The following is a 70528-nucleotide window of genomic DNA, read 5'->3' on the forward strand; positions in this document are numbered from 1 at the left end:
TCCAAATCCATCCATGAGTCTGGAAAAAAAAACTAGGGAGACAGTAAAAAGAACAGTGGTTGCCACAGGTTGGGGTAGGAGTGATGAGAGATGGAAAATAGGATTTTTAGAGCAAGAGAAACTATTCTTTGTGATACTCTTAAGGGTGGTTGCAAGCCATTATGTATTTGTTGAAACCCATAGAATGTACAACAGAGTGGAACCCTAATGTAAACTGTGGACTTGGCTTAATAATAATGTATCAACATTAACTCATCAGGTGTAACAAATGTAACCCAGGAATGTCAGATGTTAATTCTAGTGGAAACAGTGGTCAAAGGGCATAAGAGAATTCTGTACTCATTTTTCTGTAAACCTCAAACTGCTGTAATAAATAAAATCTATTAATCTTTAAGAGCAAACACACACAGAGCCGGAACGGAAGAGTCATTGGGATTATTTTCTTGCTGGTCTGGAGAGAACTTCTTACATTGTTGCAGCTAGAGTGACTGACTTTGCAATGAGAAGGGTCCCCACTAGACCACTTCCTCGCCAGAGCCCCTGACAATGACTTCATTCCCCTCCCTGTGTCTTCAGTTTCCTCATTTGTTCAACAGGGACCATGATGACACCTTTGGAGGTGGTCGGATGTCTGAAGGGGGATGTTACCTGGAATGCACTTGCTTATCAGTACACCAGGGGCCTCCATCCCCACCACGACATATCTTTCTCACCTTCACTGGGCATCTCAAAGGCTCTACCTGGCATCACCTTCCTTGCACTGTGGGCAGTGAAGGACCAGCACCCCACAACAATAGTTCATCCATTCTTAGGCTGGTCCAGGACTCATCCAACCCCCATCCATCCCTAGAGTCACCCCCTGGGTGCCCCCACCTAGCACCTAGCAATTTTCATAAGATTTTCTTCCTCTCTCCTTTGGAGACAAGATAAGACAGACATTGTAATTCTGGAGGAGGAAGCTGAGAAGATGAACTCTGGAGCTCAATGTCCTGGGTTCAAATCCCAGCTCAGACAGTTACCCTCGCAGGCCTGGTGGCTCTCACTCAGAGCTACAGCCACACATGCTGGCCCCCCAGAGAGGGGCGGCCAGACCTGCCGAGACATACCGTCTGTCCCGGGCCATCCTGTGCACCTGCCAGAACCCAGAGGCTGTAGGGAGGTGGTAAGAACTCTAACCCGTGGCCCCTCCACCCCCTACCCAGTCCCCAGACCCTGGACCTTGCAGGCTGGAGAAGAGGCAACAGGAGCTGTCAGTAAAGGCCGAGTGTGTTTTGCCCGTGTCTGGCGACTAACCATGTGTTCCCTGGGAGGGGCCTGCTCTCTGAAACTCACAGGGTTCTGGGCCACATGGGGACAAAAGGTGAGTGACTGAGCTCCTATCAGGCACCAGACGCTCTGCAGGTTTATTTCTTAAACTCAACGAGGAAACAAAACCTCAGTGCTTGAAAAGGCCCATGCGAAACAGCACGGGGTCATTTGCTACTGGCCTTGCTGTTCTAGCTGCCGGACGGTGCTGCCAGAGGGAGGGACGGGGAGCAGTCTGGGTGGCCAGCCCCACCGATGGGTGTCTGGGATGAGCCACCGACAAAGCTGATGGGAAGGTCCGGGCTGTCCTGGCGGGGTGGTCTTGGGATGTCACCAACCAAGGGTCCAAGTTGTCACTAGCAAGGTCAGGGGAACAGTCAACGGGGCAGGAACCCCTGAGGGCATCTCAGAGGCCACCCCTGACCTGGCAGCTCCCCCAAATCCACTGCTGCCATTCCCCTGGGTCCTGCCAGCAGCCACAGCAGGTGGGGTCCCCAAGAGGCCTCCTCCAGTGTAAGCATCTGAGCAGTGGGCCAAGCAGCCACGCAGGGCCATCTTCAGGTCCCCTCCAGCAGGAGCTCCACGGTGACAACTGGGCAGGAGCAACATCCAAGTGGTCACAGTCAGTTCCAGAAGTTTCTGGGGCATCAGGAAAGGCAGGCAAGAGAGGGGAGAGCCACCAGGGACAGGAAGTGCAAAAGGCAATTGGCCCAGCTGGGCAGATTCCCTGCTGACCCGAAGGGCCCCGGGCCGAGGCCCCCTTGAACCCAGGTTGTCCAGACAGACCATCCCTAGCTCCTCATTCAGCAAGGAAGGCAGAGGGGCTGCCTGGAACTCCCACAGGGCTACAATGTCCTGGCATCCAGCAACCTAGGGAGGGCTGGGCTGGGTGGGGTTTGTTAGTAAGGCACAGCTGAGAGGGAGGTGGAGCGGCCCCACTCTGGGTTTACCACCCTCCGAGGGAGGACCCGCAGAGGCCCCCAGGACAGCTGTGGGCCCCCACACAGACTGCAGCTCCCAGAAACGTCTGTTCTACTTTTGGCAGGAAGTGGGCAGGAGAGGAGAGATGGAGGAAGAGGGGAGGGCAGTCAGGGACAGCGGGGAGCACAGACAAGACACACAGACACGGGAGTGGAAGACAGGCGGTGGCAGCCAGCTGGTGGAGAGGAGGAGGAGGAAGCCGGGAAACAAAGGCTCCTCCTGCCATCCGGCTTCTCTGCCCCAGGACAGACCAGGGCTGTCCGTCTGGCTCCAGCCCGCCTTGCTCGCTGGGCCTGGTGCGGAGTCTTGGGCCGACACAGGAGTGTCAGAGGGCGAAGGCGCCTGAGCAGATGCGGGTGTAGACACCCTGATCCAGAGGCAGGTAGTGGCCTTGCTTCAGGTCCAGGAAGAAGAGCCGGTCCGAGGTCTGGCGTGGGTCGAAGCCCTCGTGCTGCAGCCGGGTCTTCTGAATCTTGAAGGTGCCTGTGGGGACGGGGGCGGCAGTAGGGGCGGGGGTGGGGTGGGAACTTGGCAGGGGGCTGCCAGGAGCCCCACCACGGCCCAGCTCACTGTTCTCTCCGGCACCTCCAGGCCTCTGAATGCGCTGTCCCCTCTGCCAGAAGCATTCTTCCCCATTTTGCCCGCCTGATTCCTCCTTGGCCTTTGGATCTCAGCTTCATGCTCCCTCCACCAGGGAGGCCTCCCTGACCACCCCCCGCGTGACCCCAAACTCCATGTATACCCCCTGCCTGTCACATGTCCACCCCACACAAGACCAAGAAGGTGAAAGGGCTAGGTCGCTCACACAGGAGGTCAGGGGTCAGCAACTTATAGGCCCATGATCCACCCACGGACCAAATTCAACCCCCCATCTGAGGAAGCCACCCCTGGACGCACACACACTACTTACTGCTGTTTCTGCCCTACAGCTGAGGAGATGAATCATTGCTGCAGAGGCTGTGGCCCGTGAAACTGAAAATATTTACTACTGGGCCTTAAAGAAAAAGTTTGCACTCCATGCAGTAGACAATTAAAGAGGGGTTTTGTGAAAGATCTGGGTTTGTAGAAAATCAAGGGAGAATCCCTGTGTGCTCAAGAATTAGGAAGGTTGGTTTTCTTTTTTTTTCTTTTTAATGAAACTTCAGGGACTTCCCTGGTGTTTGGGACTCTGCACTTTCACTGCAGGGGATACAGGTTTGATCCTAAAATCCCGCAAGTTATGCTGCTTGGCCATTAAAAAATAAGGAAGGAGACTTGAAAAGTACAAACCTCAAGATTAAAAAAGCAGGGGCGGAGGTGATGATGGTGGTGTTTACCTTTGTTTCAAAATTAAAGCTTCTTTTCAGTAAAGGGCACCATGGACAAAGTTAACAGATTCCAAAATAGAGGAGATTTTAAATGTCTGAAATTGCTAAGGAATTAACATCTGCACTATTAGGAGGAACTCCCGTAAATCACAAAGAAAAAACGAGACAATACTAAGATCGGTCAAAGATACGAGCAGGTGATTTACAGAATAGGAAACCTCAAAGGTGTGAGATGATTCGCTCAAACTTCCTAGTCCTCAGAAAAATGCCGAAAAGGAAGAGATGCACCAAACACTGCAGGACAGCCAGTGGGGTCGGAGTGAGGAACGGAAAGAAGGAAGCGTGCAAATACGACGAGAGGAGAGCTCAGCTCATAGTGCCAGCTGGCCGTGGACAGCAGGTTAGACCAGGCACAGGGGCGGAACCAGAACGGGTAAGTAAATGGTTGAGAAACTGACAAGTGGACGGACGGAGAGGCAGGGGCCGCACCTGTAGTGTCCACCTGGGGCAGGAGGCGCAGGAAGAGGGGCCGGGCATAGGGCGCCAGCACCTTCTGCAGCTCGTCGTACAGCGCGTTCGGGCTCAGCTGGCCGAGGGGGTCTGCGATGGCCGCCATGCCTGCTTTGCCCTCTACTCCTAGAGACAGAGATCTGGCTGAGACCCCCACCCTTGCCCCACCATGAGACCAGATCCATCCTCCAGTGGTGGCCTCTGGCTTCTCATCTCCAGCCCTATCCACCTGGGATAATGCTCGCTGAAGCAGTGAACACTTTATTGAGCTCCTGCTGCACTCCCTGCAACCTTGCTGCTGCTGCTAAGTCACTTCAATCGTGTCTGACTCTGTGAGACCCCACAGACAGCAGCCCACCAGGCTCCCCCGTCCCTGGGATTCTCCAGGCAAAAACACTGGAGTGGGTTGCCATTTCCTTCTCCAATGCATGAAAGTGAAAAGTCAAAGTGATGTCACTCAGTCGTGTCCGACTCTTGGCAGCCTCATGGACTGCAGCCTATCAGGCTGTTCCATCCATGGGATCTTCCAGGCAAGAGTACTGGAGTGGGGTGCCATTGCCTTCTCCGCTGCAACCTTGAGCCACAGCTAGTTTCATGAGCCCATTTCCTGGATGAGGAAACAAGCGCAGCATCAGGCATGAGGAATAATTCCAGATCCAGGCCACCACCCTGTTGAGCGGTTGTCCAGGCTGTGCACTGCTTTAGGTCTTGCCTACCAGGGCACCTGTACCTCTAAGTTCCTCTTGGCTGGGCTCCTCTGGGGCTGCCCCCAGGACCCTGGGACCACCCCCAGAGCCCCAGCTTGCCTGGCACAGCCACTCCATACACAGCCACATCTGTCTGGCCCAGCAGGCGACTTAGCACGCCTTCCACCTCAGTGGTGGAGACGTTCTCCCCACGCCAGCGGAAGGTGTCCCCGCTGCGGTCCCGGAAGTACATGTAGCCCAGCTCATCCATCACCAGCACGTCACCTGGCAGAGGGGAGAGCGGGAGGTGAGACGGTGGCCCGCCACCCCCACAGCCGGCCCCCGGGCTCTGCACACCTGACAGGTAGGCGCTGTCACCCTTGCGGAAGACGCTGTGGGCGATCTTCTTGTTCGTGGCGCTCTCGCTGATGTAGCCATCAAAGCGACGCAGCGGGTCCTGCTGGTTGATCTGACCCACGAGGAGGCCGGGCTCCCCTGGGGAGGAGGCAGCACTCAGGCTGTGCCGGGCGGGCAGGAGGTTCGCCCCCTAGCTCCCCGGGGGGCACTGGACAGGACCCTGCTCACCGGTCTGGCACGGGATGCAGAGGCCCTGGGCATCCCGCAGGAGTTCCATGGTGTCCTCGTTGACCTTCACCAGCCTGATGGGGTACACGTGGGGCAGGATGCGGCTGTTGAAGCCACAGGAACCAACCTGGGATGGGGCCAACCCAGTCAGCGAGGAGCCCTGCAGTGATATGGCGTGGCCTCCCCCGACCCCCACCCCCGACACCTTGCCTCTCCTGCCTCGGGGCCTAGAATTAGCACTAACTCTGTGACCTTCGATGATCTGAATAAGGGGGTTATGAAGTGCAGGCTCCCATCAGGAATCACGCCCCCTCTCTCCCTGTTCCCAGCCTCCCTTGCAGTCACGTGAGGAGACCTGCCAGCCGGCCACCACTTCTTGGTCCTTAAAACCCTCCAGGCTGGCAGGAAGGGGATGCCCAGAGTGACTCTGAAGCCGTGAAGGGACCCTGGCAGAGCTGCTGCCCAGTGCATGGCACACTGCCTGGCTCAGCTCTATGAGCAGAAATGCCCATCTAGTGGGTTTGCACTGCCGCACATGGTTGGGCATGTTTGTTACAGCAGCAACCTCTGCTGGTTGGACAAGAGTGTACCCTGGGGCTGCACATTCAACTCATGTGCATGGTGCGGACCAGGCCTTGTCGTCCAATGCTGGGGCCCCAGCAGCAAGAGACAGAAAAGAATGCTGCCTCCAGGGCGCTTGCTTTATTCTCCTTTCCTGTCCCTGACATTGGGTGGGAAACGCTTGATAAGGGAGAAGGAGGGTCCTGCAAGGATATATCAGAGATAATACTTGCTAATCATAAACGCCTGCGTGTTTTCAGAGAGCTTACTGCAGGGGGAAAGAGTGCTAATGCTGAGTTCAGGATGTTCCATGATCAGAACAAACCTAAATTGTTAATCCCATTTACTGATGAGGAAACTGAGACCCAAGAAGCCTGAGTGACTTGCCTAGTAGATCAGCACCCCATTCCTGGCCCTGGGTCCCCCAGAACCCTGCTCTCCCTTCCACCTCTATTGCTACAAATTGAGCCTCTGAAAAGCTGAGGCACAGAGCCACGCTGTGAATCGGAACTCAGGGGCGACAGTCAGGTGACTGAGCAAGCTGGCAGGAAGGCTGCCCAGCACCCTGGCCGGGAGGCCCACCACAAACCAGGCTGTTCTATGGGAACCCAGGCCGCCGAGGCAGAGAGAGCGGTGCTCGCGGAACCCCTAGCCCTGCCCGGGCCGCCCCGCCAGCGCCCACCTTCCCGTCCATGTTGGCTATGCTGCAGTTACACTCGGTGGCCCCGTAGAACTCGCCGATCTGGCGGACGCCAAAGCGCTCCGTGAACTCCTCCCAGATGGACGGCCGCAGCCCGTTGCCCACTGCCAGGCGCACACGGTGCCGTCCTTCCGCCTCGCGCACCGGCTGCTTCAGCAGGTAGCGGCAGATCTCCCCGATGTACTGGACCACCTGGGGGAGGGGTGGGAAGCGAGCAGTGGGCGCCTGAGCTGGGGCCGAGAGGAGCCCACTGGGAGCGGAGGCTGCCGCGGGCTGGAGGCCCCCCAGACCCAACAACCTCCTTCCTCCCATCTGGGGCTAGGAGCAAAATGGCCTTAAAGATTGACAGCAGAACAGTCCAGACCATTTATACCTATGCACTCGCAAAGAGCCCTGTCTGAGCTCAGGCTGCCGGCCCACAGCTCTGATCTAGGGGTGGGATAACTGTCAGGTCATGTTCTTTGTGGCTTCCCTGAAGTCACAGCACAGACCTAGCCCCAGTGGCTCAGGGAGTCACCTACTGATCACCCCTCTCCGCCGGCTCCTTCTCTCTCTTTCCTGTGGCTCCACCTCTGGGGTCGTCTCCCAGATACCCCAGTTGCCCTTGAGTCCTCATCTTCAGGTGGGCTTCTGAATGTACCCTCCCCACTTTACAGATGCTCACAGACAGTGAGCGCCCACCAAATGATAATGTGGTAAAATCTGATTGGAATCTGGCCTCCTGGCTCCAGAGTCTCAATGAAACGGTTACATGTTCAGAATGAAGCATCATGGCAATCATAGCTTCAAAGTGCTCACACCAAAACGCATTATAGAATTGGACCTGTGGTCAGCTCCATCTGGCCCTGCCTTCCTCACTACCTTGTGTCTCTCCAGCTCCTGTGCTCACTCGGCCCTTGTCACATGGGTCTTCTCCTCAGGGCCTTTGAACATACCGTGCCCTTTGCCTAGGACACTCCTCCCTCTGACGCACTGAGAGTCAGGTCTCAGTTCAAATGCCACCAAGGCTGAGCAGGACTTGGTGTGGATCTGATGAATACAGGCCTGTCGAACACAGAGCTCATCTGTTTAATCTTCCCAACACTCTCTATTGAAGGTGAAGTCACCAAGAACCCAGAGAGGAGATACAGTTGGGCGAAGATCACCAGGAGGCAAGCCTGGGCAAGGCAAGATCAGAGACCCCTGATGGTTTCTCTCCCTCTGCCCTCCGCTACTTCACGTGTCTTGGTGGCCCAGCCCACCCTATTTCCAGGGCAGAGCAAGTCATACAGCCTGGCCAATCAGCCCAGTCCATCCTCAGACACTGATTGGTTCAAGGATAAGCATGTGACCACAGCTCAGCCAAAGAGAATCATCCCTGAGACTTTTAATGGATGGTGGGAACACAGGCTGTTTGTCAACTGGAGCTGCTGGGAACCCTCCTGGGGAAGGAAGAGTGGAGAGGAAGCCACCCACTAAGGAAAGAAGAGATCAAGAGGAAGAGAAAAACAAGAGAGAGAGAGACTTCCCCCCACTGCAATCAAGGTGTGCCTGAAGCTGTCCACTATTTGGCCTCCTCAGTTCCAAAAGTTGCTATATCTCTTTCGTCAAGAGAGTTTAGGTTAGGGCTGGGGTTAGGGTTTTGGTTTTACCTGTCAGCTGACAAAGTCCTGCCTAAGAACAGAGCTGCCCTCCAGACCATCACAAGTCGTCCCAGGCAGCTTTCAACTGTCCTCTTCAGAAATTAGGCTGGGGAAGGGATAACACAACCACACGGAGGCAGCTGAAAGTGACAATGACATCCCCGTGGCTCTGAGGCCAGCTCTGCATACTGAGAGTCAAACAGCTGATCTTTACTCTGGCCTGGACCTTCGGACAGACCCAGGGCTAAAGGGAAAGCAACTCAGGTCAGCTCAGAGAGGGAGACACCAGGTGCCCCATGCTGTGACCTCCAGCCTGCGGGGCAGCATCTGGGCAGAAGCTAGGAGTGAATTGTCAACCTGGGACCCCCGCTACAACTGCAAATGTACACACCCAAACGGACAGGGAGACATAGGAACTGTATACCCATGGATGGATGATGGGTTGACTTGTCTATTGCCTGCCCACCTGCTTTATGCAGCCAAGAAAGCAGATTACAGCCTCTGATGAGGACAGCTGGCCAGTTGATCTGGGCCAGCACCCACTGCTGTAAAAAAAAAAACAGCCATGCAGTTTCCCCCACCCAACAGCCATGAGATGGGATTTCTGAACCCAGCAGCATTTCTTAAGTCCTGGTGGCATCCCTGGTGGCTCAGATGGTAAAGAATCCTCCTGCAGTGCGGGAGACCTGGGTTTGATCCCTGGGTAGGAAAGATCCCTGGAGAAGGGAACGACTACCCATTCCAGTATTCTTGCCTGGAGAATTCCATGGACAGAGGAGCCTGGCGGGCTACAGTCCATGGCGTCATAGAGAATTGGACACGACTGAGTGACTTTCACTTGAGGATTCCTCCCTATCTAACCTTTATAGAGCTCCCCAATGCTTTCTCTTGGTCACAGAAATAACTCTTCAAGGAAACAGAACGGAAGCCTTTCAGGGGCCTGGAGACAGTGAGCAAAGCCCGATGCACCATATGCATGTCAAGGACAAAGAGAGGGACCACCAGACACTTCGGGCCTCCCAGTAGGAGGCCATGACACCACCCACAGGGAGCCCCAGACAAAAAAGTAGACGTTGAATCAATCAAATATCTGTCTAGAGCAGTGGTTTTCAACCATGGCCAAGACTCTTGACAATGTCTGGACACATTTTTAATTATCACAGTTGGGAGGTGGAGTCCTGGTGGCATCCAGCGATTTTAGGCCAGAAATGCTGTTAAAGATCCTACTGTGCACAGGGTGGCCCCCACCACAGAGAACAAGGCAGCCAAGTCTCCACAGCACTGCAGTTGAGAAATGCTGAGCTTCCACTATGGAGAACAGCGCAGACAGTCCCTAAAAAACTAAAAACAGAGCTACCATATGACCCAGCAATCCCACTTCCAGGCATATATCTGGACAAAACTCTAATCTGAAAAGATACATGCATCTCAGTGTTCACAGGGAAGCGACCCAAATGTCCATTGACAGATGAATGGATAAAGAGGATGTGGTGCGTATACACAATGGAACAGACACACTACTCAGCCATAAAAAAAGAACGAAATGATGCCGTTTGCAGCACCGTGGATGGACCTAGAGAGTACGATATAAAATGAAGTAAGTCAGGCAGAGAAAGACAAACATCATATATCACTTACGTGCGGTATCTAAAAAACCGATGCAAATGAACTTATTTACAAAACAGAAACAGACTCACAGACATAGAAAACTAATAGTTATGAAAGGGGATCAGGGGTGGGAAGGGATAAACTAGGACTCTGGGATTAGCAGATACACACGACTATATATAAAATAACCGCAGGACACACTGTATAGCACAGGGAACTATACTCAATACCTTGCAATAACCTGTAATGGAAAAGAATCGGAAAAAGAATAGATGTATATAACGGAATCACTTTGCTGTACACCTGACACTAACACAACATGGTCAATTAACTACACTTCAATTCTTAAAAATAGATTTAAAAAAAAATCGCTGGGCTTAACCCTACTCCCAAGGTACAGGAAATACCCGAGTGACAGGAGTATGTCAAGGGACCTCGCAGCAATCCCCAGACTGGGAACACACCACAGGGCAAACCCCCTTTCTTCAATAAAAACATTATAAGGGGAGGGAGGGAGAAAAAGGAGACAGAATGAGAGAGAGACAAGGAATCTTACAAGAAACATCAACTAGTTGCTGTGTGTAGGTTTTATCTAATTAAAAATTTTAAAAAATATATAGAAACAAGAAAACCCATATTTTTGACATGGTAAAACACTGGGGATCAGTGTCCGGGTTCCTGACGGCTGAGAAATCCTGTCGCTTTGGGGCTGTGATAATGATACTGCAGCTATGTGGCTGTGGGGTTTTTCTCCTCCTTTTTTTTTCCTCTTTATTTTATCGTGGTAAAATACACATAACGTAAAATTCACCACCTTAGCATTTTCTTTTTCCATCTTAGTAATTTTTCTGTGTGTGCATGCTTAGTCCCTCAGTCATGTTCGACTCAACAACTCTATGGACTGTAGCCCGCCAGGCTCCTCTGTTCTTGGGATTTCCCAGGCAAGAATACTGGAGTGGATTGCCATTTCCTTCTCCAGGGGATCTTCCCAATCCAGGAATCAAGTCTGTATCCCAATTGGCAGGCAGATTCTTTACCACTGCGCCACCTGGGTAGCTTTTTTAAAGGGGTATTAAACACATTTACATTATTGAGCAGCCTTCACCACCATCCATCCCAGAACTCTTTTCATCTTGTAAATCTAAAACTGTATCCCCATTAAATGCTAATTCCCCATTCTTCCCTCCTCCCAGCCCCTGGCAACCACCACTCTATTTTCTGTTTATGATTCTAGCTACTGTGAGTACCTAATGTAAGTGAAATCAGGCGGTATTTGTCTTTTTTTGATGGGCGTATTTCATTTCGCATAATATCTGCAACGTTCATCCACATTGTAGCCTGTGTCAGAATCTCTTCCTTTTCGAGGCTGAATAATATTCCATTGTAGGGATGGACCATTTTGCTTATCCATTCATCTGTGGATGGACACTCGGGTTGCTTTCATGTTTTATCTATTGTGAATAATCTGCTATGAACATGGATGGACAAATAATCTCTTTGAGACTCTGCTTTCAGATCTTTTGTTTTAAGAACAGCCCTCGCCAAACACAAAAGCCCACACAGAGGTCCCATTTACAAGAAATGTCCAGAACAGGCCAGCCCACAGAGACAGAAAGCTTCCTGGTTGCCATGGGGCTGGGAGGCGGGAATGGGGAGTGGCTGCCAGTGGGGACAGGATTTCCTTTTCAGGTGATGGAAAGGTTTTCAGAACTGTATAGAGGGGCTAGTGGCACAACACTGTAAACAGACTAAATGCCACTCAAGTGTCCACTTCAAATGGCTAATCTTATGTAAATTTCACCTCAATTAGAAAAAAAACCAATCATCTTTTGGAGGTTTTACTGAGGTATCTATGCAGGAAACAGGCTGCTGTCTGGAGCTGCTTCATAAGACTGGAGGAGGGACATGGGTAGGGAGGCGGAGAGGGGAGGACAGGGTATCTGACTCCTCTGGAGCTGAAGGATGGGTGCCTGGGAAGCCCCTAAACGTTTCTGTCCGCATTTGTATTTGCAACTGTCAATAATTAAGTTAATCAAATGGACTGTTTTCCATGTCAAGATTCAGATTAGCAATTTTTCCCAAGACCCCCCCCCACACACACACCTCCAAGTAGAACATAAAATCCTCAGAAGCAGAGCATGGCACAGCCCTCACCCTGAGGGACCCCACAGGATGCCAGCCCAGAGCCCCCACCCTGCCCTACTGTGTGATTCAGGCAACTGGCTGAACCCCTCCCAGCCCCCGCCTGTTCAAGGTGAGGGCAGTACCTCCCAATTTGTCAGTCTCTGGACACACCCCCTTCTCACTCTTTCCTCCACCTGGAGGAAGGTACTAGCACCTGTATTTCCAGCCCCACCATGGCACGGAAACCTTTCGGCTGTCTCCTTGCACTGAGGAGGGCAGAGGGGAGGAAAGGACTTGTCTTAACCCCTACCTGCTCTGCAGGACAGTGGATGCCCTCCACCTCTGCCTCATGCTTACCCCACCAGGAAGCATGACCCACCCATTTGCCTGCAGCTACCAGCAGGGAAAACCTTTCTGGCACAGGGTGTGTGGAAGGTAGCATCTTAAGGAGCTCAGGCAGTCTGCGTCCAATCCTAAGTGCATTAGAAGCCTCAGTTTCCCTACCTGCAAAATGGGTGTGATGCCTTTGCCTGCTCCCAAGCAGCTATGAGGATACAAGGAGCTTACATGTGGAAGGTTTAGTCTCTGGCCCGACAGAGAGCATAAAGCACCGATGACCCCCTCCGAGCCCCCTCCCGTCCCTGCAAGGCAGCCATTCAGAGAAGTAAGGCAGACGGGTGGGAGGAGGGTAGGGGTGAAAGAGGGGCGGGGCCTGACCGTGCAGTTGTACTTGACGCAATCATCCCAGAAGCGGCTGGCTGAAAACTTCTTGCGCAGGACCACCGTCAGCCCATAGATGAGACACTGACCCACGCCCATGATGTTCCCTGCAGAGAGTGGACTCGGTGAGGGGTCCCCGGTCCCCCGCCCCCTTCCCCGCCCGAGCCGCCCCGTGGTACCTGCCGAGTGGTACAGGGGCAGACAGTCGTAGAGCACATCTGCTGCCTGCATGCTGTAGGAGTAGTGCCCAAATGCCGCGATGCGGTAGTACCTGCGGAGCAGGGAGTGCAGGGGCTGGGGCCCACGTCCCCGAGAAAAGCGTGGGAGTTGGGGGGGCAGCGTGCTGGGTACTGGGGACACAGTAGGGACCCAGGCGGAGCCAGCCCAGCTCTTAGGGGCCTTAGAGGCTGGCGGGTGAGGAACATGCAACAAAGAAAGGAAAGGATGCTTGGTGCCATGAGGAATATAACAGAGCAACAGAGAGAGGCTGAAGGGGACAAAGCCAGGGAGGCTGGGGTATCCTTGCTGGGGAGGTGACTGAGACCTGGTAAGAAGGAGCTGTGGGGAGAGCTAGGGAAGGGCAAGCAGGTGAAGTGCAGAGCATATGCAAAGGTCCTGAGGTCAGAAGCAGCCTGGCAGGTTGGAGGAATTGAGGACAGAGCGAGCAAAGAGGCAGAGGAGGAAAATGGCATCAGAGAAGCAGCAGGTGGCGCACAACACGAATGAGGCTTTTTATCCAAGGGCCAAGGTAAGAACAGGGCGGTTTGGCATGAGTTGGGATGTCCTCCGGTCGTGGAGGAGAGGAGGGCTGTTGGGGGCAGGCGGAGGCTGAGGAGGGACAGAGGACAGCACTGGGTCCTGAGATGGGCTGTGGGTTTTACCCAGTTGAGTTCAAGATGCCCACAATATCCTCAACAAGAGCTGGGGGGGGGGGGCGGGTGGCCGGGGCGGGGGGGGGGGGGTTGGGGTGGGGAGGGAGGCAGGAGGATCAAGCCTTAGAGACGACCTGGAGTGGCTCTCCAGTGCGGGTGGGGGTGGGGGGTGGCGGAAGCAGGGTGGGCAACACCCACGAGCCCCTCACCTGCTGTGCACGATGATGGCAGCCTTGGGCAGCCCCGTGGTCCCCGACGTGTAGATGTAGAAGAGTCGATCTGAGAGAGACACGGGTGTTGGGGACCAGAGGCCGGGCTGGGTGGGACGAGGGGACAGGATAGGCACAGGCAGGGGGATCCCACCTGAACTCACCATCCATGCCCTTGCCAGGGGGCTGCGCCAGGGGGGCTGTGGAGGTCTCCTTCAGCAGCGGGTCCAGGAGTTGGGTGTCCGGTAAGACGCCATCAGGCCCCACGTCTCCAGAACAGAACTTGACCAGGCTCTTGCCCAACTGCCCGCTCACCTCCGCCACCGCTGCAGCACGAAACATGTCGTGGTTGAAGATGGACAGGTGCCCCTTCCAGGGCCGGGGAAGCACTGTCTCCCTGCCCTGAGCAGCCCCAGGCCCCCACCGACAAGATGCTACCCACACCCGGCCTCACCCGCCTCCAGCTCCCCTCCGAAGACCAGGGCTTTGGCGCCCGAGGTGCCCAGGCAGAAAGCCAGGGGCTCCCGTCGCAGGTTCACGTTGAGCAGCGCGGCCTCCACACCTGCCTTGGCCAGGCCCAGCCAAAGCCCCACAAACTCAGGCCGGCCCTCCATGAAGATGGCCACCACGTCGCCCGGCGCGAAGCCCAGCCGGCAGAACAAGTTGGCCACAGCGTTGGAGTAGGCATCCAGCTGCGCGAAGGTCCAGCACGCACCACTGCCCGCATCCACTAGCGCCAGGCGCTCGGGCTGCCGCTGAACCACCGCCTGGAAGATCTGCGGGATGGTGTGGCGCGCGCGCTGGTGCCGCCGCAGCTCCAGGCGCACGCGTATCAGCACGGAGAGGCCGCTGGCAGGGGGGATGAGGAGCCGGTGTCACTGGGTGCCCCACTCACCCCAGGATACCTCCCCAAGCCTCGGCATCCCCACACGGAGAGGGCAGAGGAAGAGACCCCAGTTCCCTAAGGGCGGCGAGGGTTCAAAGAGGATGCTTGGGGTGCCGGGTCTCTCGGAGGACTAAGGGCAAAGGGCTATTTCCCAACCAGCCCAGAAGGAGGCGGATTCTCAAAGCTGGCTATGCAGTGTTAATCAGACTCACCCTGTCCTCCCGCATCACAGCTTGCCCGGTGACCCTCAGGAGCCAGGGCCCAGTCCTCCTTTCTCCTTACCAGGGATCCAGAGTACCCCATGCTGACTCCACACAGCCTCCAGCCTGGACTCCTCATGCCCTGCCTGCCTCAGCTGAGCCCTGGGGCCATCCCTGAGCTGCGTGGCTGCCCCACTCCCGAGTCACTGAATGGCACTAGGCTGAGGTGACTGGGCCATCCAGCTCGGGTGCCCCCACCTAAGGCGGGGAGCTGCCTCTGCCCCAGGTGGGGCCAGGAGACAGGCTAGTGAGAGGCCCCAGTGGCAGGTGTCCTGTTCCTCTGTCCCCACCTGACAGCGGATACAAGGCGATCAGACGTCAGAGGGGAAAGGAGAACTCCAGGAGAAGGAGCCAGCCTCCTGAATGACCCTGTTGGGATGAGCAGCCATCGCTGACACCAGGCCGTTTGAGATGAGTGAGACTTGAACTTGTTTGTATTGTTTAAAGCAAAAGTGATGGCTTTTAGATCACGAACCGAGAAAGCCAAAATTTCCTAGTGTAGGAGCTCAAGAAACAAGTGGTCTCCTGGCTTTATCAGGCTCCCTGGCCCACCATGCAGAGCCCCTGGCTCTGAGAGGTAACTTGGTGCTGGGTTAAGCCACTGATGAGTGAGGACCTGTTTGTTACAGCAGCTTCCTCTGCCCTGACCAATACAAGTGGTCTTGACTCTGCTGCCTCTTTAGGCTTCATCTGGCTATTGTGTCCCACCAGTTTTAGCATCAAATTGGTTATCAGAACCATCCTTTGTGTCCCTACTACTTCCTCTGCGCTGATTCCTTAATTCCCTGCAATGGCTTCCTCAGACTCAACAGATTCACAACAGACCTCAGCGTTTTCATCCATTCATTCATCCCCTCTGTCCTTAATTCATGAAGGCAGCTGATGTGTATCAGGGCCTACTGTGTTTTGTTTTTTTTTCAGTTTGAAGATCTAATTGGCTTTATTTATATTTTAATTAGAAGATCTAATTGGCTTTATTTTTGTTTCAGGATTTCTTTTTTTCTTGGTACCAGCACCTACTGCACGCTGGGCATTCTTGGCTCAGAGATGACTAGATCCAACCCTTCGAGGCTCATAGTTTTCCCAGGAGAGAAACCCCCTCTACATAAATGAATGAGCATGAGGAAAGTGCTAGATGATGACAAGGCTGTCAGAGTGACATGGGTCAGAATGGAGGCAGTGATGGCCCCGGAGAGAGCCAGGTAGGTAAGGCCTGTGCAGGGCCTCAGAAGTGAAAAGCAGTGGTGTGAGTGTAAAGCCAGGTTCAAAGCCAGTGCAAAGGTCCTGGGGTCGGACTGGACCTGGGGAATGGAGGAAGACAAGGTCTTGGGTGGTCAGGAAGGTCTGTTAGAGGAGAGGTTGGATCCACACAGCCACCTGCATCGCAGTTTCTAAAAACAAGAGGTCAGGGTTCTGAGAGATTTATGAGACTTCCTGTTTGGGTCAAGCTGCACATCCTGAGCGTCCCTGGAGGGCCCCTCTAGCTGCCCCTGGGAAGGGACCAGGATCCTGTGGCCTTTGTGACTTGGCTCAGCCAGAGCATCTGCACACACGTCTGCTGCCAGCACACTGAGCTAAGCACAGCCCTACACACCTGCTCATTCTCCGGTGACTCCTTTCACCTCCTCCCCCAGGGAGCCATCCAGGCCTCGGGCCCTGTGCTGTGCCCACTGCTCCCCCATCATGTCCCAAAGGGGGCCAGTCCGGACTGCGTGCTGGCTGGGCTCAGGGAATGTTCTCTTGTCCACCCCAAGAGCCCTCCCCAACCCCCTTTACCCACGGCCCCCCATCAAAACCCCTGAAGCCACCCTGTTGTGAGTCCATTTTCCCCAGGGTTCTGAGCAGCCAGGGAAGTTACCTCTGCTCCAGCCAAGCAGCCTAGCATGTAGCAGATGCTCAGTAAACAGAAACTGAATGGCTGTTCTTGCCTGAACTCAGGACCTGGTGTGCCTGCCCTCTCCAGCAGCCAGCACAGGAGCACAGACTACTCCATTCATCCCCAGATGGGGAGCACCTGCTGTGTGCCAGGCCTAGAGAGACCCAACCCTCCTCCCCCTCCATCCTCCCCACAGATTTCCCCCTCACTCACTCACTCCAGTCTCCTTGCTGTTGCTTGAGCACACCTGGCGGGCTTCCACCTCAGGGCCTTTGCACAGGCTCTGCCCTCTGCCTGGACCACTCCTCCCAACATCCAAGTGGCTCCTCGTCCACCTCTGTGCGGTCTTGGCTCAGGTGGCCATTCCTGGACGCCCACCTGTTACTGCACCACCCCCTCCTCTTCCCTCCCGGGTCCCTGCTTTGTTGTCTTGTTTTCTGGCTGCGGGGCATGGTTTGTGGGATGTCACTCTCCCAAGCAGGAATGGACTCCTAATCACTAGGCCACCAGGGAACTCCCCCCTATTTAAAAAAAAAAAAAATTATTATTCTTTGGCTATACCTCAAAGCATGTGGGATCTTAGTTCCCCACCAGGGGTCAAACTCACAGCCTCTGTAGTAAAAGTGTGAAGTCTTAACCACTGGGCCTCCAGGAAAGTCCCCTCCCTGCTTTGTTGTTTTTTAACACGGACTTACAGTCTTTAAAGGGCTTCCCTGGTGGCTCAGATGATAAAGAAACTGCCTGCAATGCAGGAGACCTGGGTTCAATCCCTGGTCTCAGGAAGATCCCTGCAGAAGGGAATGGGAACCCACTCCAGTATTCTTGCCTGGAGAATTCCATGGATAGAGGAGCCTGGCAGGCTACTGTCCATGAGGTAGCAGAGTCAGACATGACTGAGCAACTAAAACACACACACACACACACACACACACACACACACACAAATGCCAAATGCAGTTTACCCATTCACCATCTGCCTCTGAGTTGTCTCTCCCTGCTCCTGGTAGACAGGACTTCTGTCTTTTCATTCTCAGCCCGAGAAACGGCAGTGGAGGAGACAGACCAAGGTTCATCCTCTTGGAGTAGAGTGAGCCTGCCACAAATAATTGCATGGGACACTTGGAGGAAGGGAGGAGTGTCTGGGGCTCCCAGGCCAGGCCTGAACCTCGCAACCAAAGGGAGCAGCTGGCCAGGCTCTGGTCAGATCCTTGGCAAAGGCAGGAGCAGCCACACATGAATAGGGTCTCGGGGCAAGGCCTGTCTGTCTAGGGGCCAGCAATGGAGACAGATGTGAAGAGCAAGGACAAGGAGTCCTGGGCAGCTTCCTGCCCACCAGGTCCCTTTGGGTTCCTGCCCTGTTACTCTTGGTGGCTGAATGGATCCTTGTAAGCGAACATCTCCAGTTGGAGGGTTCCCTTCATCAAAGCCACTGTTTGCAGCAACCTGGTGAGGGGCCCCAGAGGAAGCAACTCCCTCTGCATCTGACTAGGAGCCTGGCACATAGTCTGTGCTCTGTAAACAGAGGTTGGATGGTTGTATTCACATCCCTGAACATGGAGCCCAGAATCCTGTCCCCTCCTGGCAGCCAGTCCAAAGGCAGAGTTTCCATCATTCAACCCAGAAGCAGTGAGCACCTCTTGTGGACAGGTGACCTGGTCAAGTGCAAGAAGGCAGATCAGTGGGGGCCTGGGGCGGAGGGCAGGGACACCAACAGCAAAGGGGCAGGAGAGGTCCTTGGGGAGATGGGAAGGTCCCATATCTTTCTGAAGCGATTAACCCAACTTTTACAAATGTTTATTTGTTTGTGGCTGCACTGGGTCTTGTTGCTGTGTGTGGGGTTTCTCTGGTTGTGGCTAGTGGGGGCTGCTCTCTATTTGTAGTATACAGGCTTCTCATTCCAGTGGCTTCTCTGGTTGTGGAGCACTGGCTCCAGGGCAGGTGGGCTTCAGGAGTTGCAGCTCAAGGGCTCTAGAGTGCAAGCTCAGAAGCTGTGCATGTGGCCCTCGGCATGTGGGATCTTCCTTGGCCAGGGATTGAACTGGCATCCTTTGCAATGCAAGGCAGATTTTTAACCCCTGGACCACCAGAGAAGCCCAGGAATGTTCTATATCTTGATGGTGGTGGTAACCTGGGTGTGATACCCCAAGCCCCACTTGACCACTTAGAATGGGTACATTTTATTATAGGTAAATTACACCTCAGAAGCAATCCATGAAGACAGAGCAGGTTGGTGGTTACTAGGAGCTGCGGAAGGGGGAATGGGAAATGACTGCTAGTGGGGACAGGGTTTCCTTTTGGGGTGATGGACATGTTCTGGAATTAGAGCTAATGGTTGCACAACATTGTGAATGTACTCGATGTTGCGGATGGTAAATTATATGCATTTTACTACAACAAAAATTACTGAAACTTGTGACACCTATCTGTGGCAAGGTTAAAAAAGGGAGTCCTTGCCTTCCAGAGCTATACTCTGGAAAACTAACAGATGAAAACATGCGCCACTGAGATTCAGACAGAGAAGGAAGTGGGCGGAGGTGAGGAAACAATCATATGAAGATCATGAAGGCTGTGGGGTTGGCCACGTGGGCTTATTACATTATTCTTTCTACTTCTGCAGCCTTGAACTTTCCAGAGTAACATTTTTAATACAGAATTTTAAAAAATAAAATAAAATTTTACAATAAATGTTAGTTTGAAATAAAATGTTTCAATTTTAAAAATTAAAATTTTTTAATTTTTTTTTGTCCACACTATGAGACTTGCAGGATCTTAGATCCCTGACTAAGGATCAAACCTGGGTGCCCTGCAATGGAAGCATGGAGTCCTAACCACTTGACTGCCCAGGGAATTCCCTAAATTTTAAAAAATTTAAAAAAAAATTAAAAATCAATTAAAAAAATAATACTTTAACTCTCCAAAGGCTCCCATTGTTTTGTTAATCAAATGCCTTCCCTGTGTCCCGGGAAGCCCAGCATGGACCGGCCCCATGCATCTGACCACCTCTTCACCCTTCATTCCCCCAGCTTGCTCTTGCCTCCTTTCCTGATCTTCAGCAAGTCAAAGGTTCCTACCCTAGGGCCTTTGCACAGCTCCCACTGCCTGGAGTACTCTGCCCTAGCCCCTCACTGAGGCTCAAGGGTAATTTGCTAGCCAGCAGTGTGTAACGGTGGGTAAATACAGTCCCAGTTCCCACCCCAATATGGTTTTATTCCTTCAGAGCAATCATCACAACCTGAAGCTGTGGGCTTCAGTTCTTCCCTTGTGGGTTTCCTAAGTTCTTTGTCTGTTTCCATGACAGCAGGCACCCCATCTGTCTGTCTGTTGTGTCCAGAGCTGTAATTCTAGCACTAGAGATAGGGCCTGGAATGTAAGGACAATGCTGGTGGCCCACAGGCTGGCCTGACTGCGACCCAGTCTCTCCCGTCTCTGGGACTGCAGTTGTGGAAGAGTGTCCCCCAGATTCATGTACACCTGGAACCTCAGACTGTGACCTTATTTTCAAACAGGGTCTTTGTAGATATAACTAAAGTAAATATGAGATGAGGTCTTCCTGATTGCCTAGATGGGCCCTAAATCCACTGACAGGTATCTTTATAAGAAGAGAGAGGTGGAGAAGGCAATGGCACCCCACTCCAGTACTCTTGCCTGGAAAATCCCACAGATAGAGGAGCCTGGTGGGCTACAACCCACAGGGTCGCAAAGAGTCGGACACAACTGAGCGACTTCACTTTCACGTTCATGCTTTGTTTCTAGGGTTTGCAAACACAGGTTTCTGATGGTTTACTAAAGATTAGCCTTTCTACATTGTGTTGCAACCATTTCTATCTATTCTCCATTAGAAGATGAAGGATACCATAATGTAAAGTGTACAATGAGCATCTAAATGGAGGTATTTCTCACTGACGTGGAATATCTGCAGGTTGCCATGATATCAGTGATCATTTAATCTTTCCATGTATTAAAGTAAGACAGAAGCTGGCTGTAATGTTTCAATAGTAATATCCTTGGTTTGTAAGAAGAACGCAATGACAGGTCACTGCACTCTTGATCTATCTTATAATATCAACACAAGTCATGATTATTACTTGAAAATGTTGAAGTAAAGACAGCGATAATCTAGAAACGTAAGAAACCCTTCCTGGAAAAGGCATGGAATTAGTGTATACCATGCTTGCGAAGTGCTTCCTAGGCTTTGTTCGGTAAGCTGTAAAAATCACAAATCTCACATCCTTATATCAAAAAATGAATATATTTCTCCGTACTTTTGATCTGTATTTAATCACGGATCATACCGTGGCTTGTAAAAGGTTTTATTTCAACTATGTGTGAAAGTAATACATGGTTATTAATAAAAGTGAATGGCTTTTAAAAAAATAAGAAGAGAGAGGGACGTCCCTGGCGGTCCAGTGGTGAAGACAGCGCACTTACTTCCAGTGCAGGGGATGTGGGTTCGATCCCTGGTTGGGAAACTAAGATCTTGCATGCTAGCGATGTGAGTGGCCAAGAAGTATTGATCTTAAAAAAGAAGAAGAAGAAGGGAGAACACAGAGGCCCAAAGGAGAAACCCTGGGGAGACAGAGGAAGAGACTGGAGAGATGCAGCCACAAGCTAAAGACACCTGGAGTCCCCAGAAACCGATTTTGGCTTCTGGTCTCCAGGACTTTGAGACAACAGGTTCCTTTTGTTTTAAGCTACCAGGATTATGGTGCTTTGTTACAGCAGCCCCAGGACACTCATACAGAGGACCCTGGTGGGTATATCCTGCACTGGGCCTCCTGGTTAATGGAGGCAATAAGATTCTGTGCCTTCCAGGTCACTGGGGGTAAAAGAGATGGATGGAGACTTCTAAGGACAGGGCCTGACATGTCTTACATTCTCAATAAACTCTGCTGCTGTCCTGTCCTCAGGGAGGTATGTACTATCAATAAGAAATCAGAATTGAATTAGCATTTCGTCTGCCCAGCAACTTGACTCATGCTCAGTTGCTTCAGCCGTATCCGACTCTTTATGACCCTATGGGCTGTAGCCCTCAAGGCTCCTCTGTCCATGGAATTCTCCAGGCAAGCATACTGGAGTGGATTGCCACTTTCTTCGCCAAGGGATCTTCCCAACCCAAGGTTCAAATCCGGGTCTCCCACATTGTAGGCAGATTCTTTACCATATGAGTCACCAGGGAAGCTCCCAAACTTGACTCATACCCACCCTGAAAGGAAGTTCAGTTCAGTTCAGTCGCTCAGTCGTGTCCGACTCTTTGCGACCCCATGAACCACAGCACGCCAGGCCTCCCTGTCCATCACCAACTCCTGAGTCCACCCAAACCCTTGTTTATTGTGTTGGTGATGCCATCCAACCATCTCATCCTCTGTCGTCCCCTTCTTCTCCTGCTCTCAATCCTTCCCAGCATCAGGGTCTTTTCCAACGAGTCAGCTCTTTGCATCAGGTGGCCGAAGTATTGGAGTTTCAGCTTCATCATCAGTCCTTCCAAAGAACACCCAGGATTGATCTCCTTTAGGATGGACTGGTTGGATCTCCTTGCAGTCCAAGGGACTCTCAAGAGTCTTCTCCAACACCACGGTTCAAAAGCATCAGTTCTTCGGTGCTCAGCTTTCTTTATAGTCCAACTCTCACATCCATACATGACCACTGGAAAAACCATAGGCTTGACTAGACGGACCTTTGTTGGCAAAGTAATGTCTCTGCTTTTGAATATGCTATCTAGGTTGGTCATAACTTTCCTTCCAAGGAGTAAGCATCTTTTAATTTCATGGCTGCAATCACCATCTGCAGTGATTTTGGAGCCCAGAAAAATAAAGGCTGACACTGTTTCCACTGTTTCCCCATCTATTTCCCATGAAGTGATGGGACCAGATGCCATGATCTTCGTTTTCTGAATGTTGAGCTTTAAGCCAACTTTTTCACTCTCTTCTTTCACTTTCATCAAGAGGCTCTTTAGTTCTTCTTCACTTTCTGCCATAAGAGTGGTGTCATCTGCATATCTGAGGTTATTGATATTTCTCCCGGCAATCTTGATTCCAGCTTGTGCTTCCTCCAGCCCAGCATTGGGCTTCCCTGGTGGCTCAGAGGGTAAAGCATCTGCCCACAATGCAGGAGACCTGGGTTCAATCCTTGGGTCGGGAAGATCCTCTGGAGAAGGAAATAGCAACCCACTCCAGTATTCTTGCCTGGAGAATCCCATGGAGGAGCCTGGTAGGCTATAGTTCACGGGGTTGCAAAGAGTCGGACACGACTGAGCAACTTCACTATCACTGCAAGGAAGAAAGGGGAACAAACAAGTTCCAAGAGTGGGGGCCAGCACAGAAAATCCCCAAGGAGTCTAGGAGATGGGGCAAGACATCACCTGAGAGCCTTGTACAAACACTGATTCCTCAAGTGTCTGTCCCAGAGCTCTGAGCTCCAGCAGAACCCAGAGGAAAGAAGTGGCCTGGAGTTGACAGCTTTGGTACCACCTACCCACTGTGTGCCACAGATCCTGCCCTCTCTGGGCCTCAGTTTCCTTACTTTGAATCAGAAGGCTAAAAGTCACAACCTCTCAAGTATTCTGCAGCTCAGCAAAGTGTAGGTACTGCCATCACCCCGTTTACAAACAGGAAGCAAGGCCCAGAGTGGCAATGCCTCCGTACATGGGGAAACAATAGGATTCTTGGCCTAATACCTGTCAAGTGTATTAAATGCCTGACCAAGTAAAAGGACTGAGTAAGAGGGATTTACCATTACTCTGTGCAGGAGGATCCTGCCTCCAGACTTTGCACCTGGTGTTCCCTCTGCCTGGAGCAGGTCTTCCAGAATTCTTAGGCTTTGCAAGCTTGGTTCCTTCTTTGACCACCTGTGCAGGGTGCCCCATGCCAACCGCCCTGGCTGAAGTAGTCAAGCATGAACCCTGACTCCCCTCTTCATGCTGTATTCTTCGTGTCACTTGCTCTTTTTTAAAAATAAATTTTATTTATTTGTTTTTATTTTGGGCTGTGCTGGGTATCCATTGCTGCTCGGGCTTTTCTCTAGCCGTGGTGAGCAGGGGCGACTCCAGGGGTGGTGCACAGGCTTCTCACTGCAGCTTCTCTTGGAGACACAGGCTCTAGGGGCAGGGTTTCAGCAGTCGCAGCAGGCGGGCTCAGGAGTCGCTGCTCATGGGCCCTGGTGCACCGGCTCAAGTCGCTGTGGTGCACGGGCTTAGTCGCTCCACAGCACGTGGGGTCTTCCCAGTCCAGGGATGAAAGGGATGAACCTGTGTCTCCTGCACAGGCAGCCTGGCTCTTCCACCACTGAGCCACCAGAGAAGTCCCCTTCCTGTCACTTTCTGATGTTTAAATTATTTCCTTAATTCCTTCTCAAGTGATCTTCTCTATGCTGTGGGCTCTGGAGGACACCGAAAGTGCCTGGTGTGTTCACAGCACGTCACAGTGACCCCGGCATCCCAAAGCCCAGATGGGGTGTGGTGCCCAGGAGGTCCTCAAGGCTGGGTACAACAATTTACCTTCTCCATTGAAGACTAGCTGGAGCCTGACGATCTCACCAGCACGGCCAAGGCCCCACATCACACACCTGAAACAGTGTGGTCCCCTCCTCCGAGTCTCCCACCTCCCCCCTGGGCCAGGCCCCACCCTGTGTGTAGTGGGGTGAATGGTGGCCCCCCCAAAGATACATGAAGTCCTGACCCTCCAAACTTGTGAATGAGCCCTTATGTGGAAAATGGGTCTGTGCAGATGTAACAAAGTTGAGGATCTTCAGATGAGATCCTCCTGGATTTAGGGTAGGCCCTAAATCCAATGGGTTTCTCTGGTGGCTCAGATGGTATAGAATCCACCTGCACTATGGGAGACCTGGGTTTAATCCCTGGGTTGGGAAGATCTCCTGGAGGAGGGCGTGGCAAGCCACTCCAGTTTTCTTGCCTGGAGAATCCCCATGGACAGAGGAGCCTGGCAAGCTATAGTCCATGGAGTTGCAAAGAGTCAGACATGACTGAGCGACTAAGCACAGCTCAATCCAACGACCAGTGTCCTTCTGAGAGGCAGAGGAGGAGACACAACCACAGAGAAAAAGGCCACGTGAAGGTGGAGGCAGAGATGGACTGAGGGAGGCAACCACAAGCCAAGGAATGCCAAGGATTGCTGGAAGCCACTAGACGCTAGGAGAGAGGCATGGAACAGATTCTCCCTGGGGCTTCCAGAAGGCCCTACCCACACCTTGACTTCAGACTTTGTGAAGTAGTGAAGTGAAAGTCACTCAGTCGTGTCCGACTCTTGTGACCCCATGGACTGTAGCCGGCAAGGTTCCTCTGTCCATGGGATTCTTCAGGCAAGAATACTGGAGTGGATTGCCATTTCCTTCTCCAAAGGTGATCAGCTTAAGTCAAGTTTAAACCCCTTATGAGTTTACCGATGGCATTTTGTTGATGCTGATCACAATTCTTTCTCTGAACTACCATACTGCAATGCCCTGTAATTGTTTTTTTAAAGGAGGCGGGTGTTTAAAAATGGACTCATTTGTTGATTTTTAAAGACAATTCCACATAATGTTACCAGTGGGCTAACGATGAAATTCAGCTTGCCACCCCCCCAGCCCACTCTTCAAAGCAGACTTTGTGGGTGCGTGCTAAGTCGCTTCAGTCGTGTCTGACTCTTTGTGACCCCGTGGACTGTAGCCCACCAGTCTCCCCTGTCCATGGGATTTCCCAGGTAAGAATACTGGATTGGTTTGCTATTTCCTTCTCCAGGGGATCTTCCCATCCCAGAAATCGAATCCTCATCTCTTACGTAGGAGATATTGGCAGGTGGGTTCTTTACTACTTGGGCCACCTGGGAAGACTCAGACTGCAAGCCTCCAAAAATAAATTTCTGTTGTTATAAGTCACCCAGTTTGTGCTATTTTGTTCTGAGAGCCACAGGAAACTCACACACACTGCTTCATCTCCAACTTTTGGTTGTCTTCCTTACTGCTCTCACCCCTGTGCCCCATTCAAGGGGAGAGAGGGATGTGTGTCTCCATTCCCACTATCTGGGAACAAGAGCACTTCCTGCCTGGCTGCCCCAAATCCTCTTCACCAAGCCACCATCCTCCTCTTTGCAGGTCAGCCTGGCTGTGCTGCTTCCCTACTCAGAACCATTCCCTGGGAACATAAGACTCTTCTGCTCAGTGTTCAAAGCCCTGGAAATCTGGCTCTGACTCCATAAGTGGCCAACTCACAGACCCCCTGCCATCACAATAGCTGCTTTCACACCCCCTGCAACATGGGCCATGGTGGTCCCGTATTCCCTTTCTTCTGTCCAGAGAAGTTGTCAGCATGTGATGGCTGGAGCCACAGCAGCCAATCTGAGGCCATGAGGGCAACCAACTGGAGACACCAAGCCTCTGCAGCAAGGATGCCACAGCAGAAAGGCAGAAGGAACCTGGATCAGTAGAACATGTTGAACACAAACTGATCAACCTGAAGCCATCTCATGTCCCAGTACCCTACTGCATGTGGCTATAAATGTGCTTTACTACTGATGCCGCTTCTCATCGGGATTCCCACTATTTGCAGCTGAAGCCTCCTCACAGAGAACGCCTCCCTGGAGGAGTTGATCCACACGTGCAGCACACCTCCATGAAGGACTGCGACCTGCTGGACGTCATGACGGGAACAGGGACACACAGGTGACCAAGGCAGGTGTGATCTCTGCCACCACGCTGCTGCACTGCTGCTGCTAAGTCGCTTCAGTCGTGTCCGACTCTGTGCGACCCCAGAGACGGCAGCCCACCAGGCTCCCCCGTCCCTGGGATTCTCCAGGCAAGAACACTGGAGTGGGTTGCCATTTCCTTCTCCAGTGCATGAGAGTGAAAAGTGAAAGTGAAGTCGTTCAGTCGTGTCCGACTCTTCTGGGTCTACAGTTAATAATCAAGGAGAAAGCAAACAAAAACCATTATAGTTTTATATGTTTCCTAAGATAAAAAGCAAACAAGATGATGTGATCAGGCACAACCAGGACCAGATTTCACCCACGGGGATGGGGAGCCTTGCCTGAAGAAGCAACATTTGCACTGAACTCTGAAGGATAAGAAGGAATCAGCCATAGGTTAAGCTTGAGGGAAAGAATTCCAGATGGAGGGCTCCACGAGTGCAAAGACCTGGAGGCAGAAAGGAGATTGGCAGATTTGAAAGAGAGCAAAGGCCCATAGCGGAGAAGAGAGAGTGAAGCAGAGACGGGGTAGAGAGAGCACGGGGTCAGGAATATCTCTCATGGCTCTGAATCGCCCCACTAACTCATGGATTGATTTTGGCACATCAAAGTCACGTGGGGGAAATGACAGCGCATTATTCATTTTTAGCTTCCAATGAGCAGAAGATGGATGGATGTGTGTGCTCAGTTCATGTCCGACTCTTTGTGACCCACTGGACTATAGCCCACCAGGGGCCTCTGTCCATGGGATTATCCTGACAAGAACCGGAATGCCATCCCCTTTTCCAGGGGATCTTCCTGGCCCAAGGACCGAACCTGGGTCTCCTGCGGGTCCCGCATTGGCAGGTGGATTCTTTACTACTGAGCCAGCCAGGAAGCTCTGAGCAGAAGATAGGAAGGGATCCAAATATCCTGCAGTAGGTGAGGGATTAGATGAACATCAGCTCGAAGTTACAACAGAAAGCTGCACACGAGAAAGGCACCCCCACTGCGAGGAATGAGGAAGGACCCTGACAGTAAATGGGAAAAGTCAGTGCTGATCTCCTAGCAAAGGCAGCTGACTGAGCGCCCAGACGCTGACTGATCATCACACCTCCCTGCATCCCCCCGAACAGCTAGTAAGGGGTTTATTTTTTTGTTTTAGTTTTTTGTTTTATTTGTGGCTGCTCCACACAGCATTGGGGCTCTTAGTTCCCTGATCGGGGGCTGAACTCGTGCCCACTGCAATGGAAGTTTGAGGTCTTAACCACTGGACCACCAGGAAAGTCCCTAAAGGGATTTTTTTTTTTAAAGTGTGTACTCACAAGGACTGGTAAGATGGGCATAGAGACCAAGTCACCTCACTTTGAAAAGCTGGGAAACAGCAGATAAGAGGTGGGGGCTGTAGAAGGTAGGAGAAAGAAGAATCCTGGGCTGCAGAATTGGCAGAAATCTGTTTAAGAAACCCCTTCTGGGACTTCCTTGGAGGTCCGATGGTTAAGACTCTGTGCTTCCAATGCAGGGGGTACGGGTTCCATTCTAGGTCAGGGAACTAAGATCCCACATACCACATGGCATGGCCAAAAAGTAAGATAAAATTAAGAATCTCCCTCTGTGAAATAAATGTCATGAGGATGCATGGACAAGGTAGCAACTATAGTTAATAATACCTCATTGCATATTTGAAAGTTGCTAAGAGAGTAAATCTTAGAAGTTCTTATCAGAAGAAAAAAAATTTTTCTCACTTTGTATGGTAATGGATGTTAACTAGATTTACTATGGCTAATAATTTCATAATATACAAGATACAATATATATAATATAATCGTTTCATAATATACATAATGCACTCTACTTCTCAAAAATTCACTTTAATGCCTCTTCACTTATGCGAAAGACCTAAATGAGTACCTGTTTTTGCTAACCATAAGAAATCCAAAGAGGACTTTGACTTTTACGGTAAAAGGCAAAATGTGAAAACAGCCTTCAGTGTTTGTTTTCCAGGGAGCTGTTATGGGGCAGCATGAACCCAAAGGAGCAAGAGAGGCACCGCCAAGCCCCTTACCCTGGAACTAAATACACTTGGCATCCCAGTATCAAGCCACTGTAGCTTTGAACTCTGTGAGCACCTGACTTTTATCTCAATTTCTTTTGTGCATCTATTAGCAAGATGCATCCTAAGGTAATTGCTTCTTTGCATTACATCATTTTGGCTTATGAACGGTTTCATAGGAATGCTCTATTTTTGTATAGCAGGGGAAACCTTTATGCAAATAGCAAATCATTATGTTGCCCACCTGAAACCAAGAGTATTATACGTCAGTATCTCAATCAGGGCTTCCCTGGTGGCTCAGTGGTAAAGAATCTGCCTGCCAGTGCAGGAGACAGGGGTTCGATCCCTGGTCCAGGAAGATGCCCATGTGCCAAGGAACAACTAAGCCCCTGTGTGCAACTGCTGAGCTCGTGCTCTAGAGCCCGGGAGCCACAACTGCTGAGCCCATGCCCTAGAGCCTGCGCTCTGCAACAAGGGAAGCCGCCGCAGTGAGAAGCCCGCACACTGCAGCTAGAGAGCAGCCCCCGCCTGCTACAGCTAGAGAGAAGTCCACACAGCAAGGAAGACCCAGCACAGCCGAAAATAATGGATAAATAAAATTTAAAAAGAAAGTGGCCCCTTTGCCACCCAGGAGGAGACTGAACATCCAACTACAGGATGGTTTCTGGGGGGGACACCTTCCTGCAAATGGGTGTTAACGTTCACCTGCCAGATACTGAGCTTCCAGCCCTCTTCCCCCTCTGCATTCCTGGGACGCTGCTGGTGGGGTCTCTACCCCAGGCAGAAGACCAGAAGAGCTTCCTATGGGAAGACGTGACCAGGCCCAGAGGTAAGACCCAAGGACACTGCCCTGCGGTTTCCCCAAAGCACCACCTGCCAGGTGACCCTCATTGTGAAGCTCAGCTGACAAGACCCCTCGCCCCTTATGCACACTCATGCTGAGAGCTTCTGATTGGCTTTATGACTGAAGACCACCAGACTCCTGGGGGGCTCCTCTAACAGGGGTGATGGAGACTAAACTAATCAAAGAAGAGAAGCTTTGAGGAAAAAAAAGATCATGCAAAGAGGAAAAAAACTAATAAAGTCATTAATAGTCATTAATATTCCTGAAGATGTGAGAAGATTTACTGCATCCATGAAATAAGAATTCTATTAAAAAAAAAAAAAAGCTTTCAGGGAATGAAGAAAAAAAAAGAAAGTGAAAAATTTAAATGTGAGGGCACCATGAATATACAACATACAACATGACCCAAGTGAAAAATATAGATTTAGTAAATAGTAATAGTAATGTATCAATAATGACTTATCAGTTGTGACAAGTGTACTATACTAACACAAGGTCTTAAAAATAGAGAAGACTGCAGGGGATAGGGAGGGAGTATATAATACTTTCTGCTCAATTTCTGTAAACCTATAACTGACAGTAAAAAATGAAGTCTTTGTAAAAGAGAAAAAACATAATTAAAAAATCAATAAAAAAGTTCATTAATTTGAACAAATATAATCATAATAAAAATTTTTAACGTGAGAGTATAAATTAAACATTAATAGAAGGGTTATAAGTAACTTGAAGAAATATCATAGAAAGTAGAATAAAAAGACAGAGATGGAAAATAAAAGAGAAAAGATAAGACAATTATAGCATCAGTCCAGAAGATCCAACATCATATTCAACAAATAGTTATCAAGCTAGACATTGTTCCAGGCACTCTATAACAGGAGTTCAAAGAAGGACAAAGGAAGGAAAGGTGAGGAAATCACCAATCACAGGATTAAAAAAACTTCCTTGACCTGAAACCCCACCAACAGATCATACAATGAATGGAAATAGCCCACTATCTTGAAAAGATCCCACAAGCTGCCAGAAAGAAAAACAAAAAAGCAGGCTACCACAAAGGATCAGGAACCAGAGGGTTTTAGACTTGATCAGTAATAACCATGATGTGAGAAGAAAATAAGAAATGCCTTCAATTTTGAAGGAAAATAATATCGAAACTAGAAGTCTATACCCAGACCATCAGTCAAGTGGGAGGGTGAAAATATTTTCATATATGGAGGGTCTCAAAAACTTAAATTCCCATGCATCATTTCTCCCAAAACTAATAAAGACATGCTCCAACTAATTGAAAGAATAAACCAAAGAGGAGGACTACCAGGAACCCAGGAAACCGGGTATCCAGCCCACGTCAAAGTGATGCTGATCTTCAGGAGGATGGCTAGGAGCAGGGCTGGGGTGATGGTGACACCCCAGGTGGAAAGGGCAATTTGCACAGTTTGGACAGATTGGAGACTAGAACAGAGATTTCTCCAAAAAGGTAAAATTGAAAGCCCATCTGATACTATAAACATAAGAAGAGAGAGAGACAAATGTGTGGAGTTTGAGCTTGAAGTAGAGATAGATACACAGAAAACTAACAAATACAAAGGCAATCAATAACTCCAGAGAAAATACATAAAGTTGTTTAGCTTATATTAAAAACAAACATCCTTTTGGCAGTCTACTAATTTAACTTATATGCAGAGTACATCATGAGAAACGCTGGGCTGGAGGAAGCACAGGCTGGAATCAAGATTGCCGGGAGAAATATCAATAACCTCAGATATGCAGATGACACCACCCTTATGGCAAGGAGATCCAACCAGTCCATCCTAAAGGAGATCAGTGCTGGGTGTTCAATGGAGGGACTGATGTTGAAGCTGAAACTCTAATACTTCGGCCACCTGATGCGGAGAGCTGACTCATTTGAAAAGACCCTGATGCTGGGGAAGATTGAGGGCAGGAGAAGAAGGGGATGACAGAGGATGAGATGGTTGGATGGCATCACCAACTCGATGGACATGGGTTTGGGTGGACTCTGGGAGTTGGTGATGGACAGGGAGGCCTGGCGTGCTGCGGTTCATGCGGTCGCAAAGAGTCGGACACGACTGAGCGACTGAATTGAACTGAAACACCACGTACACCACAGTTTTTATAAGCTTTTTGCTTTTTGTTGGTGATTTTTCTGTTTAAAATGGGTCCTACGCATAATGCTGAAATGATGTCTAGGGTTCCTAAGTACAAGAAGGCTGGGATGTGCCTTTTGGAGAAGATGTGCATATTAGAAAGTTTTATTCAGGCATGAGTTATAATGTTGTTGGCAGTGAGTTCAGTTGTAATAAATAAACAATATATAGGAGGTGTCTTTAAATAGAACATGCATAAAACAAGATTATGTATTGACTGGTTGATGGAAATGTTGTGATCAGAGGCTCTCAGGAACCTAACCCTGTATTTTCCCTAGGAACAATGGTTCTGTATTTGCTAATGCAATGTTTGCAGCAATTCTGTAGAACAGATGATGAGAATCTACTGTGATAATATTGGGACAATGAAGGAATGGAAAAACATGTCTAGGTATGTATAGGGGGTGGGTATGTGTACAACATGCACAGGGACAGAAAGAAAATGAGGACAGGGGGATAAAGGGGTGCTGAATCCTCATCTTCCATAGAGGGAGAGCACAGACGAGCTCTCAAAGTGAAAAAATGCAGATACTGTCACATAAGCCATTTGGAGATTCAAACAAGAGGTAAGAATCACTCCTGATAGAGAAGAGAAAATGTGGGTCAAGGTTGAGCAGGCAGCTGCCACTTGAGGTAGATGGCTTAGAATCTTTCATCTTGAACCTTGCATGACTTTAACAAAAGGAAAACTTTCAAGTGTTAAGTGGAGAGAAGAAAAAAAGCACGCGGTGAAGAAAATGATGATGGATGTGTGGCCACTCGTGAGCACCAAGAACAAGAGGTCTGGGACTTCCCCGGCAGTTCAGTGATTAAGACTCTGCCTTCCAAGGCAGGGGGCATGGGTTTGACCCTGGGTTGAGGAACAAAGGTCCCACAAGTCGTGGGGTGTGGCCAAATATTTTTCAAAAAGAACAAAAGGTCTGCATATATTTCTTTTTCAAAATATGTATTTGTTTGGCTGCGCCAGGTTTTGTTTGCAGCAAGCAGGTTCTTTAGTTGTGGCCTATGAACTCTTAGCTGAAGCATGTAGGATCTAGTTCCCTGACCAGGGATGAAATCCAGGCCCCCTGCATTGGGAGCATGGAGTCTTAGCCACTTGACCACCAGGGAAGCCCCTACATAACTATATCTTGGCAAAGAGACATAAGACATTTCTGAGGAGGGGAACTGCAGGGCTGCAGGCAGTCCAGAGAGGGCAACATTCACTGCAAACCTCTCTCTAACATCTGAATTTTGTACCTGTTATGTATTAATTGCTACAAAAAACTAACTGAAAATGTAAAATGTCAAAAGTTAGCTGTTTATACACTCAACTCCCTGGTCAAATCCTGACACCTTGACCATTCAACTAATAAATAGAGTTGCTCCGATGAGCGACCTCAGTGTTTATTGAACTGACCTTATAGCCAGCCTTCAAAGTACAGTTCTAAAATCCCCATGCCAGATGGTGGATGAGGTGGGGGCTCAGAAAGGTGAATTAACATACCCAAGGTCACACAACAAGGACAGGACAGAACAACCCAGCCCCAGGCCCCCTGGCAGGGTCCCTTTGCTCCTGCCCAAGCTTGCCCCGAAGCTTGAGGGCAACATTCAATGTGCACCACGTGGCAGACCAAGCGCCCACGCTGCACACAGCAGGTACTCAAGCCACGTTTTCTTGAAGGAGAGGTGCTGTACACAGTGCACTCTTACAGACGAAGGAGCGGAGACCCAGAGGGTGAAATTTCACAGGCTAGCTACTCTGGCTCCAGCCACCAAGCTCCTAACCACTGAGGTACCCACTGCTGCCTGAAGGCAATCAGTGCCAACAAGTCTGAGCACCTACTTTGTGCCCAGCTCTCCTCTAAGAGCTTCCCATGGATGAATTCAATAGGGTACCCCCAAAACCCCATGAAGGGATACTAGTGTTACAGCCATGGGGAGAGGGTTAGCACTAAGGGTCAGAACCATAGGAAACAGCCCCCGCAAGGATGCTTCCTGTCCATAGACAACATAGCAAAGAAATGCGAGCTGAGGCCGCAGGGGCTCATGCTCACGTTACCCGAGCATTCACAGCCCTCTCCGGAGCACACCCACGGGCGGGCAGTGGACTTCGGCGCTGGGCTCCAGCCACATGCCTGTGCCGCCCTGCCTGGCAGCAGCACAAGCCACCCCCACTCTGGGGACAAAGAGGCCACTGTCTGCCTTTGGACCCTTCCTGAGACTTCTTCTTGTCCCTCTGTTCCTTTTGCCCCATCCTGTTTTCCACCCTGAGCTCCAGGGCACCAGGGCAGGAAGAAATAAACAAGGATGAATGTGATCAGATTTCATGATGAAAATAGAGGAGAGCTGGAAGAACTGGGGCAGGGTGCTTAAATATTTTTGAACCTCAGATCTAAATGCAGCCAGCCTCCACCACTACTGCAGCACAACACAGCAACTAAGAACAGCCTCTAGAGCCCTGCCCCTCCCTGGCTATGCATTTTTAGGCAAATGACCTGCCTTATTTGTTTGCTTTGGTTCATCAACAATCCAATGGGATTAGTAAGCATTCCTTCCTTACAAGATTGTGAGGACACCAGAACACTGGTATTATGACAAGCTGCATTGGTTAGCTATTGCTGTGTAACAAATTACACCCAAAGTTACCGACTGGAAATAACAAACATTCATCGTCTCACAGTTTCAGGAATTCAGGAGCATCTTAGCTGTGTGGTCTGGCTCTGGCTCTCTTGTAAATCAAGGTGTTGGCTGGGCCTGTGGTCATCTCAAGGTTTCACTGGGAAAGAATTCACTTCCAAGTTCACTCATGTGAAACTCTCCAGAGAGCTGCCTTACTGACTGCCATGTAAGGGACCCACAAATGAGCACCCCAGATGGAAGCCACAGTCTTTGATGACCTAATCTCGGAAATAATATCCTATCGCTTCTGCTATATTCTGTTCATCAGAAGTGAATCACTAGCTATGCAACCTATATTTGCCTGTAAAATCTTAGCCACTTTGGTTAAATACGTAAGTATTGTTTCACAGCGTCCTATGACCCTATGTGACCAAGTGTTTTTAAACCTTTTAATATTTTTTTAAAACCTTCCCCAAGATGAAATTCTCAAAGAAGTCTTTTTGACCTCAAACTAACTTTGGGATTTTTTTTAGAGGGCCCCTAGCATATTACAAAAGATTTGTTCTCTCTTCTCACAAAAATATAGATGTTAAACTAATTAGACTTATTTGATATGTTAAGTTACATGTGAAGAAGCATTAAGAAGTAAAAATACTAAGCTTTCTTTATATTGTATTTATATAGGTATATAAGTATTTTAAAAATTATATCATGTTCCTAGAAATATAATATATGTTCAGTTTAGTTCAGTTGCTCAGTCGTGTCTGACTCTTTGTGACCCCATGAATCACAGAACAACAGGCCTCCTTGTCCATCACCAACTCCCGGAGTTCACCCAAACTCTTGATGCCATCCAGCCATCTCATCCTCTGTCGTCCCCTTCTCCTCCTGCCCCCAATCCCTCCCAGCATCACGGTCTCTTCCAATGAGTCAACTCTTCCCATGAGATGGCCAAAGTATTGGAGTTTCAGCTTTAGCATCAGTCCTTCCAATGAACACCCAGGACTGATCTCCTTTAGAATGGACTGGTTGGATCTCCTTGCAGTCCAAGGGACTCTCAAGAGTCTTCTCCAACACCACAGTTCAAAAGCATCAATTCTGGTAATGTTGCGATAAAACATTATAATACATATAGTGATATTCTATTTATAATAATAATATAATAACTGATATTATCAGTCATAACTCTAGTTATTGTCTTACAGTGCTATGTATCATAGAAATAACCAAATTTCCCTGTCAACTACACTGTAATGAACTCTAATCAGGTCTTTAGCTATGGCATTTTAAGTCTTTTGACATTTACGGACAGTTATTGCTTTACTCTGAGGCTTTTCCTAAAGAGTTCCTACAAGAGTGTTCCTTCTTCAGAGAAATTTCTAAAAAGAATTCTGACAAGTACTCTAGGATACAAGTTTACGGTAATTTTCAGATCATAACATCAACTGGGTAAGGATTGATAGTACTCCAAAGAAAAAGTAGATTCATAAACTGCTAACAAAAGATGAAGGTCAAAAACTAATTGCGTAGGACTGAATGAACTGATGAAGATGATTATAATTTTTATGATTTTTTGTTTAAAACATTGCTGGTTCTTTTATGTTTTGTTTTTCCAGGTTTAAGGAAATCTTATCTTTTCTTTCAAAAGCTTTCAGCAATAAACATTTGTGAACTAAAAAAAAAGAAGTGAATCACTAGGTCCAGCCCACACTCAAAGGAAAGGGATCATACAAAGCTATGAAGACCAGAAGGTGCAACCATCTTCCAGGCTGCCTCCTTACAGAAAGTGTGCCAAGCTCTGTGTTGGGGATTCAGAGTGGACTCAGCTCCTACCCTGTTCCAGGGGAGACAGGCCTGGGCATGGATAGCCCCTGCTCCATGGAGCAGAGCTGGGGCCTAGGCAAGTCCAAGGAAGGAGGTGGGGAAAGGTCCATCAGCCAAAAAATATATCCTGTGCACTTGCTGGGTGCCACACTGATGGGAGGAGGCCAGGGCCACAGGGGCACAGTCTGTGCCGCCTGCTCCCACCAGGCCCACAGTTTAGTCTGAGGGGGAAAAGAGACCCCAAAATTGAAAGGCAAGAAGGCAGACACACAAGACAATTATAAGTGACTGATGCTGCTCGTGGTTACAAGTCAAGTTCTGGAGCCACACTGTCGGGGTTCAAATCTTGCCCCTGGTATCGGCCAGCTGTGTGACCTTGGGCAAGTGACCAAACCATGCTGTGCCTCAATCTGCTCATCTGTAAAATGGGACAAGACAGTACAGACCTCCCAGGGTGGCTGGGAGGACTTGAAAAAGCCATGACTCCCAGGGTGCCTCACACAGAGGGAGCCCTGCGTCAGTCTTGGCTATTCTAGAAAGCAAGAAGGCAGGAGGGTCTACAGAGACACAGGGTCAGGGGAGGGCTGTCTGAGGAGGTGACATTTAACCCATGATGAAAATAAAGAGCAAGGGAACCGTGATCTGGGCAAAGGGAACAGCAAGTGCAAAGGCCTTGGGGCTTGAATAAATAGGAGCGTGTTTAGGAACGGCACAGAGGCCAGTTTAGTGGGAAGAGTGACAAAGAAAAGGACAGGAGGTTGGGGACAAGGTCAGAAAGCTCACTTGGTCTAGATTCTTAGAGCAACAAGGAGCCGTGGGAGAGTGCTGCCCAGGAAAATTCAGCAAAGGTTCCTCTGAGGGAGGCAACATCATAAGGCATCAGCAGGTGAAAAAAAAAGAAAAAAGAGGGCCCGTGGGCTTCCCAGGTGTCTCAGTGCTAAAGAATCCTCCATACACAGGAGACTTGGGCTTGATCCCTGGGTCAGTAAGATTCCCTGGAGAAGGAAATGGCAACCCACTCCAGTATTCTTGCCTGGAGACTCCCATGGACAGAGGAGCCTGGTGGGCTACAGCCCTGGGGGTCGCAAAGAGTCAGACATCACGAAGCGACAGAGCATGCACACGTACATGTTCCAGGCAGAGGAAGCAGCCTCAGCCTGACAAGGCAAGTTGATCTGGGGGCCCTATGGAGATGTGTGGAGTGGCAAGTGGGCAGGCAACAGAATGGCAGAACCCCAAGGACACAGCTGGGGACTAAGTCTTTTCTACTGCAGCAGGTAGAGGTCGTGGAAAATGTGTGAGCAGAGAGCACAGTCTGAGCTGCATGTCAGAAAACCAGGGACAGGGACCAGGGTGTAGAAAGGAAAGGGTGGGTTCTAAAGAATTCAGAACTAGTCAGCTAGCAGAGGAACTTTTTCCAACTCCACACCATCCCTGTTGCTCACAGAAACTCAGTTTATCTTTACAATGGGTTAGTCCTCCCATCTTCTCATGGGCACCAAGACTGGCAGACCCATAGCAAGTGTTCACGGACTTCCACATGGAGGCTATTCCTAAGACTTGCTCCAGTGGAATGCCCAGAAATATTTATGTTACCCCAGAAGGACTCCCAACAGCTTCTCAGAGCAAGGCCCTCAGAGACAGCTCAGAGACCTTCCAAGGATCCCTGCGAACCCTCCCTAGAGATAGTCAGTCACCAGAGACCTCTAAGCAAGCCTTGGAATACACAGCAACCTCTCGGCAGGCCTTGCTGCTGCTGCTAAGTCGCTTCAGTCGTGCCCGACTCTGTGCGACCCCATAGACGGCAGCCCACCAGGCTCTTCCGTCCCTGGGATTCTCCAGGCAAGAACACTGGAGTGGGTTGCCACTTCCTTCTCCAATGCATTAAAGTGAAAAGTGAAAGGGAAGTCTGACTCCTAGCGACCCCATGGACTGCAGCCCACCAGGCTTCTCCGTCCATGGGATTCTCCAGGCAAGAGTACTGGAGTGAACAACCCCCAAAATCACGCACAGATCTCAAACTCTCAAACAGCATTCTAACTACAGAAAAATCTGTAAATGGCCCTAAATAGACAAACACCCTTCAAAGACCCTAAAAACCCTTTATACATTCCCCAGGAAGCCCTTTCATCTTCTCCGAGAAAGTTCCCGACAGCCCCATAGGGACCTACCAGAGTCCCTGAAGAGTCCCCAGTCCTCCAGTTACCAAAGCCTCATAAAGACCCCCGCCCCCCTAAAACGCACAGCTCCCCCTCCATCAGTGTCATCTCTCCGGAAGACCTACTCGCACTCCTAATACCCCCAAGCTGTCGTCCAGCTCCCTGAAGTCACCCACTCAGTCTCAAGGGCATTGAAACCTACTCATCTCCCTCCAAAGACCCTCAAGTTGTCCCCTGCAGGTGCCCTCAGAGTCCCCAATCCACTCTTTTCCGTTCCAGCACCGCCCCTAGCCCCGCCCTCACCCAAACCCCGCCTCCCAGCCTCCAAAACCTCTCCCCCTGTCTTCACGCCGCCCTTGCAGACCCCCTCTCTTGGACCCCCGTGGACACTCAGCCCGCCCCCGACCCCAGCCCCTGGATCAGGCCCGGGCTGCACTCACAAGAGGTCCCGCCTCGCGGTTTTGCAGACGATGCGCAGGAAACGCCAGCCGCCGCCGCCCACGTACACGCCGAGAGCCGCCGCCGTGCTCCAGGTCCATGGCAGTCCGAGCAACCATAACAGCACCAGAGAGGCCACCGAAGCCGAACCTGCACCTGGAGCCCGCATCCTGGGGAGGCGGAGAGCTCTGAGGCCGCGGGCAGCCGGGCCCCGCCTCACGACCGACCCAACCCCGCCCCCAGACCGAGCTCCGCTCCCGCTTCGAGCCAGGCCCCGCCCCGATGTCTGGGATTGGACTGGTCTCGGACAGGCTCCGCCCCGTCCCAGACCTCCCTGCTTCAAGCCCGGCCCAGGCTTTTCTGCCAATCATTAGCGTATCTCCACGCCCCCGACACAGTCTCTGTTCCGTCAGTCACTGGCGAGCCCCGCCCCATGCCTCGATTGAGCGGCCGTACCCCGAACCCAAGCTCCACCTTAACGACTTACCCACAAGCCTAGGCTCCACCTTGGCCCCACCACAGACCCTGGTCCCGTGCTTTCCTCTAGGTCCCACCTCTACCCGCCTCCGCCACTCGCTTGGCCCCACCCCCAGGTTGGGCCTCTGGCAGCGCCCGTAAACTCCAGGCACTGTTCCAGAGCCCCGCCCCCTCTAAACCAGGTTCGGCCCCTAGGTTGTCCCATGGCCCCGCCCCACTCTGAGTCAGGCCCCGCCCTTGGGCTCAAGCCCCGCCCCTGGGCTTAGCGGGTGTTCGCAGGCCTGAGTTCCACCCCGGCTACCGACCCCGCCCTCAGGCTTTGGCAGTCACCACCCCCCGGGCCCACCTAGCACCCTAGGCCCCGCGCCACCTGCCCTCCCAGACAAGCTCTCTTCCGACCCGATTTAGAGCCCCCCTGCGGCACAGCCGAGGCCCGCCCCGTACCGGAGACCAGGACCATAGAGAGGGGTTTCTGGCCAGAGTGACGACTGCCAACGAGACCCGGGGGCTAGAACGTCCTGGCAAGGACGGCTGTTGTCTCCAAGACCAAATTTCCCCAGGCTCCCAGCTCCCCTCCCAGCCTGGTAATTAGAAAACTGTGTGTCCCTCAGCCAAGAGGCGTGGCTCCCCGGCTCTCCCGGCCCAAGCCCTAGATGGCAAACTGAATTCTAACCGCCCGGGGACTATAAAGTCCCAGTTTATACTCAGGGCCTACCTGTACTGGGTTTTGGCCCAGGTTGTTCTAAATCCAATCCCTAACGCCTCTTCGGTTTTAAACACACGTTCCAGGAAACTGAGGAGCCCTAAACTCACAGCCTAGGGGTCCCAGAATATCCAACCCGTGGGTGGTGGTTTAGTCGCTCAGTCGTGTCCGACTCTTTGGAACCCCATGGACTGTAGCCTGCCAAGCTCCTCTGTCCATGGGATTCTCCAGGCAAGAATACTGGAGTGGGTTGCCATTTCCTTCTCCAGGGGATCTTCTCGACCTAGGAATTGAACCCAGGCCTCCTGCACTACAGAAAGATTCTTCACCGACTGAGACGTGAGTTGTGAGGGAATCCAACCCCTGTCTCAGTCTTAAAGGTATATTCCAGGGACCCAACTAATCCCAAATCCGAATCTCCAAATCTTGTGAGTTTCGTCTCAATAACACCCCAGCTGCCCAGGGAAGATTAAAAAATCCACACACCAGGTCCCCATCCTTCCACAGGAAGCTCCACAGAGTCCTTTATTTGCAACCCTAACCCTAAATGCTCACCTAGAGACCCTAAAGCCCTCCAGCTGATCTAGTGAGGGCTAGTGCTGTTCTCACTGCTCACCACCTTGTTCCCTGGCTGACCTGGAGCTGCTCACAGATCCTCAGGCTTTGGCTGCTCCGTCGTGGGCTCCCAGAAGCTCAGGCAGGAGGCGGACACCGACAGTGAGGCCAAGACAGAGGACCTCCCCTTGGGGCTTCTGGTTCTGCAGGCTCATGGGGCCTGCTGTGATTGCATTGTGCCCATGTGGGCTTCTGCCTTGGAACCCTCTCTCGAAGCTCCCCCTTCCTCTGCCCCCTTGCCTATCCCACCCCTGCTTGTTTCTTCCCTGCTTGGCCGACCTTCTCAGCTCTCTCCTTGGGAGGCAGCCAGCGCCTGCTTCCAGCACCATTTAGAGGACAGGACTGGGCAGGCACTCCCCCCACGCATGCTGCCATTGGTCCCTGCGGGCTACCTAGGGTGGGTGAGATGGGGACAAGGAGGCAGATCCGGAGGACAGGCCCAGATCCAGCCATTGGTCCCCGACTTTCTCAGCTAGGGTTCAGGAATGCCCAGAAACTATAGCAGCTACTCTTTTCCTTCCAGATAGTGCTATTGTGATCACCCCATTTTACAGGTCAAGAAACTGAGGCTTGACACTGTCACACTAGCTGGAGTTGAGATTCATTCTTTCACAAATGTGGGCAGAGAGCTTGCTTCCCTTCCTTCCCTTTCAGTCTTCCTTGAACTTCTCTGCCAGAGTCCAGCTCCAGCAGCCAGGGATTCAACCTGAAGGGGTGGGCAGTGTCGGTGAGAAACTGAGGCAGCCTCTCATTTTTCTTGGACTGCCTGTTTATTTCAAGCTTATGATTCTCTTTTATTCTTTTACAAAAGCATTAGGTCAGAGGTTTGATATTTTTAGTTCCCATTGACCCAGATTTATTTTTCTCCAAAAATCATTGTTGCCCCTCAAAAGGAGTTCCTTCCTCAGCGATTCTCTTATCTACTTTTTCTCACTGTGTCCTTGTGAATACACTGTAACTCATGCTAATGCCTGGGCTGCATACCACATTCCTCAGTTTCTTTCTTATCTTTCTAAGTCCTGTTTGCCCCTAGTACCCTAAGCTCACTATTTCTTAGAAAGGGCTTCTAGCTAATAATATCTCTAAAGTCCGTAATTTCTATAAGCTATAGTAGAATATTGTAACATTACAGCAATCCTTAAATCTTTAGCTTCTATTTTAATTATTCCTAAGCCCTAAATTCAGCAAACTCCTTTGCCATAAACACTTTTCTCACAAATGGGCTTCAGATAGCAATCCCTCCCATGGGCTCAAGCTGCGGCCTGTGTGCTCACCCTGGAACACTTTTTTGTAAAAGTCCTTGAACAAATGTCAGTGGTTAACTTTATGAATTATTCTTTGAGCACAGCTGCAGAAGGCTTTATGCCTTCTCATGCTCCTCTCAAAAACAATAAGCACCTTAATATTCTCTTCAGTCAGCTCGGCCGAGGAAAGGGAAAAACAAGTCAGAATCACAAAGCCAAACTTCTTCATTCTGGGTCCATGCCTACGGAACAAAGGGAGGGGGTTTAGGGCCCTGCCTCTATTTTGTCGGTAATGCCTAAGCGGCTCCCGACACTTCTCCCTCTTCTCCATCTTGCCCTGATTCCCCCCACCCATCCCCCTCCCCCATTCTGCTTCCCTTTTCAAGTTTTCTGCCTCCTCCTTTAGCCTTCCTCCACTTCCCCGTTTGCTCATCTTCTCCTCCTCCACCCACACCTCTTCCCTTTCTCCTCTCATCCTGTGGCCTTCCCTCCTCCCCCCTTCTTCTTCCACTTTCTTCTCTCTCCTCCTCTCCCCATCTTTCCAGGTTTACTGAGCCCTGGCTAAATACCAGTAGTACACATGGGACTGTTGTTAAGATTGTGTGTTTCCACAGGGTTCATCCCTGGTGGAGCAACTTAAGATCCCATATGCCACATAACAATCTCTTCTAACTCCTCCCGTGGCTGCTGGAGACACTGTCCTGGGTCTTCAGTCAGCAGTCCCCAAGTCCTCACGGCGCTGGAGACCCACCTTTTTCTTAAGATGGTGCCAGTAGTCCAGTGGAGGGACCATTTCCATAGCACTGACTCAAGCTGTTTTCAGTGAGCAGTGTTCTTTTTTTACCCCTGCTGCTGCTGCTAAGTCGCTTCAGTTGTGTCCAGCTCTTTGCAACCTTACAGACTGTAGCCCGCCAGGCTCCTCTGTCCATGGGATTCTCCAGGCAGGAATACTGGAGTGGGTTGCTGTGCAACTCCAGGGGACCTTCCCGACCCAGGCATTGGACCCAGGGATCGAACCCACGTCTCTTACATCTCCTGTATTGGCAAGCAGGTTCTTTACCACTAGCGCCACCTGGGAAGCCCTTTGTCTCTTTACATAAGGGCTTCCACACACCCCCAGGGACATCACACAACACAGGGCAGCCTTCCCTTCCTAAGATCTGAATAATTCCCAGTTCCAAAAACAGAGCATTTCTCCAGGGTTCCAGATGACCGGTAAAGGAACAGTCCGGTCCCCATTTCCCCTTCCTGTCCAGAAGGGGAAACTGAGACCTGGACAAGGGGAGCAGAACTCAAGCTTCAGGGTCAAAGCAGGCTCTGAGCCTCTCCAGTGGGGTGATCCTGGGTGGGCCACCTCTCACGTCTGCGCTTGATTGCCCTCTGGCTGATCACCTCCCAGGGCACCATGCACAAAGTTTCGTGGGGGCTTCTCATCTGGGGAATGAACAGGCACACAGTAGGTGGGGGACACAGAAAGACAGGTGTCTCCCTTCCCCAGGTAATCACAGGGGTCTGCAGTCCTCAGTAGAGGGAATTACTGGAACTTTCTGGAAGAATGAGAGAAGTGAAGCGTATGTTGAAATAAAGTAAGTGGACCATCACAGCGTGGGAATTGCGCTATAAATAGAACATGAGCACTTGGGGGGAGGGAGTAGTTTCTCCAAGCCAAGTTCAAGTGCCCACCACAGTAGAAGTATTAGTTTAGCGGGTTGCCATAACAACATCCTACAAATTGAGTAGCTTAAGATAACAGGAGTGGATTGTCTCGCAGTTCTTCCTGAAGCTGGGCGCAGAAATCAGAGTGTCAGCAACTTCACTCCGTCTGGAATTTCTAGGGGTCCTTTCTTGCCTCTTTCAGTTTCTGGTGGTTCTGACCTCAGGTGTCCTCAGTGAGCAACAGCCTGAAGCAGGGCTCGGGTTCCCAGCTGGAGACTGAGGCCGGGTCGGTGGGAGACCACCAAATCCTAGCCAGTGGACTGGTGGTCAGTGACAAGGCCCTGGCCCTTTGGCTTTGCAAAAAAAGAATTCCCACAAAGATGGAAAGTAGTCAAACAAAGTATTTATTAAGAGGAAAAAGAGTATAGTACATGTGGGTATTCATTGGAAGGACTGATGGTGCAGCTGAAGCCCCAGTACTTTGGTCACCTGATGGGAAGAACTGACTTCTTAGAGAAGACCCTGATTCTGGGAAAGAGTGAAGGCAGGAGGAGAAGGGGATGACAGAGGATGAGCTGGTTGGATGGCATCACCGACTCGACATGAGTTTGAGCAAGCTCTGGGATTTGGTGATGGACAGGGAAGCCTGGCGTGCTGCAGTCCATGGGGTCACAAAGAGTCGGACACGATGGAGCGATTGATCTGACTGACGTGGATAGGCACATGGGCAGACTCAGAGAGAGAAAGAGCCACTGAGTTGCGCCCTTCTGGTAGCTGAGTTACTTTTAGGGGGCATTTCTTCTGGGTTTCCTTTGGCCAGTCATTTTGATTTCCTGGTTCACAGTCCATGTTTGGTGTATCTCAGGATCCTCCCACGTGTGCTCATGCATCTCTTAGCCAAGATGGATTCTACTGAAAAGGTGTAGAGCATCCCTTCACATCGCCTTCTTTGACTTCTAAAGAGTCTTTCTGCACGTGTGGTCAGGAAGTTCTCCTGACTTCGAGAATGAGAAATACGTGGTCTGGGCAGGGCCCAGCCTCCTCCTCTAATTATCCTGCTGTGTTTGTCTTGGAGTTTCAGTCCACAGGGAATGACTGTCTGATCCCTTTACTCTGGGTGGGGGTGGGGGCATCTCCCTCCTGCCTCCAGTTCCAGGCATCCCTTGGCTTGTAGCCACCTTAGTCCAATCTCTGCCTCCATCTTCACATTGCTTCCCTGTGTCTGTATGTCTTGTGCCTCTTACAGGGACACTTGTCGTTGGATTTAGGACCTACCTAGATAATCCAGGATGATCGCATCATGAAATTTTAATTTAATTACATCTGCAAAGACTCTTTTTCCAAAAAAAAGGTCACAGTCACAGGTTCTAGGGGGTTAGGACTTGCACATGTCTCCATAAGGGCAACCAGTCAGCCCAGTAACAGCAGGGTAACATATTAGAGCAGTGATTCTCAACTAGGAGGTGGCCCTGCCCCCTCTGGACATTTGTTGACACCTAGAGACATTTTTAAAAGTATTTATTTATGTATTTATTTATTTCTATGGCTGCACTGGGTCTTAGTTGTGGCATGTGAAATCTAGTTATCTGACCTGGGTAAACGTGGGCTCCCTGAATTGGGAGGTCAGAGTCTCAGCCACCGGCAGCCATGGAAGTCCCTGGAGGCATTGCTAATTGTTACAATGAATCATGTGTGGTGGGAGTGGAGGGTGTTATGATATCTAGCGGGTCCAGGCCGGGGATTCTGCCAAATCTCCTGCGATGTTCAAGACAGTCCCCAGAATGATCTGGCCCCAAAGGGCAGAGGTGCTACAGTTTGGAAATTCTGGGATAGCTGAAAGGTCCAGTCAAGCTGGAATGAGCTGTGCGGTCTGACAGATAACCATTGGCTGAGTGGCTGGTCCCAGGTTCTGTGCTTCACTGTAAAATGGAATAAAACCACGCAGGCCTTATAGGGCTGTTCTGAGAACACAAGCCCAGCGCCTCTGTTGACCTTAAAAATAAAACAGTTATTTTACCAGCAAAGATGAGGTTATAGGGGAATAGCATGGAATTGCAATTCAGGACATGCAAGCTACAGCAAAAACCATAGGCAAGTCCAATGATTAAAACACACACACACACACACACACACACACCAGACAAGGGGACTTCTTGGTGGTCCAGTGGATAAGACTCTGTGCTCTCAATATACACACCCAGGGGCTGGGTTCAGTCCCTGGTTGGGGAACTAAGATTCCACATACAACTAAGCCCGTGATGCAACAAACACCCAGTGCAGCCAAAATAAATCAGTTCAGCTCAGTCGCTCAGTCATGTCCGGCTCTTTGCGACCCCGTGCACTGCAGCACACCAGGCCTCCCTATCCATCACCAACTTCCGGGGTTTACTCAAACTCATGTCCGTTGAGTCAGTGATGCCATCCAACTATCTCATCCTCTGTCATCCCCTTCTCCTCCTGCGCCCAATCCTTCCCAGCATCAGGGTCTTTTCAAATGAGTCAGCTCTTCGTATCAGGTGGCCAAAGTATTGGAGTTTCAGCTTCAGCATCAGTCCTTCCAATGAACACCCAGGGCTGATCTCCTTTAGGATGGACTGGTTGGATCTCCTTGCTGTTCAAGGAACTCTCAAGAGTCTTCTACAACACCACAGTTCAGAAGCATCAATTCTTCGGCGCTCAGGTTTCTTTATATAGTCCAACTCTCACATCCATACATGATTACTGGAAAAACCAAATAAATGAATAAATAATCATTTTTTTAAAGGAGAGGGTCATTCTTTTACAGAGAAAAAGGAGGAAGTTGAAAGGCATTGTTTTAGGAAAATCCATTGGAGAAAAGTGAGAGTTCAGGTGATGACAGTTCCTCATTGGCAAAGTTCCTGGGGGAGTCGATTTCCTGTAGGTGATGCAATGTACATCTTTTCTTCTTGGTGCCTGTAACTGATGAATCTTCTGTTGGGGCCTGTAAAGGACAGTTCTTCCTGTTATTGACCTTGAGTGTACTGCGTGAGAGCTCCCCCTTCTGGCCTCCCAACACCATTTTCCTGAGGTTTGCTTTTATCTTCCTTCATACCTCATAAACATCATAGAAAAATTCCCCATTGTTGAGATCATTTTGCTCTCAGTAACATCTTGAATTCACAACAAGTTGGGACTTCCCACGGTTCTGGCAGACTGAGGAAAATCTGGCCAGGAAATTGTTTCTGGACGGAATTGAAGCCACATGCCTCAGATGGGACTCAGACCCACAGTCTCCCAGCTGAAACGTCACACCTGATCACAAGGCTTACTGAAGCTCAGCTGCTTTTGTCTTGGTGCAGAAAGAATTCAACAAGAGGCAAAGTGATAGGTAAGAAGTGGATTTAATAGTATAGGATGCTTGTGAAGGAAACAAGCAGGCAGGCAAGAGCACTCTGCCACACTGAGAACAAAGCATGGGGGTCGAACCCAGGTCTCCTGCATTGCAGGTGGATTCTTTACCATCTGAGCCCCAGGGAGCCCTTCCCTGGTGGTCCAGTGGTTAAGGATACACCTGCCAAAACAAGGCACACAGGTTCGCTCCCTAGTCCAGGAAGAACCCACAGGCCTTGGAGCAGCTAATCCCGGGCGCCACAGCGACTGAAGCATGAACTCCTAGAGCCAGCATTCTGCAGCAAGAGAAGTCACCACAGTGAGAAGCCCGCACATCCCAAGGAAAGGCAGTCCCCTCTCCCCGCAACTAGAGACATCCCACAAGCAGCAACGGAGACCCAGGACAGCCAAAAATACATGAGCAAGCAGATACATCTTTAAAAAGAAAAAGTGAGGAGCAAAGAATGCCACTTTCTTCCTCATTCTTGGATAGATGTCAAGACTTACATCATTAGCTCCTCTTCTAACTCTATATGGTCTAACCGGGACTCTTACAGGCTACCTAGAATCCTATGGATATTAGCAAAAAGTTTGTAACATAGACTGAAATATGGTAATTCATCTCAGGTTTCAGTATAACGTCACCTTTCCCCTAGTTTCTTTCACCTTTCCCCCATATTCTTGTGCACACTACGTGCAGGAATGCGGTTTTTCAGGGTTCTTTATCTTACAAGGCCAAGAGCGGGTCTTGTATCTTTTTCTGTGATACTGGCCTAAGTAAATTTGTTTAATCTCAAAATGTTCCAATTGTTGCTTAGTCGCCAGAAGGTCTGGGCATTTCCTGATCGGTGTCTAGTTTATAATGATCTCCTGAAGTCCTTCTCTACCTATCATCCCCAAGTGGGATTTCTGACCATGTAACTATCTTACTCTACCCCTATCAGAATGAAGTCGTATCTAATTCTTCTTCAACCCAATGGACCATAGCCCACCAGGCTCCTCTGTCCATGGGATTTTCCAGGCAAGAATACTGGGGTGGGTTGCCATTTTCTTCTCCAGGGGATCTTCCCAACTCAGGGATCTAACCCAGGTCTCCTGCATTACAGGCAAATTCTTTAACAACTGTGCTCCCTCGTAGGGAGATCGGTTCAATTCAGTCACTCACTCGTGTCCGACTCTTTGCGACCCCATGAATCGCAGCATGCCAGGCCTCCCTGTCCATCACCAACTCCCACAGTTCACTCAGACTCAGGTCCATTGAGTCAGTGATGCCATCCAGCCATCTCATCCTCTGTCATCCCCTTCTCCTCCTGCCCCCAATCCCTCCCAGCATCAGAGTCTTTTCCAAAGAGTCAACTCTTCACATGAGGTGGCCAAAGTACTGGAGTTTCAGCTTTAGCATCATTCCTTCCAAAGAAATCCCAGGGCTGATCTCCTTCAGAATGGACTGGTTAGATCTCCTTGCAGTCCAAGGGACTCTCAAGAGTCTTCTCCAACACCACAGTTCAAAAGCATCAATTCTTCGGCGCTCAGCCTTCTTCACAGTCCAACTCTCATATCCATACATGACCACTGGAAAAACCATAGCCTTGACTAGATGGACCTTAGTCGGCAAAGTAATGTCTCTGACTGAAAATTAATGCATATGGGTCTTCCCTGGTGGTCCACACTCCCAAGGTGTCCTGGTGGTCCACACTCCGAAGGCAGGGGGCCTGGGTTCGATTCCTGATCAAGGAACTAGATCCCACATGCCACAACTAAAGATCCTGCATGCCACAGCTAGGACCTGGCACAGCCAAATAGATAAACAAAAATAAGTATTAAAAACAAAAACAAAAGCTGTGGACAACAAGGTACAAAAAGACCGGAAAAAAAAAAAAAAGCCAACTGCCACTTCTGAAGATCGGGGAGCAAAAGCAGGGTGTCAGGGACAAAACTTCATCTTCGGCGTGAACACCAAAATCGCAACTAGCTGCTGAACAGCTATTGACAGGAGTATGTTGGATCCCACCAAAAAAAGATACCCAGTGTCCAAGGGCAAAGGAGAAACCCCAACAAGATAGCAGGAGAGGTGCAATCGCATTTCGAGTCAAATCTCAGACCCACCAGAGATGCTCAGGGGGCGCAAACAAAACCTTGTGCACACCAGGACCCAGGGAAAGGATCAGTTACCCCATCAAGGGACTGGGCCAGACCTGCCTTCGAGTGTTTGAGTGTCTCCTGCGGAGGCAAGAGTCAGCAGTGGCCTGCCAGAAGGACAGGGGCTCCGGCTGCAGCAGACCCGGGCGTCGTGGCGTGTGGCCTAAGTCCTCTTGGAGGAAGTCACCATTAGCCCCACCACAGAGGCACTGAGCAGATGACCCACAGACTGGAGAACAATTACACCAAAGAAGTCCTCACACTGTTGCAAAAGTTCTAAGGCCCACAACAGATTTCCCAAACTGGGGATCCAGCCAAAGGGCTGAGAACGCACAGGGAAACAAGACTCTTGGAAGGCACAACAAAAGCTTGTGTGCACCAGGACCCAGGAGAAAGGAGCAGCGACCCCGCAGGAGACTGAGTCAGACTTGCCTGTGAGTGTCCAGGAGTCTCTGGTGGAGGTGTGGGTTGACAGTGGCCTGCCAAGGGTCAGGGGCACTAACGACAACAGTCCTGGGAGGCCCCGCATTCTGGCATAAGTCCTTTTGAAGGAGGTGGTCATTACTGCCATTAGCCTGACTGTAGTCTGGCCTCAGGCCAAACCACAGGAAGGGAACACAGCCCCACCCATCAGCAGAAAATTGGATTAAAGATGTACTGAGCATGGCCCCACCCATCAGAGCAAGACCCAGATTCCCCCACAGCCAGTCCCTCCCACCAGAAAGCTTCCACAAGCCTCTTACACTCATCCATCAGAGGGCAGACAGAATGAAAACCATAATCACAGAAAACTAATCAAACTGACCACACGGATCCCAGCCTTGTCCAACTCAAAGAAACTATGAGCCAATGCCGGGTAGGGCCACCCAAGATGGACGGGTCATGTAGACTTCTGACAAAATGAGGTCCACTGGAGAAGGGAATGGCAAACCACTTCAGCATTCTTGCCCTGAGAACCCCATGAACAGTATGAAAAGGCAAAAAGATAGGACCCTGAAAGATGAACTCCCCCGGTCGGTAGGTGCCCAATATGCTCCTGGAGAAGAGTGGAGAAATAACTCCAGAAAGAATGAAGCAAAAACAACACCCAGTTGTGGATGTGACTGGTGACGGAAGTAAAGTCTGATGCTGTAAAGGAAAATGTTGCATAGGAACCTGTAATGTTAGGTCCATGAATCAAGGTAAATTGGAAGAGGTCAAACAGGAGATGGCAAGAGTGATGGTCAACATTCTAGGAGTCAGTGACTCCTGTTAGTCCTGTTCCTAAAATGAACAGGAATGGGTGAATTTCATTCAGATGACCATTATATCTACTACTGTGGGCAAGAATCCCTTAGAAGAAATGGAGTAGCCCTCACAGTCAAGAAAAGAGTCCAAAATGCAGTACTTGGATGCAGTCTCAAAAATGACAGAATAATATCTGTTCATTATAAACAGTTCTGTGAAGACATACAAGACCTTCTAGAACACACACCAAAAAAGAGATGTCCTTCTCATCACAGGGGGTTAGAATGCAAAAGCAGGAAGTTAAGAGATCCCTGGAGTAACAGGCAAGTTTGGCCTTGGGGTACAAAATGAAGCAGGGCAAAAGCTAACAGAGTTTTGCTAAGAGAATGCACTGATCATAGAAAACACCTTCTTCCTACAACACAAGAGACGACTCTACACATGGGCATCACCAGATGGTCAATACCAAAATCAGATTGATTATATTCTTTGCAGCCAAAGATGGGGAAGCTCTATACAGTCAGCAAAAACAAGACCTGGATATGACTGTGGCTCAGACCATGAACTCCTTATTACAAAATTCAGAGTTAAATTGAAGAAAGTAGGGAAAACCACTAGACCATTCAGGTAAACCTAAGTCGAATCCCTTTTGATTATACAGGGGAAGTGACAAATGGATTCAAGGGATTAGATCTGATAGACTGGCTGAAGAGCTATGGACAGAGGTTTGCGACATTATACAGGAGGCAGTGATCAAAACCATCCCCAGGAAAAATAAATGCATGGAGAAGAAAATGGCAACCCACTCCAGTATTCTTGTCTGGAGAATCCCATGGACAGAGGAGCCTGGTGGGCTGCAGTTCATGGGGTCACATGACTGAGTACGTGTGCATGAGGCTGGAGGGAGATGAGTTGGTGGCAATAAACTGCATAGAACTAAAAAAAAAAGAAACCAAAATGCAAAATGGCAAAACAGCTGTCTGAGAAAGCCTTACAAATTGCTGAGAAAAGAAGAGAAGCGAAAGGCAGAGGAGAAAAGGAAAGATATGCCTATTTGAATGCAGAGTTCCAAAGAATAGCAAGGAGAGATAAGAAAACCTTCCTCAGTGATCAGTGCAAAGAAATAGAGGAAAACAACAGAAAGGGAAAGACTAGAGATCTCTTCAACAAAATTAGAGATACCAAGGGAACATTTCATGCAAAGATGGGCTCGATAAAGGGCAGAAATGGTAGGGACCTAACACAAGCAGAAGATATTAAGAAGAGGTGGCAAGAATACACAGAGGAACTGTACAGAAAAAATCTGATTACCCAGATAATCACGATGGTGTGATCACTGACCTAGAGCCAGACATCCTGGAATGTGAAGTCAAGTGGGCCTTAGGAAGCATCACTGCGAACAAAGCTAGTGGAGGTGATAGAATTCCAGTTGAGCTATTTCAAATCCTAAAAGATGATGCTGTGAAAGTGCTACACTCAATATGCCAGCAAATATGGAAAACACAGGAGTGGCCACAGGACTGGAAAAGATCAGTTTTCATTCCAATCCCAAAGAAAGGCAATGCCAAAGAATGTTCAAACTACAACACAGTTGCACTCATTTCACATGCTAGCAAAGAAATGCTCAAAATTCTCCAAGACAAGCTTCAACAGAACATGAACCGAGAATTTCTAGATGTTCAAGCTGGATTTAGAAAAGTCAGAGGAAGCAAAGATCAAATTGCCAACATCTGTTGGATCATAAAAAGCAGGAGAATTACAGAAAAACATCTACTTCTGTTTCATTGACCACGCTAAAGCCTTTGACTGTGTGGATCACAACAAACTGTGGAAAATTCTTCAAGAGATAGGAACACCAGACCTCCTTACCTGCCTCCTGAGAAACCTGCATGCAGGTCAAGAAGCAACAGTTAGAACTGGGACATGAAACAACGGACTGGTTCAAAATCGGGAAAGGAGTATGTCATTTGTATATTGTCACCCTTATATAACTTATATCCAGAGTACATCCTTTGAAACACTAGGCTGGATGAAGCACAAGCTGGAATCAAGATTTCCAAGGGAAATATCAATAACCTCAGATATGCAGATGACACCACCCTTATGGTAGAAAGCGAAGAGGAACTAAAGAGCCTCTTGATGAAAGTGAAAGAGGAGAGTGAAAAAGCTGGCTTAAAACTCAGTATGCAAAATACAAAGATCATGGCATCAGGTCCCATCACTTCATGGCAAATAGATGGGGAATCAATGGAAACAGTGACAGACTATTTTGGGGGGCTCCAAAACCACTGAAGATGGTGAGTGCAGCCACAAAATTAAAAGACGGTTGCTCCTTGGAAGAAAAGCTATGACCAACCTAGACAGCGTATTAAAAAGCAGAGACATTACTTTGCCAACAAAGGTCTGTATAATCAAAGCTATGGTTTTTCCAGTAGTCATGTATGGATGTAAGAGTTGAACCATAAAGAAGGCTGAATACAGAAGAATCGATGCTTTTGAACTGTAGTGTTGGAGAAGACTCTGAAGAGTCCCTTGGACAGCAAAATCAAACCAGTCAATCCTAAAGGAAGTCAATCCTGAATATTCATTAGAAGGATTGATGCTGAAGCTGAAGCTCCAATGCTGTGGCCACCTGATGCGATGAACTGACTCATTGGAAAAGACGCTGTTGCTGGGAAAGATTGAAGGCAGGAGGAGAAAGGGACGACAGAGGATGAGATGGTTGGATGGCATCACCGACTCAATGAACATGAGTTTGAGCAAGCTCTGGGAGATGGTGAAGGACAGGGAAGCCTGGCGTGCTGCAGTCTACGGGGTCACAAAGAGTTGAACAGGACTGAGTGACTGAGCAACAACAATCGGGTATGCCACCTGCACATACCACCACCAAAGCCACCTCTCCTGCCCACCTCCTGGACACATACTTACCCTCACCCCAAATAAGGAACAAGCTTTCCCCCGTCCCAGTGAGTGAGCAAGCAACAGAAACTGTTACTTGTTCTGTCTCCCCACTGCTACAGCAGGGTTGCCAGTGAAGTCTTGCCTGAACTTAACTGGCCTCTGATCAATTTCTATTGATCAAAGAGGCCAAGAACCCAGCCCTGGTCAGTAACACCTGATGGTTCTCTGCCGGTCTCACCTGGCTCAGGCATTCAGCTACATTCTGCTAGCAGCTAGGCTGTAAGGTCGCATTTGTGGCAGTTGGTCCTGGCAGTTGGCTGGGCATCTAGGTGTCTTCCATGTGGCTTCTGAACCAGTAGACTAGCACAGGGTCACAGGCCAAACCCTGCTCACTATGGGCAAAGAATGGTTTTCACATTTTTGAACAGTTAAAAAAAAAAAGAAGATTGGTATCCTATGACAAATGAAAATTCTAGGAAATTCAAATTTCCATGTCTGTAAATAGAGTTTTATTGGAAGCCAGACACATAAATTCATTTTCATATTGTCTAGAGAAGCTTTTGCACGCACATAATGAGAGAATTCCAAGTTGTAGCAGAGACCATATGGCCTACAATGTGGAAAATATTTACTCCCTGGCCCTTTATATAAAAAGTCTGCCAACCCCAGGGCTAGATCAGCTTCCTTACATGGGATGTCAGGAGGCCACATTCCAAAAGAGAGAGCGTGGGAGGCAAGAAGAGCCTTATCCTGAGAATTCGCCTCTTCCATCACATTCTATTGGTCAAAAGCAAGTTAAGAATGGGCTTCCCTGGTCGTTCAGTGGTTAAGAATCCACCTGCCAATGCAGGGGCCACGGGATCAATCCCTGGTCCAGGAAGATCCCACACGCCTCAGAGTAACCAAGACCGTGTGCCACAACTGCTGAGCCTGCACTCTAGAGCCCGTGCTCTGCAACAAGAGAAACCACCGCAATGAGAGGCCCACACACCACAACGCAGAGTGGGCCCTGCTCGCTGCAGCTAGAGAAAGCCTGCGAGCAGCAATGAAGACCCAGCAGAACCAGAAATTTAAAAAAATCTTTTTTAATGAATAAACTTAAAAAAAAGGCGGGGGGTGGGGGCAAGTTAGAAGCCAACTTGGCTTCAAGGAGAGGGAAACTAGTCCCCAGGGCTTGATCGGAGAGGGTTGCAAAATACTATGACAGTGAGTTGGACACTTAGACACCATGGAATCTCAAGGTGGGCTGTCCAGACAGAATTCAGGAGGGAGGAGGGAAGAAACAAAATCGTTGACTCTTACTAACTTCTAACTGGAATCATGCATGTTTTCTCATGGGCTATCAAAGCAGCTATTGGCCAATTCTGTGACTCTGTCACCCGCGTAAATCTCAGATAATTTCATAGCACCTTATGGTCACGGCAGGCGGGTACCTTCAAATATCATTTACACTCGTCTCAACTTAGAAATCACAGTAAACTCAACATTCAAAAAGCTATGATCATGGCATCCAGTCCCAGCACATGGCAAATAGATGGGAACAGACTTTTATCTGGGGGGTTCCAAAATCACTGTGGATGGTGACTGCAGCCACAAAATTAAAAGACGCTTGCTCCTTGGAAGAAAAGCTATGACAAACCTAGACAGTATATTAAAAAGCAGAGACGTCACTTTGTCGACAAAGGTCGGTATAGAAAAAGCTATGGTTTTTTTCAGTAATCATGTACAGATGTGAGCATTAGATCATAGAGAAGGCTGAGCGTCGAAAAACTGATACCTTTGAAATGTGAAGACTCTTGAGAGTGCCTTGGACTGCAAGAAGATCAAACCAGTCCATCCTAAAAGAAATAAATCTTGAATATTCATTGGAAGGACTGATGCTGAAGCTGAAGCTCCAATACTTCGGCCACCTGATACGAAGAGCTCACTCACTGGAAAAGACCCTAATTCTGGGAAAGATTGAGGGCAGGAGGAGAAGTGGGTGACAGAGGATGAGATGGCCGGATGGCATCACCGACTCAATGGACATGAGTTTGAACACTCCAGGAGAGAGTGAAGGACGAGGAAGCCTGGAGTGTTGCAGTCCATGGGGTCACAAAGAGTCAGAAACGACTGAGTGACCAAACAACAACTTAGAAATCACAGTCATTCATTAGCAGAGCTTTTGTGATTTAGGATTACCAAATGCGTTCATGAAGATTGAAATCCTGAGTGCATTCAGTAAGATTCACTTATCTTTTACATCACAACTGAATAAGCTATTTTCACTCCCGCATCTCAGTCTGACTGGCTTCTTAATTTCTTCGCAGCTATCTCCTGAGACCAGCCCATGAGCAGCTGGCCCTGTGCCCTCAGAGGCAGCAAAGAATCAGGTCGAGGTTTAGGCAGATTACTGACGTCCTAAACTGGCCTCCTAAGGATTCCTAATCCTGGGGCAGCAGCCAGCCAGCAGGCTCAGGGTCACACAAGGTCCTTCCACCCTGTCCCCAGCACCCAGCCAGAGTTGCCATGGCCTCCCTTTTCTCCGGCCGCGTCCTGATCCGAAACAACAGTGACCAGGATGAGCTGGACACAGAGGCTGAGCTCAGCCGTCGACTGGAAAACCGGCTGGTGCTGCTGTTCTTTGGTGCTGGGTCTTGCCCGGAGTGCCAGGCCTTTGCACCCATCCTCCGGGACTTCTTCGTGCGGCTCACAGATGAGTTCTACGTGCTGCGGGCAGCCCAGGTGGCCCTGGTGTACGTGTCCCAGGACCCGACGGAGGAGCAGCAAGACCTGTTCCTCAGGGACATGCCCAAGAAGTGGCTCTTCTTGCCCTTCGAGGATGACCTGAGGAGGTGAGACAAGAGGAGAGGTCAGGGAGGGCTTCCTGGAGGAGGGGCTGTTTCTGCTGAAAGTGAAGTGTTAGTTGCTCAGTCATGTCCGACTCTTTGCAACCCAATAGACCGGAGCCCCCCAGGCTCCTCTGTCCATGAAATTCTCCAGGCAAGAATACTGGAGTGGGTTGCCATGCCCTTCTCCGGGGGATCTTCCCAACTCAGGGACTGAACCCAGGTCTCCCACATTGCAGGCAGATTCTTTATCACTTGAACTACCCAGGAAGACCATTTGCTTATTGGTGTATCTGTTCCATCTGGAGTTGATAAAAGCACCCTCTGTGGGCCAGTCAGGACAGAGAAGTCAGGCGTGGAGATGGGGGAGGGAGGGGCATCTATGCCCATTTCCACCCAGCTGCAGGGGAGTTTACCAAACGTGAAACCAACACTCAAAGAAATACATAATAACAAACTGCAGCCATTCCAAAAGCGAAAGGGAGAGTGTCATGTGAAAATATAACAGGGAGACCTTGCTGAGATTTGGGAGTTGGGGGATGCTTCCCAGAGGAAATGGCTTCAAAGGGAGAACCCCAAGGACAGGGAGGAAAGGAGGGCAAAGAATGAGGAAAGGGAAGGGTTTCCAGGCAGAGGACAGACACAGCACAAAGGCTCAGAGGATTTCAGAGAAAAAACAGCCAGTTCAGGGAACTGTAACACCAAAAGTAAGAAGCCCCCTGGTACCATGCATGCTTGTTAAGTCACTTCAGTCGTGTCCGACTCTTTTGTGACCCTATGGGCTGTAACCATGGGCTGTAGCCCTCCTCTGTCCATGGGATTCTCCAGGCAAGAATACTGGAGTGGGTTGTCATGCCCTCCTCCAGGGAATCTTCCCAACCCCGGGATCAATCGAGTCTGTCTCCTGCGTTGGCAGGCAGGTTCTTTACCACTAGCTCCCACCTGGGAAGCCAGCAGGCACCGTGTGCAGCAGTGCCCCCAATGTCGCCTAATAAGTGGGCCTGTGATCCTCAGACAGCAGCGGAGCTGAGAGAGAGAGAGGTGGTTGGGTTCAAGCTTTCCAGTGAGCTGCCCGATAAACAGCGTGAACATTTGTGGCTATTTGCAAACTTTCCCCTTTTCTGCAATGAGACTGTCATTCTTTTTATTTATTTTTTGGCTGCACCACATTGCATGCAAGATCTTAGTTCCCCCACCAGGGATCAAACCTATGCTCCCTGCAGTGGAAGCATGAAGTCTTAACCACTAGACCACCAGGGAAGTCTCAGACTTACATTCTTTCTAAGCCCGCAATTTTTATCATGAAAAATTTCCTGCAAGCCACACAGAGCATCCAAGAGGAGAAAAAGAGAGAGATAAGAATAATTTCAAAGATATCAAAAAGTTGGAAGGAGCACACAAAGAACCACATGAAAATTATTCATATTTTTCTATTTGCTTTATCTCCACTAGTGTGAAGTTTGTGCTGAACCATTTGAAAGTGAGTTGCAGATTTGGGGACATTTTACTGATCTCATCAGTTTTGTTACAAAACTTAGAAGTTTCTGGTCATGGAGACCTTTATCTGCTACCCAAGATAATCAGAGTTTGCAAACTTGCTCACTCCCACAGGCTTCTGCAGCAGCTGCTGCTGCTGCTGCTGCTAAGTCGATTCAGTCGTATCCGACTCCTAGCGACCCCATGGACTGCAGCCTACCAGGCTCCTCCGTCCATGGGATTTTCCAGGCAAGAGTACTGCAGCTGAGAAGGCTCCATTCCCCAAAGGGCAACTATCTCCCTCCCATGGGGCAAGAAATGCCTACTACAGGGCATCACAGCCAAACACTGACTTTGTTTGGAGCAGGGTCCTCTCAACAACAGGTGGTGCTAGTGGTAAAGAACCTGCCTGTCAATGCAGGAGACGTAAGAGTCGAGAGTTCAATACCTGGGTTGGGAAGATCCCCTGAAGAAGGGGATCTCACAAAGAGTTGGACACCCTTCCCCCAGGCAAGTATCCAGACAGTTTCTACCTACTACCCTTCCTACATACCAGGCTGCCAGATAAAATATAGGACACCCAGGGAAATTCCTTGGTGGTCCATGGGTTAAGACTGCAAACTTCCAATGCAGGGATTGTGGGTTTGATCTCTAGTCAGGGAACTAAGATCCCATAGGCCGCATGAAAGTGAAAGTGAAGTCGTTCAGTCATGTCCGACTCTTTGAGACCCCATGGACTGTAGCCTACCAGGCTCCTCTGTCCACAGCATTTTCCAGGCTAGAGTCCTAGAGTGGGCTGCCATTTCCTTCTCCAGGGGATCTTCCCAACCTAGGGATCGAACCTGGGTCTCTCGCACTGCAGGCAGACGCTTTACCATCTGAGCCATCAGGGAAGCCAAATTAGGCTGCATAGCCAAATTAAAAACAATTTTTAAAAAATAAATAAAACACAGAATACCCAGTTCAATATAAATTTCACATAAGCAATGGCGAATTGGGAGTATAAGTATGTCCCACATAATTCACAGATATACTTATAAAAAGTTATTTGTTGTTTACCTGAAATTCCAATTCGTTCACACAGGGTATCCTCTATTTCTAGTTGCTAAGTCTGGCAACCTATTCTTTTGGGATTTTGCAAGCACTATGTTTCTCTGTGTGAAGGCCAGCAAAAGGGCCACCCGAGAACCCAAATTAAGAACTGTGGATGGATGGGCCCAGCCCTGGCAGCCTCCTTTACTCTATGAAGACTGCATAAGATTCTGGCCTAAATGGGAGATGAAGTCTGGGGTCTCCAGTGGACGGCTTCTGACAGCCCTCCTCTCGTACAGAAAACAAAATCAAGTTCTTCCCATGGCCCTGCACCATGATCGGGCTGCCCTCCACTCTCTCCCTGATGTCCAGGCCTTTGCACCAGCTGAGCCCTCTGCCTGGGAAAACCTTCCCCTGTTCTCCCCTTCCTCATCCTGCAGATCTCAGCTCCAGGGGCACCTCCTGAGAGAGGCCCTCTCTGGCGCTAAGTCCTTTAGCCAGTTTAATATCTCTTTATGGAATTGATCAATATTTGTTCACTCATCCCATGTGCGTTTTCTGAGCATCTACTCTATGCCCCGCACTGTTTCAGGCACTGGGGACACCCGGGTATCGAGACAGAAATCCGTGCCCCAGTGAAACTGCTTTCTATTGTGGGAGAAAATGACTACAGGAGAAATCAACTATGCAGTGTGTTGGGTGCTGAGAGTCGTGGATCAGGCACTGAAATGTAAGGCTGGGTGTCTGCAGCAAACAGTGTCTTAATCCTCAGATGTCTGGGGAGAGCGCTCCAGGTAGAGGACGCGGCCAGTGCAAAGGCCCTGTGGTGGGTGCGTGGCCGGGGCGCTGGAGGCACAGCCAGGAGGCCACGGTGGCCCCGGCCTCTCTGGTTTCCTGGGCGTTCCCAGAGGCTGCTATGGGACACTTGCACACAGAAGGCGCTCAGTAAGTACTAGGAGGAAGGGTGGAGGGTTCCTCAGCTCAGAATCTAGGACGAGGGTCCAATCGGACTGACCCACCCGCCCCGCAGGGACCTTGGGCGCCAGTTCTCCGTGGAGCGCCTGCCAGCTGTCGTGGTGCTGAAACCCAGCGGGGATGTGCTGACGCTCGACGCGGCCGACGAGATCCGGCGCCTGGGCCCTGCCTGCTTCGCCAACTGGCAGGAGGCGGCTGAGGTGCTGGACCGCAACTTTCTGCAGCCCGAGGACCTGGACGACCCCGCGCCGCGGAGCCTTACTGAGCCCCTGCGCCGCTGCAAGTACCGCGTAGACCCGGCTGCGCGGGGCGCACGAGGCCGGGGAAGAGCGGGCGGCTCCGGACAGGAGGGCGAGGCCGAGGGCGAGGCCGCGGGACTGTTCTGACCCCTTCGGGGTGGACAGGACTGGGGGTTCTATGATGAAACCTCAAGAGGAAGATTGGGGCGGAGCCGGGGGGAGGGGGAAGCCGGCTGCTCCGATCCTTTTGGTGGGGGGAACAGAGAGGGGCAAGTCTGTGATGAATCCTCCCCTCAACCCCCAAGGGCGAGTGGGACTGGCGGCTGGGGTCTTTTCTGAATCCCCTGTAGGAAAGAACACAAGGATGCGGGGCGGCGGCAGCGCGGGGCGGGGCGAGAGCGATTCTTTGATGAGCCCTCATCTCCCCCTGATTGAGGGCTGGAGGAGAAGGGAGCGACAGAGGATGAGATGGATGGATGACATCACCGACTAGATGGACGTGAGTTTGAGCAAGTTCCGGGAGTGGGGATGGACAGGGAAGCCTAGCGTGCTGCAGTCCATGGGGTCGGAAAGAGTCAGACACAATGGAGCGACTGAACAACGACAAACCCCTCCTCCCGGTAGTGGGCGGGACCAGAGCGGGGGAAGCTGTTCTGAGCCCCGAGGTGGAAGGCTGGCGGGCAGAGCCAGCAGAATCTCTGAAAAGCCTCAACAAGGCGGGAAGGGGGGACAGGATGAGGGGAGGGAACCTCTCTGAGTTCAGTCCAGGAAGGAGGAGGATGTCTTCGGTGGCTCAGTCGTATCGGACTCTTTTGCGACCCCATGGACTGTGGCCTGCCAGGCTCCTCCGTCCATGGGATTCTCCAGGCAAGAATACTGGAGTGGGTTGCCATTTCCTATTACACTGGATCTTTCCAACCCAGAGATCAAACCCACTGACTCTTACGTCTCCTGCATTGGCAGGCGGATTCTTTACCACTAAGGCCACCTGAGAAGCGCAGAAGAGGGAGGTTCAGTTCAGTTCAGAGGGAGGGGACCCAGCTTAAAGCCGAACCCCAGGGCTGGGGATGGAAGCTGTCTTTATTCTGAGCCCAGCCCCAGGAGCAGAGGGGCGGTAGGGGTGGGGCTGCTCTGAGCTACCCGGTTGCGGAAAAAAAGCCTAGAACTGGGGTGTAGAGAAGGTGTTTTTGAGGCCCACCCTCCAGGAGTGAGTGAGGGCGAGGGCGTGTGTAATGACATGGCGGAGAGAAGCAGAGCAGGACCTGATGGAGTCAGTTCTGACCACCCTCCCGCCCCCCCACCCCGAAACTCCCACCCTGCCACCCCGAAACTCCCACCCCCGCACCCCGAAACTCCCACCCCGCCACCCCCGCCAACAGATGGAGGGTGGGACCCCGGGCAGGGCGGATGACGGAGGTTTCTAGGTGAGATCCCCCTCAGAATCTGTCACCCAGGGCCTGTCTTGGTTCTCCAGTGGCATGTCTGAGTCATATTTTAAAATATTCAGAAATATCTATAAGACTGAAGGAGGTGAGATGGTTAATAGTTGCAAAAGGGGAAACTACAAACTAAAATCGAATGATGGTGCTGAGAACGGCTCGCCCATCACACGCTAAATGAGTTGTTCCCGTATTTCATGTGCTAACTTGCAACAATCCTTTAACAACAGATTTATCGTTTACAAAGCATGCGGTTCAGTATTTGGTGTCATGTGCGCTGAGTCCCAGACTTACACCGAGGGTTCAGTCTCCCTGTCCTTGGTGCACCCCGAGGATTCTCCTTGGGGGGTGGGGGGTGGGGGTGGGGAGACAACAGAATATAGATAACAAAAATGCCAGGCGGGAACACTTCCTGGCTGTGTGACTATAAGACAGTCATCTCCGCCTTTCTAAGCCTCCTTTTCTCCTTCTGTGCTAAGTTGCCTCAGTCGTGTCGGGCTCTTTGCGACTCCACGGACTGTAACCCTCCAGGCTCCTCTGTCCATGGGATACTCCAGGCAAGAATACCGGAGTGGACTGTCATGCCCTTCTCCAGGGGATCTTCTCTACCCAGGGATTGAACCCTGGTCTCTTAAGGCTCGGACACTGGCAAGCGGGTTCTTTACCACTAGGGCCACCTGGGAAGCCTCCTTTCTCCTGGGAAATGACAATAAGATAAGGTTCTACCTGGCAGGTCAGCCAAGGAGCCAGAGCTGGAGCTCACCCCGTGCACCAATCTCTTCACTTTGTCTCTGGCGCCGCCTGGCGGCGGGACGTGTCCTCTGAATGGGGCTAAACATGCTAATAAATGCAACCCACACCTTCTCCCAGCTCCGGGAAAGGGTAAGTGGGCAGGGAGTTGAGGCTCGGATTCGGGAGGCCCTAGAGGCTTTGGGCGGAGAAGGCAATGCACCCCACTCCAGTACTCTTGCCTGGAAAATCCCATAAACGGAGGAGCCTGGTAGGCTGCAGTCCATGGGGTCGCTAAGAGTCGGGCACGACTGAACGACTTCACTTTCGCTTTTCTCTTTCACGCACTGGAGAAGGAAATGGCAACCCACTCCAGCGTTCTTGCCTGTAGAATCCCAGAGACAGTGGGCCCCTGTCTATGGGGTCGCACAGAGTCGGACACGACTGAAGCGACTCAGCAGCAGCAGAGGCTTTGGGGCTGGACAAGTGCTTCATTTCATGCTCATCCCTAACCCCCAATCTCCACGGGAGGAGAGGCCACCTGTTGCTGAAAGTTCACCCTGTACTCAACCCTGAGGTCATTTTACCCATCAGGCACTGGGCTGGGGGCTCAAGGCTCACAAACTTTTCCCAGAATTTGAAACCTGAAAAAGATAAATGACTCCACAAATTGGAGAAAAGACATGGAAATTCAAAACCAGTAGGATCAATAACACACTTCTGGAAAGTAGTATAAAGCACTGGTTTTATACAGCCAGGCTGTCTGTGATGACTGTGTGACCCAGGGAGTCACTGAACCTCTCAGGGCCTCAGTTTCCTCTTCTATAAAGTCCAGATGATGGCTATGTCATCTTTCAGGCCTGATACATTAAGACAGGGACCTGCTTGCATCAGGCCACGTTGACCTCAGTTACCCTTAGATTCTGGATGTAGCAGGAATGCACTTTTGAAACCTTTTTCAGATTTGATATTTCAAACTTTACAAGAATTCCAGAGCCAGAGTACAAGTCAACCCATTCATTCGTGTCCAGCAAGGCTTTATTGAGGACCTACTATGTGCTGGGTGCAGATCCAGACACAAAGGGAACACAGCAGTGGACACTTGAAGCAGACATCCCACAGTCCGGAAGCAGCCCTCCTCTCCACCACCCCCCAGCCACAGACAGCAGGAAAGTGCATGCAATGTGCTGCCAGAGACGCCAAGTGCTGCCGGAAAGCAAAAAGACAAAACAACCCAAATGAACAAAGGATATGAAGACGCACTTCTCCAAAGAAGATATGCAAATGGCCAACAAGTGGCTTGGCCACCAAGGAGGCACTACATCCCTGGTTATTATGGAAACGCAAATCAGGACTGCAATGAGATACCCCTTCTCATCCTATAGGATGGTTATAATCAAAAAACAAAATAACAAGTGTTGATGTGCAAATCGAGAAATTGGTGTACTGTTGGTGGGAATGTAAAATGATTTTGGGGTGTCTGGTGCTGGAATTGTGTAAAACAGGCAGTTCCTCAACAGTTTAAGTATAGTTACCATTATAACCCAGCCATTCCACTCTGGATATAGGCCAGAAAGAAATGAAAACCAAGACTCAAATTGTTCCACGTACCTGTTCATAGCAGCACTATTCATAACCAACTAAATGTGGAAACAACCCAAATGTCCATCAACAGATGAATGATAAGCTGAATGTGGTCCATTCATACAATGAAATATTATTCAGCCATAAAAAAGGAAATGAGACATGCTACAGTGTGGATGAGCCTTAAAAATCTTAGCCTCAGGGAAAGAAACCAGATGCAAAAGACCACATATTGTCTGGTTTCTTTCATATGAAATGTCCAGAAAAGACCAATCCGTAGAGGACAGAAGGTAGATTAGTGGCTACCAGGGGCTGAGAGAGGCGGAATGGAAAATGACTGCTACTGGGGGGTGGGGCGGGGACCGGAAATTCCAGAACTAGATCGAGGGGATGTTGCAGGACGTCGTGTATGTGCTGAAGACCTCAGAATGGTCCACTTTAAAATGGTTAATACTATGTCATGTACGTTTCAGTTATATTTCTAACACTTAAAAATAAAGAAATATGGAGAAGGAAATGGCAGCCCCCTCCAGTATTCTTGCCTGGGAAATCCCATGGGTCTGACAGGCTACAGTCCACGGGGTTGCAGAGTTAGAGACGACTGAGCATGCACCTTCTTTTTACAGCATACATAAGGGGAAAAAAAGCAATTAAATGGTATGAATATATACAAAGAACATCCATGAGCTTATATATATATATATACATACATATATATACATATATATTTTTATACAGAATTATGATGCATCTATAAAGTTCTGGAGGAGTCTTCCATGTCCTGGGGGTTATAGGCAGATACTTGGACTTAATACCAAGCCTAGGAGCTAAGCATGTGAGTTGCAGAGTTGCCATCACAATTAAATGGTCAGCCTGGCTGTGCTTGTTATGCCAAGATAACAGCGCTGGTGGAAACGGGTGGAACTCTGAGACCTGGGATGGGTAGATTTAGGCAGACATGAGGCTGCACACTGCATACCTCTAAATTGCCCCAAAGCTCCTTTGCCCAAGGAGCCAACCTCTCCCCAGTCTCTGAAGCAGTTACCCCTGCTCTGCACACAAGTGTCTCAGTTGCTACACCTGGAATAGTTGCCTTCCAACCCAGGGCTAGTCTCCTCATGGCCCGTTTGGCCACTAATAAAAGCCAGATGAGTCATGGAAAAATGATAGATCATCACAAATTTAGCTAGGTGGTGATTAAAAAAATCACAATTCTAAGTGAGGAATCTCTTCTGGAGCAAATTAACAGAGCACCAGGCACTTGATAATGGAACTTCAGACTTGGAGAATGCTTTCTTCTTCATTCACATTGCATTTACGAAGCGGGAACAAGTGTATAAACTTTGGTTGATGCCTTAGTTCAGTTCAGTTCAGTCACTCAGTCGTGTCCAACTCTTTGCGACCCCATGAATTGCAGCACGCCAGGCCTCCCTGTCCATCACCAACTCCCACAGTTCACTCAAACTCATACCCATCGAGTCTGTGATGCCATCCAGCCATCTCATCCTCTGTCGTTCCCTTCTCTGCCTGCCCCAATCCCTCCCAGCATCACGGTCTTTTCCAATGAGTCAATTCTTCCCATGAGATGGCCAAAGTATTGGAGTTTCAGCTTCAGCATCATTCCTTCCAATGAGCACCCAGGACTGATCTCCTTTAGGGTGGACTGATTGGATCTCCTTGCAGTCCAAGGGACTCTCGAGAGTTCTCCAACACCACAGTTCAAAAGCATCAATTCTTCGGTGCTCAGCTTTCTTCACAGTCCAACTCTCACATCCATACGTGACCAGTGGAAAAACCATAGCCTTGACTAGACGGACCTTAGTCAGCAAAGTAATGTCTCTGCCTTTGAATATGCTATCTAGGTTGGTCATAATTTTTCTTCCAAGGAGTAAGCGCCTTTTAATTTCATGGCTGCAGTCACGATCTGCAGTGATTTAGGAGCCCCAAAAAATAAAGTCTGCCACTGTTTCCACCGTTTCCCCATCTATTTCTCATAAAGTGATGGGACCAGTTGCCGTGATCTTCGTTTTCTGAATGTTGAGCTTTAAGCCAACTTTTTCACTCTCCTCTTTCACTTTCATCAAGAGGCTTTTAGTTCCTCTTCACTTTCTGCCATAAGGGTGGTGTCATCTGCATATCTGAGATTATTGATATTTCTCCCGGCAATATTGATTCCAGCTTGTGCTTCCTCCAGCGCAGCGTTTCTCATGATGTACTCTGCATATAAGTTAAATAAGCAGAGTGATAATATACAGCCTAGACATATGCCTTTTCCTATTGGGAACCAGTCTGTTGTTCCATGTCCAGTTCTAACTGCTGCTTCCTGACCTGCATACAGGTTTCTCAAGAGGCACATCAGGTGGTCTGGTATTCCCATCTCTTTCAGAATTTCCCACAGTTTCTTGTGATCCACACAGTTAAAGGCTTTGGCATAGTCAATAAAGCAAAAATAGATGTTTTTCTGGAGCTCTTTTGCTTTTTTGATGATCCAGTGGGTGTTGGCAATTTGATCTCTGGTTCCTCTGCCTTTTCTAAAACCAGCTTGAACATCTGGAAGTTCACGGTTCACGTATTGCTGAAGCCTGGCTTGGAGAATTTTGAGCATTACTTTACTAGAGTGAGAGATGAGTGCAATTGTGAGGTAGTTTGAGCATTCTTTGGCATTGCCTTTCTTTGGGATTGGAATGAAAACTGACCTTTTCCAGTCCTGTGGCCACTGCTGAGTTTTCCAAATTTGCTGGCAAATTGGGTGCAGCACTTTCACAACATCATCTTTCAGGATTTGAAACAGCTCAACTGGAATTCCATCACCTCCACTAGCTTTGTTCGTAGTGATGCTTTCTAAGCCTCAAGGCAATGCCAGTTCCTTTGTTCCTTATCATAATATAGACCTTACTGCTGCTGCTGCTGCTAAGTCACTTCAGTCGTGTCTGACTCTTAGCGAGCCCATGGACTGCAGCCCACCAGGCTCCTCCGCGGATGGAATTTTCCAAGCAAAAGTACTTAGGGACCCCAAATATCTTGACATCCCACAGAACACCATACCGGTCCATTATATGGAAGACATGCTGACAAGCCCTGGTAGACAGGAAATAATAATCACTCTAAATGCTTTTGTGATTAATATATACATATGCAGAGATATATACACAGACACACAAATATGTATATATTGTGTTGTCAACTAAAAGGAAAATACAGAATGTGAGAGTTGTGAGTTAAATTTTATTCAGGGTCTTACTGAGGACTATAACCTGGGAGACAAGTCTCTCATATAGCTCTGAGGAGTTGCTCGGAAGAGGTGGGAGGAAACTAGTTTACATGTTTTGCTGTTAAGGAATACATGTAATCAGACATAAATCTTGGTGAAATATTACTACTACTCACAAAGAACAGATGTTTCAAGTTCATGGTTAGACTGTTTCTCTATGTATGGGAAGATGCAAGAAATAGGGTTCATTAAAATTATTCTTGAAATGCAAAAAAAAAAAAAAAGAAGAGAAATAATAACCCTCCAAACGGTGCCGTGGGAAGAACAAAGTCTAGCAGTGAAGGACGGGTGTGCTGCTTGGGGAGGAGGTCCAGGAGGGCCTCTCTGAGGTGGTGACGTCTCTGCACAGCCTTGAAAGAAGGTGAGCGGAGGGGACATCCCAGTCAATTGACAGGTCCGCGGGTAGAGATCGCTTAGCAAAGGGCATTATTTAAAAATTCGTGCGAGTTTCTTTTTTCTTTTCCCCCAAACAACGATAAGACAGGCGCTTGGAGCGGCAGGAGGGGAAAGGCGGACACTTTAATGAGATTAGTGGCCTGTGAGGGTCCCTGGACACAGCCACTGCGCGCTCATCCCACGTGGGACCGCCCCTTATTCGCTCCGCCCCTTGCTGGCCACGCCCCTCGAGAGCCCAGAGGCCGGGAGCTGGCGCCCACAGGGCCCCCAGAGAGAGGAGACTTCGTCTCAGGTTTTCCCAGCCCTTCCTCGTCCCCACGGCGACTGGCGTCCCAAGCTCTCTGTGGCCCTTCCAACTTTCAAAAACCGCCCCATTCTGGACCGCCGAGGGCCCTAAGACGCTCCTCAACTGCCCTGCCCCCTAAAATCTCTTTGATTCTTCAGCTGTCCCCCAGGCCCGCAGGACCCCTCCGATGGCCAGGTCGTACGGCGGCCGGGTGCTGGCCGCGATGGTCTTGTTGGGCATCCCCGCGGCGGTGCTGGCGGCGCTGGGCGCGCAGCTGCTGTTCCAGCTGCAGGCGGGCCGCGCGGAGCTTCGAGGACCGCGAATCGACGGGCTGGGCCCGGAGCTGGGCGCCGGCCCCCGGCTGCCGGAGGACGCGGCCGGGGCGCTGCTGCCGCTGGCAGCCGCACTCTCCGCGCTTGCCTTGGTGCTGGGCCTCACCTGCCTGCTGCTCGCCGCCCTCTGCGGCCACCTGGGCGCCGAGATGGCGCGGGGACCGGGCTCTAACAGGTAGGAGGACCGGCCCCACTGCCTGGCTGGGGCCTGGACGAGCCCGGGCGAGCCGCTGCCCTTCTCTGGGCCTCAGCTTGGGGGAGAGCTTTCCTCCCTCCCTCCCTCCCTCCATCCCTGCGTCTTTCCCTTCCTCCTTTCGTCCACCCATCCCTCCCTCTCTCCTACATTTGTTGAAAATTTACAGCAGGTACAACTGCTGCTGTAACTCCCCATTTCACAGATGAAGAAACTGAGGTTCAAAGAAGGCCTAGAGTCAGCTAGCCCCAGTGTTGATAGAACTTGTTATTTAATGGAACCCTAAGCTCTAGGTGCCTCCCACATCTTGTGATTAGTGCAGTGAAGCCCCCTGAACGGCTGGTACCCGTTATCATCCTCCTATTTAGTCTCAGACAGGGGAGGCTGCTCAGTCTAGCTGCTAGGTTTGGAAGGGAGTGGCTGGATTTGAACTTGAAGCTGATAGAGCCAGGAACCTGTGCCCTGGCTAGGGGTGGGTGTGGGGGTGGAGGTAGGGTCCCTTGTCAGGCACCTGAGCTCAGGGAGATGGGCACAGGGGGTAGGGCATTACATGTGGAGTGAGGACCGTTCCTTGAGCCAAAGACTTGGCTGTCCCAGCCTCCTGGGGGAGGGGAACCAGGATTCTGGCCCAGGCTTCCATAGATTTGATCAGATGGGCACCTCCACCACTGAATCCCATCCAAACCATGCACCCTCTACCTGCTAGTTCATGGGGTGCTGAAAAGCATGCATTCTGTCAGTTTACAAATATGTGTTGGGTGCCTCCTGGGGGCTGAGACCAGCACTGGGTACTGGGGACTCAGCAGGATCCAAGTGGATATGGACCACCTTCCTGGGGATGCAGATAATGAAGGAGAAAACCAGATTAATCATGTCAAACGGTGATGAATGCTGGAAAGGGAAGAAAAAGAGGTGGAGCAGGAAAGGGTAGGGATGAGACCACCCATCGTGAGGATGGGGGTGAGTCCGACCACCAAGGAAGGACTGAGCTGAGACTTGAAGAAGGAAAGGAGGCTCAAGATCTAAGGGACTGTGATCCAGGCAGAGGGACCCGCATGTGGAAAGGCCCTGGAGCAGGGATGAGCTTGAGGTGTTAAAGGGGGGTGGAGGTGATTGGTGTGGCTGGGGTGGGGGTAGATAAGGGAGACAGGACCAGGAAGTGTGAGTGAGAGGTACTGGATTTTTTTGGCTACACTGTGCAACTTTCGTGATCTTAGTTCCCTGACCAAGGATAGAACCCACACTTCCTGCAGTGGCAGTGTGGGGTCTTGGCTACTGGAAGTCCAAGAGGTACTGGATTACACAGAGGTTCCTGTGCTCTGGTGAAGAGCTCAGGTTTTTACTCTGACTGAGAAGGCTGTGAGCCAGGAGGGGAGTGACCTGACTTAAGTGGGTTTGGAAGAACTCACTCTGGCTACTGTGCAGAAAAGGGGTCAGGAGGGGAGTTGGCAGAAAGAGAGATAAAGCCATTTCTGTGGTACTGGTGGGAGGTGAGCAATGATGGAAGCTCCTTTTCTTGATCTCACAGGACTCGAGAAGAGCATGCACACAGCAGAAAAACTTAGCATAGGGCTGGGTTCAAAACTATGTCCTCAATTCACACAGCTCTTGGGAATCTCTGTTTCTATGGCGGCTGATAACAAATTCGCCTCAGTTTCCTCATTCCCAAATAAGCTTACGGTCAGTAAAATAATGGAAGTCAGGTGCCTAGCAAGTATCCACATGCGACGGCTGCTTCATAAATGTTGGATGGTCTAGGTCTAGTGGGCTCATGTATATCAGGAGGTTGTTTTCCCTTGTGGCTCAGATGGTGAAGAATCTACCTGCAATGCAGGAGACTCAGATTCAATCCCCTCCTGGGTTGGGAAGATCCCCTGGAGAAGGAAGTGGCAACCCACTCCGGTATTCTTGCCTGGAAAACTCCATGGGCAGAGGAGCCTGGTGGGCTACAGTCCACAGGGTGGCAAAGAGTCAGAGACGACTGAGTAACGTTTTCACTTTCACTATATCGGTGGGTTATGGGGGAGAGGAGTGGAATGGATGATGACCGGATGGATGAATGGACAGATAGATGGTTGGCTCAACGAATGGTGACTGGGAGACAGATGATGGATGGGTGGGTCAGGGGTGGGAGATGGATGGATGGATGAATGAATGGATGGTGAATGACAAATGGATAATGGATGATAGTGGCTGTTTAAATTAATGGGTGGATGGATTAACACAGCATGGTTAAATGGGTGGATGGCTGTATGGTTGAATACATACGGATGGATAGGACGGATGGATGGATAGTAAATGGTGGTGGATGGTAAAGAATGGTTGAGCAGGGAGGGGGACGGATACATGGGTGGAGGTTTGGGTCCTCACAGAGACCTCCAGTTCCCCAGAGCTGGACCATTCTCCCTTCCTCTCCTCCCCAAGCTTCTCCTACCGATTCTGCCTCCTGAGTCCATTTTCTCCCTGCCCCCCTCCCCGCCAGGTCTGACTGGTTTCTCTATGACTGCCGCCTCCTCAGACATGTGGCTCTCGGCCTCTTCTGTTGTGGGGCCTCCATCTACTTGGCAGGTATGTGCTCAGGGTAGAACATGGGGTGTAGGACCCTGAGTTGGAGCAGCCAAGGGTAATGGCCCCACAGTTAGGGTCAGCTCTGGAGCCAGCCTACCTTTTTCACTCCTGGTTCTGACACTTGCGCCCATGGCTGGCATCTGATCCCAATGGGAGTCCATAAATGGTGGTTGTCCTCAGAACACTCGTGATTCATCACCTGTCTACACCTGGTTTGAACAAGAGTTTCCCAGTCTTTGCTGGTTTCTGGAGATCACGTTTCACAGGTTGGCCTTAGCAAACCTGTGTTTTGATCACAAATATCAGAATCCAGCTTAAGAAGGG

At 50.2% G+C, this 70528-nt stretch overlaps 3 protein-coding genes across 7 annotated transcripts in view; 2 read left to right on the forward strand and 1 right to left on the reverse strand.

Annotated features, from left to right (window-relative positions):
- Positions 1-1379: 1379 nt before the first annotated feature.
- On the reverse strand, positions 1380-40642 carry SLC27A1 (solute carrier family 27 member 1). 4 transcript variants are annotated; one of them, XM_069590652.1, is made up of 13 exons: positions 40360-40642; positions 38546-38713; positions 14245-14639; positions 13955-14116; positions 13791-13860; positions 12889-12980; positions 12707-12816; positions 6618-6827; positions 5375-5501; positions 5147-5284; positions 4910-5074; positions 4083-4229; positions 1380-2769 (listed from the first exon to the last, which is right to left on the reverse strand). In XM_069590652.1, the coding sequence occupies exons 2-13, from the start codon at positions 38710-38712 to the stop codon at positions 2612-2614; spliced, it is 1941 nt and encodes a 646-aa protein (XP_069446753.1). In that variant the 5' UTR covers position 38713; positions 40360-40642; the 3' UTR covers positions 1380-2611. The 4 variants fall into 4 exon arrangements, with proteins under 4 accessions (XP_069446753.1, XP_069446755.1, XP_069446757.1 ...); XM_069590654.1 differs by having other exon boundaries at positions 40279-40632; XM_069590656.1 differs by lacking the exon at positions 40360-40642 and adding an exon at positions 39465-39574.
- A 14722-nt stretch (positions 40643-55364) lies between these two features.
- Positions 55365-59553, forward strand: NXNL1 (nucleoredoxin like 1). Its single transcript, XM_069590293.1, has 2 exons — positions 55365-55690; positions 59223-59553. Exons 1-2 carry the CDS (start codon positions 55365-55367, stop codon positions 59551-59553), a joined length of 657 nt encoding a protein of 218 aa, XP_069446394.1.
- Positions 59554-67031: 7478 nt separating this feature from the next.
- TMEM221 (transmembrane protein 221) overlaps positions 67032-70528 on the forward strand; it is a 7105-nt gene continuing 3608 nt past the window's right edge. Inside the window, exons 1-2 of one of the 2 annotated variants that reach the window (XM_069589089.1) lie at positions 67032-67618; positions 70119-70204. In XM_069589089.1, the coding sequence (XP_069445190.1) occupies positions 67299-67618; positions 70119-70204 (406 nt within the window). In that variant the 5' untranslated portion in view covers positions 67032-67298. The remainder of the gene's footprint in view (positions 67619-70118; positions 70205-70528) is intronic. The other variant, XM_069589088.1, reaches the window with a different exon arrangement.

This window comes from Ovis canadensis, chromosome 5 (assembly GCF_042477335.2).
Source record: "Ovis canadensis isolate MfBH-ARS-UI-01 breed Bighorn chromosome 5, ARS-UI_OviCan_v2, whole genome shotgun sequence".
Lineage (NCBI taxonomy): Eukaryota > Metazoa > Chordata > Mammalia > Artiodactyla > Bovidae > Ovis > Ovis canadensis.

Bases quoted from the DNA above. Each gene is read 5' to 3' on its own strand.
- NXNL1 (XM_069590293.1), top strand. From the start codon at position 55,365: ATGGCCTCCCTTTTCTCCGGCCGCGTCCTGATCCGAAACAACAGTGAC. The intron at 55,691-59,222 runs GTGAGACAAGAG...CCCGCCCCGCAG, and splicing joins TTCGAGGATGACCTGAGGAG to GGACCTTGGGCGCCAGTTCT.
- SLC27A1 (XM_069590652.1), bottom strand. From the start codon at position 38,712: ATGCGGGCTCCAGGTGCAGGTTCGGCTTCGGTGGCCTCTCTGGTGCTG. The intron at 13,861-13,954 runs GTGAGTTCAGGT...TGTCTCTCTCAG, and splicing joins CCCTGGCAAGGGCATGGATG to ATCGACTCTTCTACATCTAC. The intron at 4,230-4,909 runs GCAAGCTGGGGC...CTCTGTCTCTAG, and splicing joins GTATGGAGTGGCTGTGCCAG to GAGTAGAGGGCAAAGCAGGC.